This window comes from Amborella trichopoda, chromosome 12 (genome assembly GCF_054954075.1).
Source record: "Amborella trichopoda isolate Santa Cruz 75 chromosome 12, AtrichopodaSantaCruz75HAP2 v2.0, whole genome shotgun sequence".
NCBI classification, from domain to species: Eukaryota; Viridiplantae; Streptophyta; class Magnoliopsida; order Amborellales; family Amborellaceae; genus Amborella; species Amborella trichopoda.
In genome coordinates this window covers 17,398,508-17,470,596 of record NC_142347.1, presented here as the reverse complement: position 1 = coordinate 17,470,596, position 72,089 = coordinate 17,398,508, and the positions used below count along the sequence as shown (strand labels likewise).

At 37.7% G+C, this 72,089-nt stretch overlaps 1 protein-coding gene and 1 long non-coding RNA gene across 4 annotated transcripts; one reads left to right on the top strand and one right to left on the bottom strand.

The window, feature by feature from the left end:
- Positions 1-5,674: 5,674 nt before the first annotated feature.
- On the top strand, positions 5,675-7,570 carry LOC148779477 (uncharacterized). Its single transcript, XR_016045170.1, has 2 exons — positions 5,675-5,760; positions 6,376-7,570. It is a non-coding gene; the product is annotated as an uncharacterized LOC148779477 (long non-coding RNA).
- A 17,126-nt stretch (positions 7,571-24,696) lies between these two features.
- Positions 24,697-71,694, bottom strand: LOC18437010 (methylthioribose kinase). 3 transcript variants are annotated; one of them, XM_011626136.3, is made up of 6 exons: positions 71,477-71,694; positions 65,014-65,323; positions 61,926-62,100; positions 61,611-61,812; positions 28,182-28,396; positions 24,697-25,091 (listed from the first exon to the last, which is right to left on the bottom strand). In XM_011626136.3, exons 1-6 carry the CDS (start codon positions 71,657-71,659, stop codon positions 24,905-24,907), a joined length of 1,272 nt encoding a protein of 423 aa, XP_011624438.1. In that variant the 5' UTR covers positions 71,660-71,694; the 3' UTR covers positions 24,697-24,904. The 3 variants fall into 3 exon arrangements, with proteins under 3 accessions (XP_011624438.1, XP_088710405.1, XP_088710404.1); XM_088854279.1 differs by lacking the exon at positions 28,182-28,396; XM_088854278.1 differs by lacking the exons at positions 24,697-25,091; positions 28,182-28,396 and adding an exon at positions 58,257-58,478.
- Positions 71,695-72,089: the final 395 nt, after the last annotated feature.

Here is a 72,089-nt window from a genome sequence, read left to right as displayed (position 1 = left end):
ACCTCTGGTCGTAGTCTCGCATTTTGTTGCCCTCTAGCGAGTATGGTAGGGGTCAGGGAGTGGGGTCCTGACACCTTACTCCTTAGTTTATGGCAGCATGGCAGCGAAGAAGTCTTGCCACTTGAAGTCCAGCTTCCTTCAGTCCGGATAGCCGTTCACCATGGCATGATTGAGGAGCAGCAACAACCCTTCACTACCAAGAGCTAGATGTCCTTGACAAGAAGAGATTCAAAGCCTAGCAAAGCCTTGAGGTTTATCGAGGCTGAATGCAACGAGCCTTCGATAAAGTAGTCAAGGTCCATTCATTTACATTTGGCGAGCTCATTTTGGCAGTAAGACGGCCTATTATAACCCACGGTCAGACTAAGGGAAGTTCGAGCCAACATGGGAAGGGTCATTTATGGTCAAGAGGGTTTTCCCCAATGGAGCCTACATACTGGCTAATCCCAATGGAGACGAAGCTATGCTCCTGTTCAATGGGAGAAATTTGAAGAAGTACTACCCGTGATCATCAATCCATATCGCAAGACCCTAAAACTACATGACTATGGTCTAAGCTATATGACCCTAAAATATAGCACATGTCCCCACAACACGACATTAAACTACACGGCACTTAGTCTTGGTGTAGGACCTTAAAACACACTAACACCACGATCCTAGTGGCATGACCTTAAAAGCACCTCCACTACGGTCTTGGTAGCATGACCTTAAACACGCCTCCACTATGGTCTTGGCAGCATGACCCTAAAGATGCCTCCAAAAAAAAATGACGGGCATGGTAGTATCATCCACTATTCTGAGTAAAAGTGTCAAAAAAAAAAAAAAGAATAACGAGCATGGTGAAAACCCGCAAGGGCGTCATGAGCAAGATTGTCAAAGAAATAAAGAAAATAAAAGAAAACATACATGGTAAAAACTCGCAAGGGTGTCATGGGTAAAAATGTCAAAATAACGGTACGATGAAAACCCAAAAGGGCATCATCAGTAAAAATGTGAAAAAGAAAAGAAAAGGCAAGAAAAGAAAAGGCAGATGTACATACATCAAATGTATGTATGTTCTTGTTTCTCTTAGTATAAGAATATGTTTTTTTCTATTTTCCTGTAATTATAATCAATGATCCATTTCTATGTCATGAATGTATAATTATCATGCAAAATAACGAGTATTTTTTAATTTTATTGTCAATTTTTAATGGCAATAAAATATACGTTCATGATGCATTATTAAATTATTCTTGACGGGGATATTTGTAAGAATGTGATGTTCCATGCTTACTTCATAGCAGTGCTCACTTCACTGCATAAATAAATTTTTATAACAAATAACTTGAAATGGAAAATTGGAAAAAAATTGACGTATGAAAACTCAACTTAAAGAATACATGATCTCTCCTATTGGTGCTGAAAGAGTCATCTAGAACTTGAAATGGGACTCAACATAGAACAATTATTATATGACAACATAACTTTTAAATGAAAAAATTATTCTGGATTTGATGCCCAAAACACGGATGTCATTTGACTCAAGGGACATTAGTGGGTCATAGAAATACCATGATATTTTCACAAGAATTTAAAAAATATAGTAAAATAGTTTTCACATTCTAGTCCAAAAATAGTAAAGATATATGCTGCTAAAATTTTCTGCAATTTGGGCATTTTTTGTAAACTTGTTTCTAAGGTTTCTTCTCATATGGGCATCCCCATGATGAGTGCCACCCGTCAAAACGTATATCTTGGTGAGATGAACAACATACTCAAATTTGTGGGTAATGCACTTGAAGATGAAGGAGAACCATGCTTCACAAGTTTTCCCACTTTTGCAAAACTTAGTTACTATAAATAGTAACAGGTTCAAATGGGTTCAAGTGAATAGTAAAAACTTACCATTTATGGAAATTATGATCTAGGAAGGTTGGATTGACCTAAAATCTGGCATGGTGATTGTTTTTGGAATTCTAAATCCACTGGTGGTGGTACCATAGTCACTAGAGGCCTCTAGAGTAGAGTTCTAGCTATGGTGCATCGTAGTTATGCTAGGAGACTGATCAGAAAATTGATTTTATAAATGATTCTCCCATTCACACCCGAATTGAACAAAACTTGGAGGGCATCCTTAGATAATCATAAGAGACTCATATGCTTGATTTGGGGTTGATTTGACATCATTATCAAGGCTCTAAAAAATAAGGCTTATTTGGTTAGGGTTTCTGTACTCCATTGGTATTTTTGGCACCTGCGGGTCTAGTTACTATTGGCTCCGCTTTTATTTGCATCGGAGAAACAAGTGCATCAAAAATACCATATAACAGCTTGCCCTAACAAATGGTTCTCTTCAAGAGAAGCGATAAGTGTAACATTTGGAACTAAATTGGTCTCTCAATTATCGTTGTCTTCTTGATCAATAGCACCGACATCACCTTTAAGAAGAAATCATGCCAAGCTTCTTCCTTGGGGGATGACTGAGGTGGCTTTTAGTTCTAATGACTTGGGACCTTGTTTAAGGGCTTGAAGACCCAGTGCATTGGAGCTTTTGAGGGAACCTGATGACTAGGGGCCTTTCTTAAGGGCTTCCTTTCCACTTCAACAAATATTTTTTGTTCCAACAATTGGGGGCCTTGCTTAAGGGCTTCAAAACCTAGTCTTAGCATAATCAAGATTTGTCTAGTAATCAGAGGCCTTGCTTAAGGGCTTCTTTTCCATTCTGTCAGGATTTCAAGAAAGTCTACTGGCTGGGGCCAATGGGAGCTTCCTCCTGAAGCCATTAGAACTTTCAATTTGGAGGAAGTCTGGTGATTGGGGGCCTTGCTTAAGGGCTTGAAGACCCATCCCACTGTGCTTCATTTTTTATCTTCTAGTGGGGGCCTTGCTAAAGGGCTTCAAAACCCACTTCAGGAGACATGTTTGCTTTGAATAGATAGTTGAGGGCCCTTTGTGGGTGTATGAACTGCTACACCACAGTTCAGAACTTTTGATGGTTAGAAGATTCTTTGAGGCATGTGCCCTATCTGCTAGGGCCTAGTGGGGGCAAATAGAAACTTCCTCCCTGAATGTCGAGGCATTTATAACAGCGGGGAGCCTTATTAAGGCGGTTACCCAAGCTATCGAGGTGCTGACCTGGCTTGACAGTCAATAGGAATTTTGAGGGCATGTGACCTGTTGTGTTAGCGTGATTCCTATTTTTGTTGACTTCATGGTTGGAAAATCCTTTTGGTACGTGGTTGTCCTGGTTTGCCATCTTGATGGTTTTTTTTATCTTCAAGGGCCCTTTGGGGGCTGGCCAAAGTTGTTTGAGTTTTCTTAAGTTCTTTTTTGTTTTTGTAGTAGGTTACCCTTTCAGGGCTATTGACTCCCAAACTACTTTTTCAAGGAGGGGCTGGTTGAAGCCGCCTATGAGGGTAAGCACTGCATCAACTTGTTTATTGGTTCAAGTGCTCTTTCAATTTTCACCTGAACTGGATGGAAGTAGTGGCGCAAAACGGTTTTCACCAACTCCTTTTTTATTAGGCTATTTACCTGTGACTTTGTGCCCATATCCACTTAAAACTTATTCTTACTCATGATAATCTTCATGGCATTTTCATCATGTCCGGTTTTTGTTTTTGGACTCTTTTACCCACAGCTTCATGGCTGCATCCGTCTTTGTATTTTTCACTTTTACTCGTGGTTCCCTTTCAGGTTTTCACCACGCCTTTTTTTCTTTTCGACACTTTTACTTTTGGCTTCATGGCCATGTCTGCCTATATGTTCCTTTTCACTTTTTTGTTGTATGTGGTGATGAAGTGCATGATGGCTGATGGGAAAGTTCCCTTATAGATGGTAGGGGTGGAAGAATGAGTTGAAGTGGCATTTTTTAAGCTCATTTGGTGTTATAAGTGTCCTAGGTGAGACTTATTGCTAATGAAAATGGCAGCTAGGGTGAGAGCGCTCATTCATGGCCTTAAATGATGCTCAGTGATAGGTGAAGGTATCAACTCAATCTGCTCTATCTGGATAACCATTCAAGGCCTTGGATGGTGAATGTAATGAGGACTCACTGAGGATTGAGTTGGTTTGGGAGGGAGCACCCATTCATGGTCTTGAATGGGGCTTAGAAGTGACAAAAATGCGTTGAGTCCTTTGTGGTGGAAACGGGGGTGAACATTTAGGGGTTTTTGGATGGTGCCATAAGTTTGTTGAAGATGTGACTCGATTTGGGAATGAAGGTTTGTTTGATGATGGGTGAGATATAGCCTCACTAGGGATCGTGAGGGGTGTAACTTGGATGGGGATGGTGGACTTACGAGAGTCATGGATGATAGAGCTCAACTGGGGAGTGAGAGCAAGATGGTGTGATGGCTCAAAATGGGTGGTGAGAATGCAAGATATGAGAGTGTGAGAGCTAAAAAATGTTCTAGATGAGAGTTTGAGGGTCTAGGTGTTTTGGGGTTAAAACAAAGGTCGTGAGGGTGTGAGAGCTCTAAAAGTACGAGGGTTTTAAAGGGTTTGGTATTTCTGAGAGTTTTGATGGCTTTGAAACTAGAGAAGTATGACGGTTTGAAAGGCTTAAGGGGTTTAACGGTTTGAAGGTTTAAGGGGTTTGAGGGTTTGAGAGTTTGTGGGATTTGGAGGTTAGAAGACATGAGGGGTTTGAGGGTTTAGTAGTTGGAATAGTTTAGAGGCTTGATGATTTTGAGGGCATAAGGGGGTTTTGAAGGTTTAGAGGGGAGAAGAATTTATGGGTTTAGGCTACATGTGGATTTAGGGGATTAGGGTGTGTGTGTTAGAAAGATGGAGGGATGAAGAAGTTAGAGGTGGGGGTAAGAGAGATGTGGGGGTAAGAAAGAGATGGGGGAATGAGTGTGGTAATAACAGAGAGATGAAAAGAGACACGAGAGAGAAAGAGAGAGAGAAACAAAAATGGGAGAGGGAGGTAAGAGAGTAGAGATGAAAGTGGTAGAGAGAGACAAAAATGGGAGAGAGAGACAAGAGTGAGGAAGAGAGAGACTGAAAGAGAGGGAAAGTGGGAGATTCGGGTCTTGGTTGGTGGCCTGGACCCACTCGTTAGGGGGCGAGGTAGAATAAAAGCAAGGTGAGAGAGAGGTTCGGGGTTCTGGTTCGGGTTCGGGTTAGTGGCTTGTACCCTTTGTGTGTATGTGTGTGCGTGAGAGAGAGAGAGAGAGAGATTAAACGAGAGGGTAGAAAGAGGGGCTTGGGTCCTGATCGGTGGCCTAGACCCACCCATGAGAGGGAGAGAGAAAGAGAAAAGAGAAGGAGGGCAGGGTCTATTGGACACTTTATGGGCCTGACGGCCCGGCCCGAGGGCTCACTTTGGGTGCCTAGTTGGCCCCTCTTCACTAGACCAGACCCAAGTTTCGCGTGGCCACCGGTTTCACGCCGATCCAACGTCTTTTGCCCTTACTTGATGATTTTGTCCCTGAGGGTATTTAATGCTTAAGGGCCTGTTGGAAGGGAAATAGGGTCTTTCTGGCTTATCCCTTTCACTTGAAAGCCTTTGTTTCTTTTGTAAAATGACCTGTTTTTTCTTGTGGACTTTGTTGAGATTTTTTTCATTTGTGTGGATGTGGGGAAAAGAACTATTTTTACCCCTCCCACAAGTATAAAAAGGGGGGAGGGGCTTCATTTCTTACCATTCACTTCATTTTTTTTACTGTCTGGATAGAGAGTGAAATGGAGCCTTTTAGAGGGAGAAAGTGGAGGTTGAGGGCTTAGAGAGAGTTTTAAGGCTCCCGAGCTTAAATGGAGGGACTGAGCGTGGTAAGCCTAGCCACTTAGCTCTTTTTTTTTTCAGGTAGCAATTTAATTTATTTTTGCATGATTTTTCATATTTTTAGGCATTTTGCATGTTTTTTTTCATATTTTTTAGGACTTTTGCATGTGTTTTCATATTTTTAGGCATTTTGCATGCTTTTTCATATTTTTAAGAACTTTTGCATGCTTTTTATATTTTTTAGGCCTTTTTTTGCATGCTTTGTCATACTTTTTAGGCCTTTTACATGTCTTTTCATATTTTTTTAAGCATTTTGCATGTTTCTTCATATTGTTTTAGACATTTTGCATGCTTTTTCATGTATGTTTTTAGGCCTTTTGCATGCTACTTTGATAACAAAAAAAGGGGGATCTTTTAGGTTGCATCTTTTGGGCTCGACCGCTGTTATAGTGGCCAATGAATCCCTTGGGGTAATTTGGGCTAGCTAATCACCTTTTTGTACATCTCCATTTTTAAGGGAGATGCTGGCGAATTTTTGTTTGGCTCCGACACCATGTTCTTTCTCTTCAAGGCCCAGAATAAGACATAGACTCGTTTTTACCTCTTTTCTTGCAATTTTGAATATTATACTTATGAACTTCCTTTCGTTTGCACTTTTGTAGGCGGAGCGCCCCGTAGGATGGTTACTCGCCACGCGGCTAGGGCTATGTGCCGTTTGCGAATGGGAAATCGTGAGGGTAACCCCATCCCAGAGGATTCCATTGTCATTTTCGATAACCTCGAGGAGCCACCTGTAGTGGCAGTTGAGGAGGAAGTAGGGGGTAGTGTCAGCACTAATCCAAAGGAACCACAACCAGTTTCACCAAAGGAGCTAGAGAAGAGGGTTACTACCGCCTCTAACTCGGGTCGTGTGATCTTCATACCCCCTTGGTTTACTTGTGGGGGTCTCGATCCCAAACAGCTGAAGATCTCCTTCCCAACTAAAATCGACGGGCTTAACCATCTTAGCTCCGACATTCGAGTTGTGGATACCGAGCAGGAAATGCTTAAGGCCATCTTCCATCTTTTGGGCCATGCATCCCTTGATGAGCTAGTGGTGCTTCTGGGCTACTTGGAAGAAGAAAAGAAGAATTTGGCGACCTTTGGTGTTCCTGACGCCAAATCGTTCGAGGCAAAAGAGGGGAAATTGGCCCCGTTAAGCAATGGAGATTTTAGAGTTAGAGGGTCTGGTCTCACTAGAAACTAATCCCTCTATTGAGAATTTGCTCGACTTTTGCTCAGAGCAACCGTCCATTTTTTTTCTATGTTGAAGGCTTGTTGGGAATGCTCAAGGGTGACCTAGAGCATCAAAAGGACCTTCACCCGGTTCTGCAAGCACCTTCATCTGAGGATGGAAATGACACTTCGTAGGATTTCATTCCTTGAGAACGAGAGTAACATGATCATTCTCGAACGCCACATAGACTAAACCAAAACCTTGTTAACCCTGGTTCGTAAGGAGATGGGGGATCTTCCATCAGCAAATCTGTAGTTCGGGGCATTCCCCTCTTTAATCAAGCATGCAGGTCTTTTCAACGTTTTAGCAGCATGTTTACACTAAGTTTGGTGCTGAGATTGGCAGCAAGAAGAAGTAATTCATCGATTGTCTTTTTCGTTCATGGTTTTAGGGCTTTGAGCCAAATGATGTAGTTTCTCCTCTTGCTCAAAATGACCTTTCTTCTTTTATCACGTAATGCTTTGAGCTCTAGTTATGTGATTATGTCTTTTGTGGAGGGTTTCTTCCTTTGGAGTTTGAAGTCGCAAGCCTGCAACTTGAAACCTCTATTTTGTCATGGAATGAACAGTCTCCTTTTTGTCTCTTTCTCTTGCATGAAATTACGACCCGTAGAACTTGTAAACCCCAACTTTGCTAGTGGAAAGAAATGTGCCTTCTCTTTGGCTTCTTGCTTTGCTTCTCTCTTTTGCTTGTGACCCTGCATGCTTCGCCCTTACTCCCTCAAGAGGGATAGGGGTTTCTAGAGTCGCCTCACATGAAAGTGTCTTCGACCTCCACTCTTCTTGACTTGAACGCCTTTTTAGGTTTTCATCCAAGTTCCTAGAGTATGTTCCATTTTTTGTTTTCAAAAAACCCTGTCAGACCCATGGTTGTTACCCCATGTTTGCTTTCTTCTTCTTCTTCTTTTTTCCTTTACTTTTTTACTCACGATGCCCTTGCGACTTTCACCGTGCCTAGTTTTTTTGACATTTTTTCCCATGATGCCTTTGTAGTTTTTGTCATGTCCTTTTCTTTTCTTTCTTTTATTTCTTTAACACTTTTACTCATGACTTCTTCTCGGGTTTTCGCCATGTCCTTCACTTTTTTTCTTTTGACATTTTTACTTATGACTTCCTTGTTGGTTTTCATCATGCCCGTTATTTTAAGGAGGCAAATTTAAGGTTATGTCAATGGGACCATACTGGAGATATGTTTAAGGTCATACCACCGGGACCATAGTAGAGGCATGTTTAAGGTCATTCCACTAGGACCATAGTGCTAGTATGTTTTAAGGTCCTACACTAAGACCAAATACCATGTAGTTTCACGTCATACTGCAGGGACATGTGCTATAGTTTAAGGTCATGTAGCTTGGACCAATGAACATGGGTAGTACTTCTTCAGGTGTCTCCCATTTATCGGGGGCATGGCTTTGTTTCCATTGGGATGAGCCAGTATATAAGCCCCATTAGGGAAGGCCTTCTTGACTACAAATGGCCCTTCCCATTTTGGCTCGAATTTCAATTTGGGCTGACCATGGGTTATGGTGGGTTGTCTTACTACCAGGACTAACTCCTCATATGTAAATGAATGGACTTTGATTGCTTTATCAAGGGCTCATCACATTCGGCCTTGGTAAACTTCAAGGATTTGCTGGGCTTTGAATATCTTCTCGTCAAGGGCATCTAGCTCATGGTAACAAAGGGTTGCTTGTTGCTTTTCAGTCACGTCATGATGGACAACTATTTGGAGTGAAGGAAGCAAGACCTCAAGTGGTAGGATTGCTTCACTGCCATAAATCAAGGAGTAAGGAGTTGCCTCAGTCGGCCATATATAGTGGTCTGGTAATTCCATAGGACTTCTGGAAGCTTCTCATGCCAATTCCTCTTTGTCTTGTAGACCAATTTTCGCAGGTCATCACAGAGGGGCCTATTGAAAGCTTCAGCTGGGCCATTGGCTCGAGCATGAGACATAGTTGAGTGCTTCCACTCAAATTGGTTGGCCAATCATTCTATGTGATGACTTCGGAATTGGGGACCATTGTTCGAAATGGTCTAGTTTGGAACACCAAATCAATAGATAATGTGGTGGCTAACAAAGTTAGCCACTGTAACTCCTAGTACTTGTTTGAGCGGGATTGCTTCGGCCCATTTTGAGAAGTGATCGGTAGTAGAAAGAATAAAGATGTGCCCTAGGCGGAAGGCGGGTCGATGGGCCCTACAATGTCCATGCTCCAATGTGAGAAGGTTCATGATGCCACTGTGGGGTGAAGGGGTTCTAGTGCCTGATGGATGAAACTTGCATGTATTTGACAAATTTGATATTTCTTAGCATAGGCTTGTGAATCTACAATCATGGACAGCCAATGATAACCCAAACTTCGAATCCGATCATTCAGCTTAGGACCAGATTGATATAAACCATTGATTCCAGCATGAATTTCTCGAGTACCTGGCTTGCTTCTTTCAAGTCAACACCCCTGAGAAGGGTGTCATCGAAGGAGCGCCTGAATAAGACATCATCTTCGAGCAACACATACTTGATGGATATCCTTCATAAATTGTTGTGTTATACTCGATCTTCAGGAAGAAGAATGAGCTTGAGGAAGTCGAATATGGATTCTCGCCGATCCCCCCACTTGCGCTATTTCTTGGAACTTAGGCATTTTTTCTAAAACGTTTTAAAATATCATCTAATTTTAAAAAATCTTATTTACAACTATAAGAAAAAACATTAAATTACATAATTTACAATATAAATAAATTAATAAATAAAATAATAAATAAAATACAAGATTTGATTATCAATGTATAACTATTAATTATAATATCATAATCAACATGATTGAAAAAATGTTAGAAAATGCGTCCATATCATTGATTAAAATAAAATAAAAATCCTCTATAAATTTTAATGTGATCATATTCATATGAATATACTGACATAAATTTAGCAAGTTATTAAGATAAATAAACAATAATAATTTTATTGTAATTATACTAATTTTTGTAAATTAATTAAATAGAATTCCTTTATGTAATTATATGTAATTAAAACTTAACTACATATACTTTTATTTTTTTTATATTATAAAAGAAAAGAAATATTATTAATCTAAAAAAATTTATTTCGTAGATCATGAAAATGTAGATGAATATGAGTAAGAGAGACAAAAGCAATCTATAGACAAGCTTTTTAATAAAAAGTAGGGCTTTTGTGTTTACGCTTTCCCACCTCAAAATGGCTTATTCACTAAAAAATCAAAATATCAAAATGGCTTTAAAAAAAACCAAAAATCAAAATGGCTTATTAAAAGCCCCAATGGAGCAAATATTTAAAAAAAAAAAAAAAAGGCCCTCCTTGGTTTTTACCCATTTATACCTTTATAACACTTCGATTCGATGAAGCGATGAAGAACAGGCGCTTCGAAACTTAGACAGCTTAAATTAATCCCACATCCACGGATTTGGGGAGTGCAGGGCACTCTAGAGTTCAACGGCACAAACAAAGAGTGCATGTTTATGAGGATTACATGTTAAGTGGAGTCTGTTCTTGGATGACTTGAGCTGAGCTTGTGTGAGGTAAATGCACAGTTGGTGGGGCCCATAATTTCTGATTATGTTAGAGATTTGCCTTTTCATGACGTCACAAGAGTAAATCTACTCCATGACGTCACATGAGTAAATTAAATCGACGTTATTAATCCAATTTTCTTTAATAAATTCTCTGGATCCTATTTTATGACCAGATTCAGAACGGTCAAGCCGATACTCAATCTGGATCTACCCAATTTTGAATCCACCAGATTTCGGATTAATCCAATTTTCTCTAATAAATTTTTCAGATCCTATTTTATGACTAGATTCAGAACGGTCAAGCCGATACTCGATCTGGATCTACCCAATTTTGAATCCACCTGATTTCAGATTGGGTCACCGATTTTTCAAACATTGGTTCATACCTTGCATATGCAAATGGACCATCGGAACCTTTTGAGTCCCGAGACCATCCTCCACCATACCTAATGCCCAAAGGAGAAAGAGTAATACTAGGAGTGTAAACCTTTTGAGTCCCGAGACCATCCTCTAATGTGCCTTATGTCCAAAGGACAAAAAGTAATACTATGAGTGTAAAGAAGAACTAGTGCACTGAGGAAATCCTTCAGTCATCCCACCAGAACTACAACGTATCCAAATCACAGTCGACAGCAAGACTGTTATACTAGGATACTATTAAACCTCTTGAGTCCCAAGACCATCCTCCAATGTGCCTTATGTCCAAAGGAGAAAAAGTAATAGTAGGAATATAAAAAGAGCTAGTGCATAGTGAGGAAATCCTTCAGTCATCCCACCAGAATTGCAACATATCCAAATCACAGTCAACAGCAAGACTCTTATAGCTAACCTGATCCATTTATGACAAAGAAGGAGACAATGGGACCGGACCCAAATGCCTAATTCTTATTTAGAAATATTGCCATCTCTCTCCACCTCACTCTCATTATTACAAAGTGAAACAATTTCTTGCTCCAAGAGCAAATTGTCCATTTGCTCTCATGAATAAAACCTAGGCTGAGTAATTTTAGGACCCCGAAATTTGAGGATATAATCTCTTGTTACTAACTTCAATCATAAATAAATAAATAAAAGGCTCAAACCATGTGTGTCTAAAAAAATGTCCCAAAATCGAACAAGGAGCATCTAAAGTGTCGATAAACCCAAAATCTAATTTTTTTTTTTTTTTGTTTAATTATCATTTAGTGATTCATGAGAGGATGCTAAAATTTCATCCCAGGTAATCCTCCCAAGCGCATAGGATACCCCCTTGAGAATATGCTAAATAGGCCATATTTAAAATTGAAAAGTTTGTTTATGCTATTATGTTGGAATAGCTTACCATAACATCGAGCAAGGTGTTTCATGGAAAAGAGAAAGAGGTTTGTGGGGTTAGCGAGAGAATAGGTTGAAGGAACTTACTCCTCCATCTTTAGCCATGGCCAGATCCACTACACCAGATCTCAAAGGGTAAATCGCGGTTTTCCTCAGAAGAAGATGAACTACCTTTTAGAGATAATACATTTTCTAAGCGACATAGTAAAGGCTTGATTTTTTGTAGTGTCAGAAGCTTGCTTTCACCCTTCCTCTCATTTACTCTTGTATCATCAGGTATGACAAAGATTAACTCGGTGTTTTTACCCATTTACTACATTTCGTGTAGATGGAATAAAACCAATCTCAGTGTTAGGGTTTCGATGTTGTTGATGATGTTTTTGGGGGTTTTCTTTGAATGGAATGGGTGAGTAAAAATTGATTTTGGAGTCAGGCCCTACTTGAGAGATTTTGGAAATGGTAATGATGACATAGATAACGTACCTTGATTGAGCGAGAGGGGGCCTTATCTAAGATCAATTGAGAGAGAGGGCCTGGTCTGAGTTCTTCTTAGCATAGGACATAGAGCGCGAGAGAGGTCTTGGGTATAATATCCCCTTCTTTTTTCATGCTAGTTTCACTTTCTGTAGAGAGAGAGAGAACCAGAGTTTAAAGTGAGGGCGAAATTTAGAAGATTTGATGGATTTCCAGTAGAGTAAGGATTTGTTAGCTTTCCAATGGAGTAAGGGATGAAGACCAAGATCTTATTTTGGGCCAAAAGCCAGATCTAGTATCAATGGGTGTAGAGAGAGAAAGTGAGAGGAGTGATGCTCAAAGGAAGTTGGCTATCTATGGATGATCCGTAAAGCTCCTGGACTCTAGATGGATCTTCATCCCCCAAGCCTTTCTATTGCTCCCTCCTTTCTTTCTGAATTTCTTAAAGCCACTACTCTTCTTGTTATTGGTTCTTTTTACCCGGGCTAAGAGAGCTTGAAATCTACCTTACTCGCCTGCGGTCCGTTCTTTCAACAATAACATGATCATTTTCTCTCTTTCCTCTGATGATGGTGCTCGTTAAGTCCTCCTTAGTCGCAACACATGGTGTGTCCGGAATATACTCTTATCGGCAGATTCTTGGAAACCGTGAGATCACACTAATCTCACTTCATGCTCTCCTTGCTGGGTTTGCTCCAGAGGTATCCCTCTCCATGCTTGAACTATGGGAGTCTTTCAATGTCTAGCCAATTTGATAGGGGTTTTTGTTGATGTTGACAAGGAATGTATGGTGGGTCCTGATCTCTCTTTTATTGGAGTCAATATTTTTAGTTGTACCAAGGCCCTAACTCCGTCAACGATCAACCTTTTTATTGGTTTAGACCTTTTTATCATTGATGTCACCATTGAAGGTTTGAAGAATGCCAACCCTCTGGCTCTGGCCCTACTTGAAGTTTCTACTGATAAAGAAGACCATTCCTAAGTTGAGGTTCGTAGAAAGCCTAAAGTTAAACCCCATGTTCAACCTCCTGGAGCCATTCTTGGACATGCTAGGGCCCGACCTCCTTTGGCGAAACAAGGTCCTCCTCGATTAAACCCTAGATTGGCAAGGCCACGTGACAATATATTTGAGGTTGAATTTCTTGGATCTTCTTCCACCTCCTCCAAAAAAGTTAAATTTGGAAGCTTACTGACCGTTATTTTGTGGAGGATTTTTTGGGCTTTCATTCCTTGAAACCGTTAGCTAATTTGAAAAATAAAGGAAAGAAGCCTTTCTTCTGACCCCTCTTTACCTGCTTTTTTGGGTGCCGCACTTAAACCTCCTTGTTATGGGCCTGCTTCTTCGTCCAAAGCCCATCTTTCGGACTCTTATCCCCTGTATTCAACTTAGCTTCCTCTCTTTGTTCTGTCACCGCTTCTCCCTACCCATCCCACACCTCTCCTCAATTCTGCCTCCACCGCCCATCTTGCCCCTCCTCTCTCTCCACTCCCTACCCATCTTGCATCTTTTCCCAATACTGCCTCCACCGTTCATCTTGCCCTTTCTTTCACGTATGTTTCCACCACATCTGTCTCCTCATCCTCTTCTCACCCTTTTTCTCTCCTAGTGACGTCAGCCTCTCCCACTAGACTCCTTACCCCTTTCAAGCCCTTTCAATCTTGGGACTTGCTTCTCTTCATTTGCTCCATTTTCTCTCTTGGTTATCATCTTTCTTCTCTTCACCATGTTCAATCAGAGGAATCTTCCTTTTAGTTTGTTCGTGACGTGTTCTAGGGTCCTGATTTTGACACCGTCGCCTGCTGCCAATTGGCTGGTTGTGGTTGTTGATATCATTGATTTTGATGAAGATGAGGTTATATACGCCAATCCTATTTATGATGTCGCTTCTAAAGCCATAATTGTGGCGGATAACACTGAGTTTGTTGCGGTCCCTCTAGTTATGGTTGAACCGAATGTACCACCACTTTCGGTAGAAACTATTGGTGAGCCTTTCGCTGATGAAGGTATCCCCGAGGAGATGGTTGCGGAACACTTTGTAGAAGCTTCAAATTCATCGTCCTATATCTCTTCAGGCTCAGCCCCTGAAATTCAGCTAGATGCTAAGACTGATTCCAAGCCTATTCACGTGACTGAGCATCATTCTAAGACTCTACTAAGCAATCACAGCCATGTAATTTTCAATCGTATGTTCAAAGACATGGGCGCTACTTTCGTTGCTCTTCCAGAGGAGATACTTGCAACCATGGATGCAGCGGTCAAGATGGTCCAAGAAATGTCCAAAAAATTGAAGGATGAGACTCGGACAGACCTAGCCAAGCTCCCTGTTCACCATTATTCTGGTCTGACAGATGTCCTGGAGGTCTCCTCACCTGCCTCTAAGGTGATACTAAAACCCAATTTAAAGGCAGACTCTAAACTTGTGTGCTCTTTGGCTAGACTGACTGCTCGTGGCTCTCGAGGCTCTTCAGCTCCTCCTTCAGATGGAGTGATTTTCAGGATAGGCCATGCGACTTCGAAGAATTAGTCCTCTTCTTATTGCAGCAGCAACACTTGCTCATCTAGCTCTTTTCGTCCCTATAAAGATGGTAGCTTCGAGGGACCCGGTGAACCTTCATCTCGCCCATGAAGATTATCAATTGGAACGTACTTGGTCTCTGTGCTGATCGATACAAGAAGGAGGTCAATTTTTTGACTTCTAAATTTAAACTTTTTGCTTTTATTATGCAAGAAACTAAGTGTGTTTTGCCCTCTCTTTTGGATGTCAAGACTCTGTGGGGTAATGATTCTATGTGCTTTGAGGGTTTAGATGCCAATGGATTTTCTGGGGGTCTATGGATTCTTTGGGACCCAACAGCTTTACTTTGCTTGGATGTTTTTAAATTCGATAGGTTCTTGGCAATTACTTTTGAATGTCTTGTCAGGGGTTTCCATTGGGTGCTTATTAATGTGTATGGACCTAATATTACTACCCTTAAATGTGTCTTTTTGGATGATTTGAAATCTTTTATGTCCTCTTCAGGACTTCATGTTTGCATCGGAGAGGATTTTAACCTTAATCGTCACCCAAATGAAATTTCTACTTTTCCCCGTTAATTCTCATATACATCTATTTAATGACTTCATCATGGAAAATGATTTCTTAGATCTTCCTACTACTGGAGCTCAATTTACTTGGTCCAATAATTGTTCCTTCAATTTGACTATGTCTAAGATTGATCGCTTTCTTATCTCAAAGGCTTGTGAAAGATTATTCCCTTTGGTCAAGGTAAATACACTTACGAAACTTTCCTCTGATCACATCCCCATCTGTCTTCATATTGAGGAGGTCTTATCTGGGCCTAGACCTCTTCGTTTTGATGTTCACTGGCTAGATGAACCTGAGGTTATAGATATTATCAATCATACTTGGGGTAGTTGTTATGTTTTGGGTAGTTTTGGCTTCTGTCTTCATAAGAAGCTAATCTGCTTGAAGCACAAACTCATCTCTTGGAAAAAAAAAGCCAACCAATATCAACTTAAAGGCAAAATTGATACCGCTTTGATGGACTTATAGATGATTGAAATATTTAGGAAAACTAAGTTTTATCTGATGAGATGATTGTTAATAAAAATTATATGCTTAATAAGCTACATGATCTCTTTAGGATGGAAGAGATTTATTGAAAATAGAGATAAAGCGTTAAATGGCTTAAGGATGGTGATAGAAATACCAAATTTTTTCATACTATCGCGAATGTGCATAGAAGGCAAAATTATATTTCCTTTATTTCTCTACCTGGTGTATCGGAATGCGACGTTTCAACTCGTGATGAGGCGATTGTTCAACATCTTAGATGCTGATCCTTTTAAATATCTGCCACCTTTCTTGGTTTATGATCTGGAAAGGGATGTTACAATGGAAGAAGTTAGACTTACAATTTTTTCTCTTCTTGGGGATAAAGCCCCTGGCCCTGATGGTTTTCCTCTTATCTTCTTTAAGCTTTTTTTGGATTTGCTACACGATGATGTTTATTTAATGGTTAAGGAATTTATATCCATTCGGAGTGTTCTCAAGAGCATTAATTCTACTTATATTTCATTAATTTCAAAAAAAAAACATAGCATTGCTGATATTGGAGATATTAGGTGGATTAGTCTCTTATCTAGTCTTTACAAAATTATTGTAAAAGTTTTAACGAAGAGACTTAAGTTGGTTCTCTCTTTTGTGATCTCTGATGAACAATCGGCCTTCATTAGAGAACACGTGATCACGGATTGCATTCTTATTGCTCAGGAATGCATTCATTATAGAAATCTTTCTGAACAGTTGGGATTGGTTATTAAATTGGATATGGAGAAGGCTTTTGACAGAGTTGAATGGTAAGTGCTTAATGAGATTATCAGAAGAATGGGTTTTGGTGTCGTATGGATTTCTTGGATTATGGGGTACATTTCTTCGGCTCATTTCTCGATTCTTATTAACGGATCTCTTAAGGGGTTCTTCTTGCTTCGAAGGGCATTAGACAAGGAGACCCTCTATCTCCTTTTCTTTTTACCTTAGTAGCAAAAGGTTTTATCCTAATGGTTAAGAATGTTATAAATGCAGGTCTTCTTACAGGTTTTCAAGTTTCCTCATTTAGGCTAACTATTTTACATTTGTTTGTAATGCCAGTGAAGAGCAAATGCAGAATCTGAGAACATTCCTTCTATGTTGCCAGCTAACTTTGGGCATCAACGTAAATTACCATAAGACTTCGTTTGTAGGCATCTCTTGTTCTAACAGCCGTTTGGATTCTCTTGGTTCAATTTTGGATTGCAGAGTTGAGAAGTTTCCCCTTAAATATTTAAGGGTTCTATCTCTGATCGTAAGCTCACTCGTGTAGCTTGGGACACTCTTATTCACAGGTATCAAGTTGAATTAGACCGATGGAAGACCAAGACTTTATCCTTTGGTGGGCATATCACTTTGGTTAAATCCACCTATGCACATCTTCCTATTTTTTTGATGTCAGTCCAACAAATACCTAGTAAAGTTATCAAGCTTATTAAAAAATATATGCGAAACTTCATTTGGGGTAATATGGAGGATAAGTACATAATGTTTCATTTGGTGAATTGGGACCAGATTTGTATGCCTTCAAAGCAAGGGAGTTTGGGTATCATAAAGATTAAACCTGTACACTTAGCACTTATATCCAAATGGTGGTGGAGAATCTTTCAAGGATCTTCTCATCTCTAGAAGGATGTGTTAATTACTAAATATGGTTTTGATCATCTCACCTACTTGATTAAAAAGGGTAGAGGAGGCGAATTCACCTCACATATTCTAAAGGATATTTAGAGCTACAGAAATATTGTTTTCAACAACATCATATAGTTTATTGGCAACAGAGATAATACTCTCTTTTGGTTAAACAAATGGCTTCGTGATGCACATCTCTCTCTCTTCTACTTATGCTGACCTCTTTGTTACAGTTGCTCAACTTGATGCAAAACTTTCAGAGTTGTTTTCTCTCTCCCCCGCTAATTGTATGGTCTGGAACATTGGATGTCGCTATAATAGGCTACCAGACATGGTTATTTTACAGTTTCATAATCTCCTCCAACAACTTGAACAAGTTTACATCTCTTCTAATGCCGAAGACTTGGTCATATGGGAATCAGAAACTGACAGACTTTTTCTATCAAATCAATATATAGGCTCCTTTTTATAGATCGACTCCGTATTGATGACACCTCTTTGGGTTCTATTTGAAAATGGTCAGTTCCAATTAAAATCCAAGTCTTCCTATGGATCGCTTGTCAAAGGAAATGTTTAACAATAGACAATCTGTAAAATGGGTAAAATTCGTCCAAACATTTGCTTAATGTGCGAAATTGATGAAGAATCTTGCTGTCATCTTTTCCTTCACTGTCCTTTTGCCTCTAGCTTATGGCTCTGGGTCTTCTCTTTATTGGGTTTTTTTCTTATGATACCTTTGAATCTCATCATTGTTATTAACCATCTTTTTTCCATTGGATTACCTAAAAAAGTACTTGTGATTTGGAAAATTTTTAGAAGTACAATCTTATGGTAGATTTGGTTCGAACGTAATAGGACAGCCTTTGAAGAGGTGTCTCAGAGTATTGAAAGGGTAAAAGATATCATTTTACAATCCCTTTAAAATTGGTTTTCCTCCACGCCTGAAGGACTGATGTTTATATCGATTTGAAATTTTTTACTCATTCATCTTCTCACTCTAGCGCTTAGAACTTGGAAGGCACCTCTAGAAGCTTGCCTCAAACTTAATTTTGATGGCAGCTCATTTGGAAATCTAGGGCCTGCAGGTGTTGGTGGGCTTCTTCGCAACAATTTTGGATCGGTTTTTTTTTCTTATTCAGGTCCTTGTGGGTCTACAGCAGCCAATCATGCTGAATTGATCGCTGTCCTTCAAGGCTTTCATCGGTGATATTGTAATTGAAAGAGATTATCTGAATGTTATCAAGTGGTGTAGAAAAGAGCAAAGGATCTCCTAGTTGCTATTTACTCTTTGGTTAAAAATTCAAGACCTATGTGCCTAGCCTAATTCGAGGATAAGTTTCGGCTACACCATGCTCGAAGCCAATTATGTTGTTGATGGACGAGCTAAACATGGTGTTTCTCTTCCCTTTTTGTAAGTTTCTAACGATTTGATCCAATCTTTGTAATCTCATGCTTTTGAAGCATTGTTTTAATAAAAGCTCGTAACATTTGTCAAGAAAAAAAAAAATTTGAAAAGTTTGTATGAGGTTGCAATCTTACAATATTGAAGTAAGGTGCATATAAAAAAAATCTAGTAGAACAAAGTTGGAAAACCTTCCAATTGATCATCTCGATCTCGAGATGCATGGATATAAAAGACAAATGAATTTCAAGTCCTAGAAATATTGCATCTTCTAGTAAGTTATATAGACCGTCTATTTTGAATTTCAAGTCCAAGAAATAATGCATCTTCTAGTAAGTTATATGAACCATCTATTTTCAATATTTTCAAACGCTTATATATCTGCTCAATCTACACTGTTTTCAAAATTTTAAATTTTACAATTAGGGTTGAACATGAATGTTCAAGCCAACATAAGACTTCTGATACCTGAACTACATCTTCCGATAAAATTTACATCTTCCGATAAAATTTAGATTTACGCCCCACTTGTATAGTGTAAGGTAGGCACCTTATACAAACCCCACTCATTTAAAACTAAATAAGAATGCTTCAGTCAAATGAGTTAGTGCACGTTTGCTTACCCTACTTTCTTGAAAGGCATCATACCAGGCCCTCAAAAAAAATGGAACTCTTTTCCCCAAATCTATTTAGTACACAGGAGAGTCCTAACTATTGGTGCAATGTGGTACGTGTGTTGACATTGTTGTTATATGCACAACTAGGCCATTCAAGATTAGAACCAGAGACCTTGCTTGTGAAGTAAATCATCGCACCTACTATCCAACCAATTGGGAGAGAATCAATAGATTATTTTTCGAGAGCGATTCATCCTTCCCGAACACAACATACAACTCTATGTTGAACTGCGCTCTCCAAGTGTGACTTGTTCCCCCCTTCTTCCTTACCAATGAAAGGCAAGTCTTGGTGAAATAATAGAAGAAGAAAGAAGGCAGATTCACCAAAGTCCTACAAAACCAAAAGGTTCTCTGAGGAGGAGCTGTTTGATAATCATTTATTCAAAGATATAATGCCTAAAACTCCTAAGAAATATTTGTCCCTTTGTTGATATAAGCATGATGCTAAACAAAAACAGAAAAATAATAGTTCCATAGATCTTTGAGAATTTGTTTTGAGCCCAGGCACGAGGTCTAAATAAAAAGTATGAATCCAATTGCCTAGGAACAAATAAGCACAACACTTCATTTTTCTGACCAGGTTGAAGCCAAGTAAGGAGTAGAACCCCTTAAATGTCCAGTTTATGCCCTACTACCACGTCGTTTCAAGTTATCTAGGGGCATTTTCAGGACTCAAAATTTTGGGAATGTGAAACAAAAATATTATCTCATTTATTTGTTTCTTAAAATGTGGCATCTTAAGATTGAACAACGAACGTATAATTTTTGAACTATAAAATCTAAGAAACTCAAAAATCTAAGTTTTTTCATTTTTTTCTTTTTAGTTTTGAAAATACTCGAATAATAATTTTAAAGTGGATCCCAAAATTTTAAACCAAAGATATCCCTAAATATATGTTCTAACCAAGGGATTACAGACTCATCCCTAGGCGGCAGCTTTAGTGCCACATAAAATGGAGAAATTACAAACCCCCCCCCCCCGCCCCCCCTAAAATCAGACTTTCTAAACAACTTACCCCCAACTAAGTTTATTTTAGCAAATTTTGCCTCGAATTTAATTTTCCTAGCAAATACTCCCAAGTCGAAAAGTCATATTTTTTTGACGAAAATGTACATTCCCGTAAAACCTGACATTAACGTAGAAAGCATGTGGTCCAATACAAAATAAGAGCAGTCTGACACTTTGCGATGTTAGAAAGTGTGGATCTGACACAAATAGGGGCGGTCCGACACTTTGGTCTTTTGAAAAGCGTGAGTCTGGCGGTCCGGCACTTGTGGCTTCCGGAAAGCCTGTGCTCCGACACAAAATAGGGGTGCTCTCGCACTTCGGGCTTTTGGAAAGCATGGGTCCGATACAAAATAGGGACGGTCCGACACTTTGGGCTTCTAAAAAGCATGCGGTCCGAAACAACATAGGGGCGGTCCAACACTTTGGGCATTTGGAAAGCATGCAGTCCGACACAAAATAGGGGTGTCCAGCACTTTGACTCTGGATTGATAGGGGGTCCGGCAGTTGTTGCATAAGTCCTCTGGCACTTTGGAAGTGAGCGAGTCCACGTCAATGTCTGGCTGTAAGGGTATGAACATTTTTGTAAAAAAAAATAATGTTTTTTACTAGGGGGTTCTTCACTAAGAAAGTTAAATTTAGGGCAAAAGTTGCTTCAAAAAAATTTTGATTGGGAGGAAGTTTTTCTAGAAGATATGATTTGAGGGGGTTTTGTAATTTTCCTTATATTATATTCGCAAAAAGAAAACTCAACTGCATTTTTTTTTTTTTTTTTCGAATGTTCAAACTCGCCCTCATTATTAATATATTTTATCTCAATGTTTTAAAGCCTTTACATATTGAAATACCTTTAACATCAATATAGCATTTAAACGTTATATTCTTGACATACTAAATAGGGAAAATTATAAAAAAACACCCCCTAAAATGAACTATCTATGTAACTTACCCCCACATCAATCTTTTCTCTCACGTTTTTCCCCCAAACAACATTTCCTCGCAAATAACCCCCCAACCCAAAAGTACCGTGAAATAAGACTAAACTACCCTTGTTTATTTTCAGACGGCCTTCTCTCTCCTGTTTTCACACGTGCTCCCGCAGTACAAACACACGCTCTGGCATTCTGAATGTGCGCTCCGGCAACGCAGGTCTGATCCGCAGCACTCCGACATTATCAGAACTCGCTCCGGTAGTGCAAAGATGCGCTCCGGCATTTCGCTCCGGCAATGAAGTTTCTGGAGCCACTACGCTCCGGAAATGGAGGACCGTGCTCCAGCAGTATAAACAAACGCTCCGGCATTTTGAATGTGCGCTTCGGCAATGCAGGTTTGAGCCACAGTGCTCCAGCATTATGAGAATGCACGCCGACAGTGCAAAGACGCACTCCTGCAATACGCTACTTGGGACCCACGAATTGATTTGGTTTGTACGGGAAGGGCATTTTCCTCTAAAAAATAACGACTTTTTATCTTGGGGAGGTTTTTATGAGGAAAGGTTGTTTTGGGGAAAAAAGTGAGAGAAAAGATTAGGGTGGCGATAAGTTACATAAATAGTCCATTTGAGGGTGTTTTCTGTAATTTTCCCTAGTAAATATTTATAAGTGACATTTGGAGGGGGTTGAATTTTGGCCTGTAGCCCTCAAGTTTAATCATCCCTAGACAATTTTCTCATTTTTGGAATATAACTTTAATTATATTTAATAAACAAATTAAAGTGCCTTCCTCTCGTGTTAACTAGAAATAAACTCTTAACGTATGGGAAAAAATAACTCCTTAATATTACTCATGTATCAAATTTCCCAAATTTGTCAAAACTCATACACTATTTCTTATGTTAATTATTTATTTTTTAATACATATTTATAGAATTAGACCATCTGAAGTCTTCTCCGAGTTGGCCTTTCAGGCCAAGCTGAAGACTAATTATTTATTTTTTAATACTTATTTATAGAATTACACCCTCTGAAATCTTGGCCTTTCGGGACAAGCTGAAGATGACACCATAAACTGATGATCCAAAAGTCGGCGAGTCCTCGACTCGATGCCAGTTCCAGTGAAATATCGGAAATCGCCGAAAACGACACCATAAACTGATGATTCAAAAGTCCGCGAAGTCGGCAAGTTGAATCGGACTCACCGGTTCCAGTGAAATACCAGAAATCGCTCAGTTTTAGAGAAGAACCAGCGATTTCATGCCGTAAAATCGCCATGTGACATCATGAATCTCTCGATTCTTCGATTCATAACGTCATGACCCGCACCATGTGTCGCTCCTCACTGCACATGCGTTATACTCATTGGCTACAAAGGTATTTATTCACTGCAACTTCCTTCTACCTCTTCGATATGGGATAATATGAAGATATTAGCTTAAAACATTAATATATTATATATTTTGTTTGCGCTTTTAATACGATTAAATAGCATGTGGCTTATTGGTTATCAAGAGCTTTTTGCATGTGGAGGATGTTGGCATCATTTCGAATCCCTTTGGGAAGAAAGGTTCTCTTGCCTTTGGAAACGTTCTTTTATCAATTATTTTTCTTGTCAAATTTATTTTTTTGATGTCAAATTTTGTTCTTATAAAAAAAATGAAAGGTTTTTTTATCAATTTCGCTTTTTATAAAAATTTTTAACGAAAGGTTTTTTTATCAATTTCGCTTTTATCAAATTTTTTTCTTATCAATAAAATAAAAAGTTCCTTATAAAAAAAAATGAAAGGTTCTTATCAATTATTTTTCTTGCCAAATTTCTTTTGTTTGTCAAAAAAAATAAAAAGTAATAAAAGTTATTGTCAAAAAAAAAAAATTCTTATAAAAAAATAATAATACAACTATTTTTTGTCATAAGAAAAAATGAAAGGTTTTTTTATCAATTTCATTTTCTGTCAAATTTTTTTCTTATCAAAAAAATAAAAGGTTTTTTTTTATCAATTTTGCTTTTTGTCAAAGTTTTTTCTTATAAATAAAATAAAAAGTTCCTTATAAAAAAAAATGAAAGGTTCTTATCAATTATTTTTCTTGTCAACTTTCTTTCTTTAGTCAAAAAAATAAAAGGTTTTTGTTAAAAAAATAAAAAGTAATCAAAAGTCATTGTCAAAAAAAAAAAGTTCTTATAACAAAAAAATAATACAAGAAGTATTTTTTGTCAAAAAAAAAAGTTCTTGCTAAAAACAAAAAAAATGCAATACGACAAACATTTTTTGTAAAAAAATAAAAAGTTTTTGTCAAAAAAACTAAAATGTTCTTATAAAAAAACCATTCCTTATTGTAAACATGTATGATTATATACTTCATCTATGATAGTTCCATGATTTTTATTTTGTGTGATGTAATTTAATGATTAAAATAAGTTCATACAGAGAAAAAATATCTCAATATTCACATATTAGTGAAAAAAATGAAAATTAATGATGTAGTACTTCGATTTCTTATTGGATTCCTAAAAAAGTACATTTATAATGAATTTTAATAATTTTTTAAAATTTGTTTTTACAGCTTTATCTAACCGATTCGGCCAATTCCCGATCCAAATTGCCGATCCACCGATCCGGATGGATTTTTGGGATGCCCGATCCGGACCACTGATCCGTTTTTTAAAACACTAGTTGAAACAAATAATTTCTGCCCAAGCAATACATGAAGGGTGAGATTTGTTTAAGATGTCAACCTTAACAATCACAGTAATGAACACCTCAAAATCTAAACAATCACGGTAATGAACACCTCAAAATCACATTAGAATATGTATTTTCGATGCCAAAACTCTCATCATGGCCTCAAAAGTCTATTTTTCACCCCTTCAATAAAATTAAAAGCTTTAAAAATGGAATGAACATTCGAAAATCTTGAAAATAGACTGTCTAGATAATTTATTACAAGATACGCCATTTTTAGGACTTAAAATTCTTTTTTTTTTCATATCCATATATATAGAGGTCGGGACGATCGATTGGAGAATTTTCTAGTGATGAAATAACCTTTTTCGATGGGGTTTTTTGGGTGCACCTTACTTTTATTTTTGGGTATGTGTACCTTACTTCTACGGTATAAGGCACCTTACATAAATTTCACCTTTTCCATATATGAAAGGTCCTTTTATTGTACTATCAAGTCAATCTCACTGAACGATTTTAAGATCAAAGCTGAGTCATGGATACATGCTTGGAAAGCACAAAGAGTTAGCCACACATAATAAAGGGAAAGGAAACTCCCAACAGGCTCGTCTGCAACTCTGCAAGTCATCAGAGCTAGGAGCAGCAACTACTCACTCCAAAGATGTTGGAACATTCTTTTCGATGATGACTGCCAGAAGCTCATCAATGGTTTGGAAGTTACGTCTCTCCTTAACAATCATCTTCGCCAACTCCAGAGCTTGGTGCTCACAATCCGCACGTTTTGCTGCATCTTGAATCGATTCCAAATCCTCAACATGAGCTACACCCACTATCCTCCTAGAGCATGCACATAAACAGCAGTAAACAACAACCCATAAAGGACACATTAAAGAGAAGTATGCAACAAATTACTGCATGAATATTATAAATGTTGGGACAATGATACAAAATCACCTCCCATTGGCATTCTGTTATATGTGAGGGTGCTTTGTTCAATGCAAAATGACAATTATGTAGGGGAATAGTGAGAAGTTTTGGGGGAAGAGAGATTGGGGATTTTGCTTATCTAATGCCAAACCCTAGCAATTTTTGCACCCTCATACTGGGGCAGATTTATTGGTGTTTCTTTCAGTTACAGTGTCGATCAACAGCATTAAAGGAACCAACTGATGGTGTTATGGCCAAAAATTACCAATTGATGGTGTTATGGCCAAAAATTACCAATTGATGGTGCTATGGCCAAAAATTAATTACAGGTTTATTCACCACTATAAGCTCTATAAAACTCATAAAACTTGTAATTTCTTCCTTGAATAGTGAATTCATCCCAAAGGCTTTATTGAGAACCACTAAGAACACTCCCTTGAGATGAAGTGTATATATTACATGCGGAAGGCATTATTGAGAAAGGAAAAGAAGAATTTGTGTGCAAATAAAAAATACTAGTATGGATTTAAGCAAGCATTGAGGCAATAGTCAAATATATTTGATATGTTATCAGGAGTATTGGTTAACACTAGGAGAATAACAATTATAATTACTTAAGGTTCTTTGATGATAGTGGATACTTGACTATAGTCTTACATGTATGACATGCCATCTGTGCGCTAGGATAATGCTAGGAATAATGAACTCAAAACAGCCTCAAGCCAACGATTTGAGAAGGATTTTGGACTGGTAAACAACAAAATGGGTGCTTTGGTATTTACGAGACTATTAATGATGCAATCAAATTTATCAAGGGCTCATGTAACCAAAAATGAGAGAGAAGAAGTGTAGGGATCTAGGCCATATTAAATGCATCAAGGATGAGGGTCAAAGTCTTGGTGAAGGATGACGAAGTCAACAAAAGGTGGAAAGTTTATTTCAAAAAATTGTTATATGGTGAACACAATGAGAATAAAGAGCTAAGAGGAACTTTTGTCATTAATGAGGGCAGAGGTAATCGATATATACGCAAGATTTAGATATCAGAAGTGAAAGAAACTCTGAGGAGGATGACGAAAGGAAAGATTATAAGACCAGATGGTATCCCGATAGAAATTTGAAAGTGCATGGAGAAGATTGGCATATGCTGGCTGACAAGATGTTCAACAAGGTGGTGAGAATAAAGAAAATAGTGGAAAAATATTGTGGTACCTATATACAAGAACAAAGGAGACCTATAGAATTGTACAAACTATCGCAAGATCAAACTTATGAGCCATACTATAAAGTTGTGGGAGCGATTGATTGAGCAACGACGTATAAAATGAATCTCAAAAAATAAATTCGAATTTATGCCAAGGAGGATGATAATTGAGGCCATTTACTACTTAAGCAACTGACTAAAAAATTCACGAAGAAGGGAAAAGACCTTCACATGATCTTTATTAATTCAAAGAAAGCCCATGATAGGGTACCTACAGAATTTAACTTGGTGAATGTTGGGCAAGAACGGAGTCGATAAATGCTATATTGACAAAATGAAAGGTACGTATGAGGGAGCGCTAACTAGTGTGCGAACAACTAGAGGAGAGACAAGTGAGTTTTCAATGATAAAAGGCCTACATCAGAAGTCAGCAAGTCCTCAATGATCATGATAGAAGCAGGACAACTACCGTATTTGTTTTTCAGTTTCTCAATGGACTACTAAGTTGGATGTCGAGGCTCCTAGACATAGGAGCACTATCAAGCAAAGGCATCAAAAGAAGTAGTGTGGCACAGAGAGTCAATGGGTGAGAAGGGTATTATGTGCAAGCCCACAGAACTTTGTGACAATTGTGTGTAAAAAATGAATATTGAGGCATTTTAATGTATTTTTTATGTTCAATCAATCCAAACTCCAAAGACAAACCAAAGTATTTCAGATTTGGACAATTTGTTAGAACACATTAAGAAAAGTAGAAAAATATCATTCAACATTCAAATTTAGTATTAGAATTACTAGTAGACTACTAGTACTAAGTAATAACACAATGATGTAGTCACAAACTCACAAGTCACAATTCACAAATCATAAATTATAATTCAATTAATCCATACTCCATAGTCCAAAGCCCAACCCAAACACCATAGAAGATACTTCTTATTAACTAATCTCTAAAATCAAATTCAAACTAAAAGGATGATGCTTGGATCAATTTTTTAAAACTTTGAATTAACTGAGAAATCTAATAAAATAGTAAAGATATATATATATATATATATATATATATATATATATATATATATTGTAAAAGAAAAAAAGGTTTAGAACGCATAAAAATCCAACCCTCATCACCCCCCGCTTTCCCCCGTATTTAGGGGGGAAAGTACAAAAAAGCCACTCCATGAGGGGTGTTTTGTCCCCTAAGAAGGCAGAGTTCTTGGGCACCTGCCCAGGGCTAGGCATTAGTCCTTGGGCAGGCGCTTAGGGACCCAGTTCCCAAGAGGGCCGTAGCCCAGGCCCCCTTGGCCGCTAGGCGAGCCATTTTAACATTGGAGTCCATTGATGGTGGTGTTGTGGTAGGAAAAATTAATATGAGGTTTCTTTACCATATTTATGTGACCTGTATAAAACCTACAAAACTTGTAATTTCTCCCTTGATAGTAAATTCGTCCTTGCCCATTTTGGGTGAACCACGTAAATTAGGTGTGCGCCTTTCCTTTATGCTTGTGGTTATAGGATTTCTATTCCATTTCCTTTTGGTTCTTTTATTTTTCTCAATTTATTGCACATATCATTGTTCTTGGGCTTCTAGTTTCCATGAAATCGGACTACTGGTGATTGATAAGTCGCTTTTTGAAGTGTTAGGTTTGTTGCTGTGGGGTGCTCACCACATCAAGTAGGAATCAGAGTTGTCCAGGTTTGCTAACACTAACGAGGCCATGTTGCCATAGCATCTATACCTCAAATTTGAAGAAATGGTACCAAAATTGACCATCAATATGATGACTTCCATTTACCTTATCATCTTGGCCCCCCCGAATCCAAGGGTATCGTGAAACAAATCTTGCATATACTTTTGTTGCACTTGCTGCCGAAGCTCGGGTTTGCTATATATTTCAGCTGGATACACGTCACCACAACGATCCCAGTTTTCTTTCCAAAGGTCTATAAACTTGTCTTGAAAAAGGTTCCAAGTTTCTTTGATTGTTTTCAGAATCCACTTCTTGAATTCCTGCATCATCGCAATTATTTAAATGAAATGAGAATTCCAAGAAATTTTACTTGTGTACATAAAGCACAAAACACAAATGAGCACCACTCCTAAACTAAGAAAGCATTGAAATCTTCCGATAACCAAACGAAGATATGGCAGTGCTTGTGGTGGTACCGTTGTGGTGCTCTCTCTCTCTCTCTCTCACACACACACACACACACACATATACACACACTGTGTTGATGCTGGATAGGGGTGTACATTCATATGTTTTTGGTGGTCATACAGGACTACTGCAAACTTATCCACCCGCGATTACCCACATACAATAGAAAAGCAGCCACAATAGAAGTGCTCAAAGGTTTTTTTTTTCTTTTCAATGTTAAGTACACAATGGTTATTTTCAAGAAAAACAGCTACAATGGATAATCTAGGTAGAGATGATAAAAGTATATGGAAGGGTCTATGGGCACTTGACATCACATCAAAATCAAGCCACCATATGCCGCATAGATTTAAGTTCATTGAAGACCTGACAGAGGTGATGAGTGCAGACCTGGATCTGTTGGAGGATGTTAAATGGATCTCACTGAATCCAAACCCCAAAACAGGCTGTCAACAAATGGCATGAACTCCTGTCCAATCTGGATCAGGCTGCCAAAGATTCCCCACAATCTATGGAAACCAGAGCTATTGGACTACATTGTGGGATCTATCATTGTGATGTCTATCGGAAAGCTTATTTTCAGTGGACAGAGCCAGAAAAAAAGAGCAAACAACTAGACTGCACAAGCTATGAGAGGAAGTTGCACCAGATTTAAAACTACCCAAAGATGTGTGGGTTATACAAGATGACTGGCAAGCCCTTTCTTCAACAAAAACAGTATGAATATATATCTAAACCTTGCACACATTGTTAATTACTGGACCTCAACTCACTAAAATGCCCTCAGCTGAACTATTTGGATGTGGGTGAAGCCAAACTAAAGAAACCACGATGCAAACTAGCCATCAAGAATGGCTAGTAGTGGAAAAAAAGGGGAAAACATGCAAGTCAAGGAAAGGTGCAGAGTTTGCAGCCCTAACGGCTCATCTACTTCAACCTATCAAGAGCAGATACATAATCCTCAATGAAGAGAACTTGATGCAAGTTGGTGGAATGATGGAGGAAACCAGGACAACAAAGAAAAACACAACCAAAAGCTTTCCGCCAGTAGGACATTGAAGTCAAGGATGGAAGTTTGCCAGATTACAATAAGGTATTAGAGGATTTCTTGAAGCTGGAAGAACAGGAATATTTGGGGAAAATATTTTTTTTGATGAAAACATTTGGGACAATAAGGTATTAGAGAATTTCTTGAAGCTAGAAAAGCGGGAATATTTGGGGAAAATATTTTATTTGATGAAAACATTTGAGCAAAATATTGCCAAGCAATAACAAAACAGTCTCACAGAAAATAATTGCTGGAAAGTCAAACCTCTTCATTAGGTAAGCATAGATATAAATGTGATCTAAACATTCCATTGGGGGGAAAAAAGTCGATTCAAGGCTTCTAATCCTGATGGATAATGGCTCAAAAAGGTCATTCTCCCCTTTAAATTTGGAACATGGTGCCCAACACTCCCAAAATTTAAATTCTCAAGGGCTCTATCCACAGAAAATGTGAAAGAGATCCTAACTTGGAGAGGGAAAATAGAATCCAAACCTGGAATGAAGGAGCTCCACAACGAAATAGCATTCAGAATATGCGGTACTACATGTAGCATCACATAACATGCTACATGCAGCAACACAAATGTGCTACCAATTAACAAATTTATAAGATACTACCACATAACAACCACAAATTCCCCTGGGCAGTATCTTAAAGAAACTGAATGTGAGGAGTATGAGATATGGGAAATTCTCAATAACAAGATCAAAGAAAAGGGAATAAGCACAAAAACTTCACTCAAGAATAAAAATTTCATTAGAAATCAAGAGCTAAAACAGAGGGAACAAAATTCATACTTGAAACCATGAGGATTCTCTTTCCTAATAAAATAATGCATCGCATGCAACATTCGTTTCTGAGGGCTACGAGGATGGTCATAACTTTCCATCCTAATACATTAACATAACTACTTCTAGATAACTGTTACGCATGCATTTCACCATATCTATCTTTTTCATATTTATACAAGGTGGTAACTCAGTAAAAACCCCTCTAAGGTAAAAATAAAAAACGGATATAAAAATCATGGAACATATAGTATGAGCACTAGTGTTCTAAAATGCAGCCGCATCGCCGCATCAGGCGTTATGCACTGGCAATGCATCGCAAATGCCTGCATATGCGCTCTAGGGAGATGCACCCGCATATGCGCCGCATCTCTCCGCATATGCGGCTGCATCCCTTATTGGGTGCATAATCCCGCATATGAGGCCAATTTTACAAAAATGAACCCCTCGGACAGGGGTATTTAGGAATTTTTGACCCCCAAAAAAGGAGGGAAGGGGTTTGGGAGGTTATTATACTCCAAACATCAACTTTCAGCCACATCCGTGGCTTTTTTTTGGATTGCATTAATAAAAAAGGTTTTGGCGGAAATTTTATTTTGTGAAGGTCTTCGATTTGTATATTGGTTGATTCATATTTGTTGATTTGTATCTTTTGGGTGTTAATTTGAGGAAGTTTAGGCCAACATGTGACAACAAATTGAGGGTGTTGTATTGACTCTTCTTGAGCTTGACTTTTGAACTCTTTAATCTTCATAGACTTTTAGTTTGTAGTATTTTGTAATTTTAAAGTTTGTGGTTGCAAATTTGTGCTTATGGTTGTTGATTGTTGAATGTTTTCTGAAGCTAGTTTCAAGTTTATAGTTTCTATCAAGGGATAGTAGATACAGAATCTCCGACAACTAATACTTTTAGAGTTAATAAATAAACTAAATATCTACTATCACATATATCACCTCCATATTTTTTCTATGCATTAACTTATTTTTTTGGATTTTTTAGACTTTTTTATATTTATTGATTGCATCGCAGCTATGCACCTGCATCAGCCCCCCCAACACATACAGCTGCATCCCACATTTTAAAACACTGATGAGCACTACTTCATGTTAATTGTCCTTGATTTTAAATGAAGAAAACATACACACTATTTGGCAAACTAGGAGTTTGACGGCGAGCATGATTGACTTGAATTAAGATATGTTTGGTTTGACTCATTAGAGAGATGAATAAAACTAAGTTCCTCCTATAAATTAAATCTTCCAAAAAGTATAAAAATTTGGAACAACTAAGAATGTACAAAGATTTGATAACTTCCAAGAGATAAGAGGGAAAGAAAAGCAAATTGACCAATTCAAAAGAACACAAAACATTCAATGGATAATGCATATTACACTATATAATGCAAAATCAATAAATTATATGGATTATGCAACTCAATTATTATTATTTTATTTTTTGAAAGTGTTAACTTGCAACCCAATTATTTTAAAGCATTGAGATATGCCAATCTAAATTTCTAGTTCAACAAGTAAGATATCTATAGTAAGGCCTTGAACATGAATTTTTTTTCAAATGCGGATCCAAATAATAGTCATGTTGACCTATCAATATCAAAAAGGCACCTGTCTTGGATGCCTAGGGAGGCAACCCTCGGTACGGCCCCTCTAGGCTATTGAGGCAGGAATCTAGTGCATAGGCCAAGGAGCCCACTTGGATGCTTTGGATGCATATGAGTGTGTGCATCTCGTATTGTGTGGTAGAGAGAGAGGGAGCGGGAGATTATGTAACATAAATGTGTTGTGTGATCAAGATTCCAAAACTTAAAAATAGAGATCCTTCAAAGATCCCCATTCCCTAAATGCTGGAGCACGATTTTGAAGCAGGATAGCCACCAAGGTTGGGAGATTCCAACCGGTTCAAAGATTCTAAGTCTAGCACATCCAATTAAATCTTGTAATGTGCAGAATTCAAGTTTCTAGAATTCTGAACTTTCTCAAACCATCCCCTTCATGTACACATGAGAATGTGAAATGACTCATTTCGGCAACCTAACCATTGAAGCGAACATTGAAATTGAGAACTTGTGAAAATCTCATAAGAACAAGTATTGTTGAAAGTGCACAGGATAGTAGGCGGCAATGAAAATACCCTTGAGGTCTACAACATGCATGTATACATTTCAATGTGTAGAGTTTTCTACATATTTCCTAGTCCTTTATTTTATATTGTCAATACTGCACATGCAGATTTTTTGTTTCTTACCATAGCAAGAAGCATGACATTTGCCAAATCCAATCCAAGGTTGATCCTAAGTACTGAGCCATATCTTCCAATTTTGATAGAATTCTTTAGCATTGGGTGTCAATATTTGATGATTTTGATCTGGGGAACCCTAGTTTGTCCCTTACTCCCCTGTATGGGGATAATATCGGTGTTATAAGGATTGCCACAAATCATGATTCATGATCTGATCAAGCACATTGAAGTGGACTACGAAACCATTTGGGAGATATTTGCTGATAGCATACTCTCTTGTATTCCCTCTGAAGATCAGGTCGTCAGTCTATTGAAAAGTTGTTACCAAGCCACCGTTGTTGCCATGTTCATACACCTATCTGAGGGAGGGTTTTGATATGTATGTTATACTTGCAAGTCTATCTATATGTTGTCCATTGCCCAAGGTGCACTTATTCTTTACGAAGTTGTGCAATTTTCTTCCTTTGTATACAATTGTACCCCCATCAGTTGTATCTTGGGATTTTTTCCACAATCTAGTAAACAATGTTCAGGAACTGAGCTTGGGCATAGGACTCAATTTTGACCGAACATAGTAACTCGCGAGAGTCTGGGTGGACTTATTTGAGTAGTGTACATAAAGGGAAAAACAACCTAATAAATAAATTTATTAAAAATGAAATAAAATAGTAAAATAAACTAAAAACAACATTAGAAGTCTAAATAAGGTAGTAAAAATATATAAAACATTGATTTAAAAAAATTGACCTATAGCTGGAAGCATTTTAGATTAACCCAGAAAATAAATATGAAAATAGGACATATGACAAGAATCAGTTCTTTATTCCTATTTGGACATACATTCCCGTAACTAAAGGCACTTAGCATTTTCTCAAGAGCTTGGTTGCCAATTTATTTTAGTTGTACATGAAAGTATATGATATAATCGTACTTAGATGCTTCCTTATTTAAAGAGAGAAACAATTCTAAAACATCTTCACATAAATACTTTTTTTTGAGAATTTCATCTTTACATAAATATTCCAAATTTGTAAATGAAAATTTAAAAGAGCTCCTTCCATCGTTCTAATTAGGAGTGCAAATGGTCCGGGCTAGGCATCGGGCTTGTGGGCCGGGCACGTTATCGGTCGTTCGGGCTATACTCGGGGCCTTCGAGCAGTGTCTTGGGCGACCCGCTAAGGCCTATTTTTATTTCAGGTTGAGTAGGGATTGGCAAAATAGGCCAGTGGCTAGCCCAAACCCTAGCCTCTTTAACCTCCTCTTTTCTTTCAGCCTAAAATCAAATCCCTCTCTAGCCCTCTTAAACCGCCTCTTTTATGTTCATCTAGAAACCTACTCTCTCTGCAAAACCCATTCTCCCTGCAAAACCTAATCACTCTCTCTATGGGTGTGCTCAAAACCCCATCTCTCTCTTTGTGAAACCAATCTCTCTCTCTCTCTCTCTCCCCTTTCGTTTTCATGTAGGGGAAAGAAGTTCACATTGTTCTCTTCAATCTTCAAGCCATTGGAGCCTGCACTAGCCAATCTCTGGGACTTTCTCCTTTCCCCCATTACAAGAGAGCGAAGTCAAGCCCTCTCACTGTTGACAGGGAGGGTAGGACTGAGGGCTCATGAAGTGATCTTTGTGGGCTTTATTTGTGCTTCTTGTAGGTCAAGCATGGCTAAGTTAGGCATGTAGCTTTTCAAAAGCATGACAGAGAAACACTCTAATCTCCAAACCTATAGACACTACACTTGTATTGTTAACTTTTTAAGGAAAGCCACATCCAGTAAGTGAAGAAGCCACGTTGAAATTCTTTAAAATGATGATGGGTGCTATTTTCTCTTTTCAGATGTATGCTAGAGCAGAGAGGTGAACAAGCTTCGGCATCAGAAAGTTAATGTGCACAATAGGCTTAACTATTGATCCATGGAGGTAGGGCTCAGAGAAATGGTTAGCTTTCTCTGCAAGTGTGTAGAGAAGAAAACTAGTGAGAGAAAAAGGGGACCTTTAGAGAAAATTCAAGAAAATTGGTTTTTAAAGAGAGAGAACGGGTTTTTACAAAGAAAGGTGGGCTGGGGGAATGCGTATGGGTTTTAGGGAGAGAGGTGGACACGGGGGTGCATTAATGGGCTTGCATTCACTCATACTAAACTTCTTGAGGATTTCCTTACAATGAGTAGCTTGAGACAATTGAAGAATACGAGTTCTATCTCTTATTATCTTGATTCCCATCACAAAAGATGCTTCTGCCAAGTCTTTCATACCAAAACTCTCTGATAACAAGGACTTTATTTCCCTTATAAGTTTAAGGAACTACTAGCGAAAAGAATATCATCCACATACAAGGTTATGAAAATGATGTCACTCGTACTAACGTTAGAATATATTCAATTATCCTCCTCATTGGATTTGAAACCATTTTTAACTAAGGTTTGATGAAACTTTATGAACCACCTCCTTGAACTCTGTTTCAAGCCATACAAAGACTTGACAAGCCTATACACATGTTATTCTTTCCCTTTTATTATGTAACCATCGGTTGCAACATATAAATATCTTTTTTCTAACTCTCCATTAAGGAAGGTGGTTTTGACATCCATTTTGTGAACCTCAAGGTCTAAATGGACAGTTATGGCAAGTAGGATTCTAATGGACGGCATTTTAGCAATGGGTGAGAAAGTATCTTGATAATCAACCACTTCTTTTTGAGTGAAGCCTTTAGCTACTAATCTAGCCTTATACTTCTCTAATTGCCCCTCCGAGTTTAGTTTCTTCTTGAAAACCCACTTACATCCTATAGGTCTCCAATTAGGTGGTAATGGAACAAGCTCCCATACTTGGTGTTTTCTCAATAAATTTCATTTCATCATCCATGTCTTCATTCCATTGTTTTCTTTTGAGACAATTAATGGCTTCTAGGTATGAAACGGGTTCATGATCGGGTTCATCATAAACCTCTGCAAGGTAAGTGAAAAACTCGGGTGCTATTCCCATTCTTTGACTTCTTCTAGGTAAGTTTATGGGTGTTATGGTTCTCTCAACTTGTTTGTCCCTTCTAATTTCATAAAGATTTACTCGTTTATGAGTCACCCTTTAAGAAATTCATCCTCAAGGAAATGTGCACCACAACTTTTAATCACATTGTCATTGGACAAATCATAAAACTAGTAATCTTTACCATGTGAGGGATAACCAATGAAACATATTTGATGGTTTTGAGTTCAAGTTTGGTTCTACATAGAGAGGGTATTAAAACACTGGCTGATCCCCAAACTTTGAGGTGCTTAATAGAAGGTAGACACACCATGTACATTTGGTAAGGAGTTGATGCAACTGCCCTTGGTGGGAGTCCGGTTAAGGACATAAGTTGTGGTTAGAACCGCTTCACCCCAAACTTAAAAATTCAAGCTTCGCAGTTCCCATCATACTCCGAACCATTTCAATTTTTTTTTTTTTTTTTTAAATGTTAACTTTTGTATTGCTGTATGAGAGAATGTACAAGTTTAGGTTAGTCCAAGAGTACCTTACTAGATGGGACTCTCGGCAAAAAGAATAGGTCAACAGACCCTATACAAAATGGGGTTATAAGTAAGTCCCCTTACAGAGTATACAATTAGTTTACAAAGAAGCTCAAAAAATACAGACAAGTGTTCTCCCAGCAAGATTCTTTGTGACCGGCCCAATGTAAAAAAGTTAAGGGCTAGTCACCTTCATGAGCCTTGGCTCCGTCGTTAGCCAGCAGATCCGCAAGCTCGTTTGACCTTCTCGATGTATGCATCCATGAGACGGGCATATATCTGCAAAAGTGTACAATCTCGTCATAAAGAGGTGCAAGATACCAATAAGGAGTAGCATTCCTGGAGGACAAGTAATGATATTTCGAGCATCACCCTCCACTAATAGGTTTTGTCCCCAAGATTGATCGAAGCTTCGCACCTTTAAGGAGGGCCAATGATTCAACATACTGTGAATCTTGGACGCCAAGGTATTCTGAGTAGGTGAAAAGGATGTTGTGTTGGTGGTCTCTAAAGACACCACCTGCACCTGCATAGCCAGGGTTTCCCAAGGAGCACCCATCAAAGTTGATTGCTCCTTGAGGGGGAGGTTTCCAGACGCTTGATATTTCTCTTTCTTTGGTCTATGTAAAAGAATATTCTCCCAATGAATTAGGAAAGAATTCGTTGGAATACACTTGAAGAGGGGGTGGTTTGACACCCAAAAGGTTACTAAGGATGTAACCTTTTGAAAGAGAGCTGGGGCCAAGCTGACCTTTCCTTGACATATTATGGTGTTTCTTTCTTTCCAAAGCATCCAAATGGTTGCTGCCACTGTTGCCTTCCATAGAATTCTTCCCGCTTTCAGGCAGTGTGAGGCGTAATTTGAAGACAGTAGATCTTTGACCGTTGGTGGTTTGGGGTATGATACCATTTACAGAAATCATGGAAGGAATGGAATGTATACTTGCCGACCCGGTCCAACCTAAGGTTCTTAATTTTGGTTCCGGCTAGGTTTTCTACTTTGGCTATATTTTCCATAAACGTGCTTAGAGCTTCACTTTTGAATTGAATGAGGTAGGTATTGTTGGAATTATATCCTTTCAAGGCCTTAAATTCTTTCATTTTCAATGATTCTTTACTTTAGTGAGAGTATGAGAGTGATAGGACTTTAGGATTTTGGCGCACTGGGACAAAGAGTCATGAACCCAGATTTAGTCATGAGGAGGATTTATATATGGGAGGTACCAAGAGGGTTAAGAGTTACCTCTAAGTCAGGGTCGATTGTTATGTTTGTGCCTAATGACTGTATGATGGGCCAGGGCAATACGATTTATATATGAGCTTGATGACTAAAAGTCTTGTACAAGAAGATTAGGGCTACTAGAGGGCATTGGCTTAAATCCCTGACAACTACAAACCTTCTCGTAACATGTGTATATATGGTCGCAATGCAAGGGAAACCGCCCTCCCAGGGATCCACTGATAGAGCTACCTATGTGCCAAGAGTGGAGCCCCTACATATGTGCCAAGACAGAAACCCTCGCATCTTGTGTGCATGTCCTCTAGGGGGTACACCTGAAATCCGCTTAAACTTAGGAACGAAGAGTTACACCGGCTTGACTTTGATAGGCTAATACCATGAGCCCTGATGCTACATTGTGGGCCATGAGTCTGTTGAGTCATTCCAAGAAGGTGGCTTTGGATTCCGAGGGTAGACGAGTGGAGTGCTCTGTTTTGTAATTCAAGTCCAAAGAGCCTAATTTTCCTTGTAAATGTTTTTAATCAATATCAAAATGTTTTGTTTAATTAAAAATTATTAAAATGAGTTTTGTGTAATTAAGGGAATTTTTCTGGATTTTTCTGAACAAGAAAATCGTTTTTCAGAATTGTTTCAAAGTAATGACAATTAAGGACAGTCCCGAGACCCACATGGGCAATCTAAATGGCCAATGGCTGTCCACGTGCCAACCCCATGGGGACCCACATCCCCCCATGTGGAGATGACTTGTGGGAGACGTCAACCCCATGTGGGGACCCCCTTGTCATTTCATTTATTAATATAAAGTGTTGTGTTGTGTTGAATTTTGATTTTTCATAAATATTGGATTTTTGGGAAACTTATTTGAGCACATATTAAATTCCTAAAGCAAGCGGTTTATGCACATGTGTAGAGAGTTCTAGAAGGGATATAAGGTTTGTAATTATAAAGCTAACCGTAAGTGCATGTGGTAATTGTGCAAATAATCACTTAGCTTATGTAGCATGTTTCATTAGACCCACATGCTCTCACAAAAGGAAGGAATTTTCAAAGATTTATTTTTGCTGAAAAGTTTGTTAAATGACCATAAGGGCCCTCTATCTTGGTTTTAAGGTTTATTAAATGTGAAGAGATAGGCTTTTTGATAACAAGAGAAATTTGAGTGAATTAAAGGAGAATAAAGGTGTTTAAATCCATACCACACATCTTGATGGCATGATAGTGGATGGTGGGTAGGATCATATCTTTCTTTGTAGCCTTTGGTAGATGACATGAAGGGCCATGATTCATCATCTAGAAGCATCTCCACACTTGATACTTGAACAGCTATAAATACCCCATTTAATCAATTTTTCCCACATATGAATTCACATCACAAATTTTCAATCCAAAGTTGCATACACCTCTCTCTTCATTCCCTCCTTGGTTCGCACACCCAAACCCATCTTTTCTTCCTTTCTCTCTAAAAGGTTTCTTCGCGTTGTGAGAGAGCAGAACTCCTTCAAGGTCTCATACTACTCCATTAATGGTTATCCAAAGCGGAAAACTCAAGCCACAGAAGATCTATTCTTCAAGCCTTCAACAATTGAGTAAGGTGTTTCAATTTCCATTGATTTGATTACTTTTACTTTGATGTAAATTCTCAATTACAGCAACCTTCCTTTCTCTTTTAATTATTAGATCTTTGCCTTTTTGAATCATTATAGATCTCTCTTAATCCATGTAGTTTAGGGCTTCATCCATGCACAATTTGATATTGTTTTCCATGAGCTTTCCCCTTTGATTTTTTGTGTATTTTTGCTTGATATTTCTCTGAGTTTTTTATGTTCATATTAGTCACTTAGATCACCTCCTAATCTTCTAAAATTTTTTCTTTTACAAAGAGACAATGGCAAATTTTCATGAACCACTTTGTGAAGAAATTTGAGCCAGTTTTGTCTTTTAAAGTGCCAGATATCTCCCATGAATTTCCACGTATTTAGATATTTGAATCTCTGCAAATCCTTTTATACTGGAGGTGTGTATTAGTAGACGCTTGGCTTCCCATTTTATTTAATGATGAAGTGGCCCGGATTTATCATATGCCACATGTCACCCATTGGCACATAACTAAGACCCAAGGCCATAAATGTCATAATAGAAAATTATTCACATGATCCAACACATAAGCAAACTTATTCTTTATTTCCAATTGAGAAAGCCCATTGTGATATTTGGCTATAAAAACGAGTTCACCATTCACACTTACCTCATAGACTAACAGCTTGTTCTCCTTGAAAACAAGCATATAATCGGCACTACTCATTTGAAAACCGAGATCAAATTCTTTCTCATGCCCAGAGCATAGGAGTGTCTTTAAGACCACAACCTCTCCATTTACAAGATCAAGGACATTGTCTCCACAACCTAATACTTGCTCCTTTTGGTTTCTACACATGTAGATGTATTGAGTGCTCAGTTTCACTTCTTTAAAAGACCAGAATCCATACATGGTGTTTGCCACATGAATCGTGGCTCCAGAATCAAGACACCATGTGTGGATCCCATCACCGCCTACCATGACCTCAAACACCACAAAAACCCTCTCTTGTCTCTTATTTATGGGACCAGTGTTAGACCTTGCCCTACCGGTTTCATTATGCAGTAGCGGAAGCGCTAAGTGACAGAGGGGAGGTGCACGACAATACCTAGCAATGTGCCCGAATCTCTTACATTTATGGCATTGCACATTAGAGAAATCCTTAGGTGCATATGGTTGTTCTCTCATTCCTTGGATTATAAGGTGGTGGTGGCATGAAATAACTACCCACTTTGGCATTGCCTTTCCCCTTTGACCTATTCCATTTACCCTTTCCTTTTTTCTTTTTTCTTTTTATTATTGTTACCATCTTTATTTTGATGATTAGGAGCATTCCCACATACATTCACATACAAACCATGAAAAAGGAAAGAAGAAGAGGAAGGGTTTGTGTTTACCATATAGACCATTGTCTTAGGTCGATGCATGTTCACGGTCCAGCACTCCTCCTAGGCTTCAAGGAAGAATGTGAGACTGTCAAGAGTCAAGGGGGTGTCCCGAACCACTAGGTTGGCTGTAAAATTCTCCCATGAAGGGGAGAAAGGGTCACTTGAGTTGGCATATCAAATGTCATGCTGGCCAACTCAATGTCATTCACCATATGGCAGAAATTTCTCACATGATCACAAATTTTCAAGGGATCCGGCAGCCAGCAATCGATGAGCTTCTTCATGCTCATCACCTTGTGAGAATAAAATGGAGTATCAAAGGCTTTCTACATCCTTTTTAATGATTTCTTTGGCTGTCCTACACTCTTCATACTCTCTTGCACAAGTGTAGGACATTGTGGTTAGGAGCACATTTGGAGCACTTTGAGTTTTCGTGCTCCATGTCTCATAGGCATCATGTGTGGCATGGGCAGCATAGATCTAGGCACACTTGCAGGGTCTTGAGTGATCATGGGGATGAGACCCTCCTCATGGAGTACATTGTCCACTTTCCTCATCCATTCAAGGAAGTTTGACCCACTGAACTTCTCTTCTTTGATCAATTCGGTGACTATCAATTTGGTGGCCATGTGCACACATTTGAGCAATGTCCGAATACAATCTAGGACTCACAAAAATACTCAAAGGACCTCTCTTAGAGTTTTGTGGCTCTGATGCCACTAGGGAGTGTATAAGAAACCAAGTCTCTTGCAATGGGCTAGAATGTAGAAAGGAACTAGCAAATATAACTTTAAAATTTCTTCAATACACTTGAATTACAACTTCCAAAATGAAATTACAGCAAGGCCATTGTAACTATAGTGATTTAATGACTTCAAAATACACTAAAAAATAGAGGTTACAACTCTACTGAGGTCCCTTATACACATAAAGAGATATATCATCAAACTACATATAAATAGTATATTCTTGAAAATTCAGCACCACTTAAACTTACAAAGCAAAATTATACGTCAAGGGACACTTGAAAACATATCGCAACATGATCTCCATTACATTAACATACAATTGCTCAAGTAAAAAGTGCATCATGACCATGTGAAGCCAATTGGAGTTCTCGGATGCCCGGTTTATGTCATTGGGTCCTAGCAAATGTGCAAATGGGTGACATGTGATGGCATATCACAAATCCAAACTAGTTCATCATCTGATAAAATGGGAAGCCCAGCCTCTATTGATACACACTTCAAATATGGAAGGATTTGCAAAGATTTAAAGATCGAAAACAAGTGGGAAATACGTGGAGAAATCCAGCTCTTTAAAAGCAAAACCGGTTCGTTTGTTCACAAAGTGGTTCACAAAATATCGGTACAGTCTCTCTTTGTAAAATCAACAATTTAAGAAAACTAGAAGGTGATCTAAGTGACCGATATGAACATGAAAATTTAGAGAAATATCAGCCAAAAATACTCTAAAAACCAAAGGAAAGAGCTCATGGAAAACTATCTCAAATTGTGCATGGATGAAGCCTTAAACCACATGGATCAAGTGAGATCAATGAAGATTCAAGGAAGCAAAGATCTAAACATCAAAGGGGGAAGAAAAGTTGTTGTAATTGAGAATTCACAACAAAGGGAAAGTAAGAAAATCAATGAAAATTAAAAGACCTTACTCAATTAAAGAAGACTTGAAGACTAAATCATCTATAGTTTGAATTTTGAGATTTGGATCGCCATTAATTGAGTAATATGAGACCTTAAAATGAGCTCTTCTCTGTCATAATATGCAAAAACTTTTTAGAGAGAGAATGGAAGAAGATGAAGGCTTTGGGCGTACCAACCAAAAAAAGAGTGAAGAGAGAGGGGCATGCCACTTTTGGAAGAAAAACTTGTGATATGAACTCATATGAGAGAAAAAATGACTCAAGGGGAGTATTTATAGCTTTTCAAACCTCAAATGTGGAGATGTTTCTAAATGATGAATCTCGACCATTCATGTCATCTATCAAAATCTATAGAGAGGCATGATCCTAGCCCAACATCCACCATCATGTCATCAAGATGCATGGTATGAATTTAAACACATTTATCCTCCTTTAATTCACTTCAATTTCTCTTGTTATCAAAAAGCCCATTGCTCTTCACATTTAATAAACCTTAAAACCAAGATGAAGGGTATGCCCCTATGGTCATTTAACAAAATTTCCAGCGAAAGCAAATCTTTGAAAATTCCCTCCTTTTACAGAAGCATGTAGGGCTAATGAAAACATATCACATAAGCTAAATGGTTATATGCAACGTATTACTATATACGCTTAGTATTAGGTTTACAATTATAAACCATATGCCCCTTCTAGAACTCTCCACATAAGTGAAAAATCAAAATTTAACACTATACAACACTTAATATTAATAAATAAAATGACAAGGGGATCCCCTCATAGAGTTGACGTCACCCCCACAACATCTCCACATGGGGGAACGTGGGACTCCATGGGGAGACATCCAATGGCTATTTGGGTGTCCCATGTGGGTCCCAGGGGGACTGTCCTTGATTGTAATTTCTTTGAAACAACTTCAGAAAATGGATTTTATTCCTCAGAAAAATCCAAATTTTTTTTTATAAATCCATAAAATCATTTTAATGAGTTTCCATCAAAACAAATCATTTTGGCATTGATTAAAAATATTTACAAAGGAAATTAGGATCCTAGGAGTCGAATTACAAAACAGAACACTCCACTCAGCTAGACCCAGAATCCAAAGCCACCTTCTCGGAATGACTCAACAGACTCATGACCCGCAATGCATAATCAAGGGCTCATGATCTTAGTTTATCAAAGCCAAACCGATGTGTGACTGCGAATGCCTTAGTTAGAGCAGATTTTAAGTGCACCCCTTAGAGGGCATACATACGTTAGGTGCGGGGGTTCCTCTCTTGGGACATGTGTATAGCTCTAATATGTGGATCCTTGGAAGAGCGACTTCCCATGTATTGCGATTGTAAATGCACAAGCTACAAGAAGGTTTATAGTAGTTACCCTAACCTTATTAAGTCATCAAACTCATACCGAAATCGTCATTGCCCTAGCCCATCACTTAGTCATGAGGCACAAACATAACAATTCGACCTTGACTTAGAGGTAACCCTCAACCCACACAGTACCTCCCATATACAAATCCTCCTCATGACATAATCGGGGTTTTACGAGTCTTGGTCCCAATGCATCAAGATCCTAGAATCATGTCACTCTCATACTCCCACTGAAGACGAGCCATTTGAAAATGTCGGAATTTAAGGCCTTGAAAGGACATAAATCCAACATTAAATTCCTACCAACAATAAGTAGGATCAGTTCACAAACAAGTACTTGAGTACCATCCCCTTTTGGTCCTCAAAAGAACTCTAACAAAGTCAGCATGAAAAGGAAACATGGTTTACAGATTTCTAGATCTAGAGACTAACAGACAGAATATTAGCCAAGATGCTCACTTCCTTGAGGACAAATTTTGGTCCCGCCAAAAGGCCAAACATTATTATGGTAATAAATATATAACAATGTGCTGCTCATTTCTCATTACTAGTAACGTTGGCCCATAGTTGATGGCAGTGAGAGAAATTCGTAAAATCATTTAGGAATCAGAATCATGGAATAACAAGCAACTAGTAGAATCCTATGGTAGGAAATCCCCCCCATACAAAGCATATCGCAGAAATCTAGATTCATATATTTTGGGGACAGCGCTCTAACCCACATGGAATAGAGATTCCTACTTTCAGGAATCACACCGCCAATTAATTGGAACAGCATCAAGAAATGAGTTTCATAGGGTAAACGGTTTGAGGTTCTAGATTACCCTCAACCAAAAACCCCCTAGTATTGGAATTAATATATTGAGTACACTTCGCCAAGGTTCCCTCGTGTTGGAATCAAGGTCCTCAACAGTCCTAAAGACCTGAACAAAGGTTCTTTGGGCACTCAAAGATGTATGACGTACGGTAGAGTGCCCTTAGAACTAGAATTGAGGTTTACTGACGTTCCAAATTGCATAAGGAAAGTAAAAATACTTGATATATTGCCAATAAAATATAAATTTATTCTGGCTGATCGGAATATAGGAATGATGTTAGTTTGTAAACACCAAATGAGTTTTTAAGCACTGATCATATATCAATTAATAAATTTTAGATAACATAATGTTTCACTAGTCCACTAGGAAATTCATAAAAAGTTTATATGTCGCAAACATATACTATTGAAGTAGATCCATAATAAAGGTGGATAACAGTTTTCTTACTAAGCCAGATGAAATCGAAACTGCCATCCTAAATTACTTCAAGTCCCTCTATACTGCCCCTGTGGGACTCAGGCCAAGGATGACCACTTTGGATTTCCTTACTGTTCCTGATCATTGGTCCAGCGAGTTGGAAAGACCTTTTACAGTTGATGACATCTCAATCGCCATTGACCAATTAGCTAAAGACAAAGCTCCGGGGCCGGATGGTTCTCCCTTGGCCCCCTTTACATCATTCTTGGGTACTTTCCTACCTGATATTAAGAGCTTCTTTGAGGAATTCTATCATAGGGGGATCCTCAACAAAGCTATCAATGCCACCTTCATAGCCTTGATCCCCAAGAAAGAAGGTGCAGAAGAGCTCAAGGACTTCCGTCCAATTAGCTTACTCAACTCTACATATAAAAATCTGGCCAAGGTATTGGCTTCAAGACTTAAGTAGGTCCTCCCTTTCATCACCTTGCAGTCCCAATCAGCCTTCATCCAAGAAAGGCTGATCCTAGATGGTGCGTTGGTTGCTCATGAGTGTATCCACTCTAGGCACCTATCCAAGAAACCAGGCTTGATTTTCAAAATCGATTGGGAGAAAGCATATGACCACGTGGACTGGTCATTACTGGATGAGACGATGGCTAAAATAAAGTTTGGTCCTCGATGGAGAAAATGGATAAAAGACTATATTTCTCCCCCCCATTTTTGCGGTCCTTATAAATGGAAGTCCTAAAGGGTTCTTTGCTGCTTCGAGGGGCTCCGTCAAGGGGACCCTCTATCTCCCAGTCTTTTTACAATAGTTGCCGAGGTTTTCAGCAGGTCTATCTCTCATCTCTACCAAGAAGGACTACTTTCAGCTTGCCTCTGTAACTCACAAGGTCCTTCGGTATCACACTTGCAATACGCAGATGCTACCCTAGTCTTTCTAGATGTGGTCCCTCAGCAAATCGAGAACCTCATAATCTTTCTCAAATGCTTTGAGAATGCCACTGGCTTCAAAGTAAATATGGAAAAATCAAAGACGATGGGAGTGGGCCTCTCACTTCAAGAAATCAGATCCTTGATTCCTTCTTGGGATTGTAAAGTAGAGGACCTCCCTACCACTTATTTCGGGATCCCTTTAGGCTTAGGGAAACCTAAAAAGAGACATTGGGCCCAAGTGATTGATAGAGTTGATAGGCGTCTAGCTGGATGGAAGGAAGATTTCTTTCCCTGGCCGGTCGTTCTACTTTGGTTACGGCTACACTGGCAAACTCCCCTATTTACTTAATGTCCATTTTTCCATATGTCAGCATCAGTGGCTAATAGATTGGATCCACTGATGAGGAACTTTCTGTGGTCCGGACAAGCTAGACATCACTCTTGGGATAGAGTCCAACTGCCCAAAGCCCAAGTTGGTTTAAGCATCAGAGATCTAAGAAAACATAATCTGGCTCTGTTGGGGAAGTGGTGGTGGAGATTGACCACCCAACCAAACTCTTTCTGGGCACAGGTTATTCGGAATAAATATAACATTCCGGATCACAATTGGGTACTTGAAGGCCCCCACGTAGTAAGGCTTCAGGAGTTTGAAAATCTCTCGCCTCTTCTCTTGCTCAGTTCAAGAAAGCGCTTTGTTTCCATCCAAAACAAAGAAACAGAGTTCGCTTTTGGTATGATTTGTGGTTTGGACATGCTCCCCTTAGGCACCTGATTCCTAAACTGTTTCACCTTGCTTCCAACAAAGAATCCAGTATTGCAAATGAAATGGTCTTGGCAGGGGTGCGTAGAACTTCGAACCCTTATTTTCGAAGGAATCTTACTGAAGAGGAAACATTAGCTTTCACCACTCTATCGGCTGCTCTTCACCCGGTGTTCTTACCAGAGCAATTCTTTGGTTTGGACACTATCTCCATCTAGTAAGTTTTCAGTAGCATCTTTCTATAAGAAACTTATCCAACCTCCTACTTTCCCTTTAAATCCCATCTCTCCTCTCTCCAAAGTGTGGAACACAATATCTCCTCCAAAAGTTCAGTCTTTCAATTGGATTGTCGGCTGTCAACTAGCCCTCACACTTGATCAGCTCCAAAAAAGGCATGCCACTCCCCAGCAGATGTGTAATGTGCCTGAAAGAGGAGAAGTCCAACCCCCACCTCTTTCTACATTGCAATGTGGCTTTTGAGCTTTGGACACTGATTCTACACTTATTTAGTCTCAAATGGGTCCTCCCTTATTCGGCAAAAGATTTATTTCTTCATTATTCAGGTGGTCTTTGGCCCAAAGCAGGTAGAACCTTGTGGAGGGCAGCAATCCCTACTACCATATGGGTTTTATGGCTAGAAAGAAATGAGAGGGTCTTTCAAGGACACAGAAATAAAGTTTCCGGGCTGTTTCATAAGGTTACATCACTCGTAACTTTTTGGGCTTCCACCCACAGTATCTTTGGTGGGATTCCTATGAGTTCTTGCCTCAGACAATGGGACAATATTATCCGACTCCAGCCTTTCAAGCTACAGCGACCTCACAACTGGTTACCTCCTCCAGAAAATCGCATAAAGCTTAACTTCAATGGCTATTCCCTGGGAAACCTAGGCCCTTCAGGAGTAGCGAGAGTTTTCCGCAACCACAATGGAAATGTTCTCATGACATACTCAGAAGATGTCAAACATGGAGATTCACAATTTGCCGAAGCATTGGCACTCCTAACGGGTCTAAAATTTTTTAATCCATCTTGGGGCCAATCCTTAGTGGTGGAAGGAGACGCAAAAAACATTCTATCATTGGCAGCAGGCACCACTACCCCTCCTTGGTATCTTTCTAGAATTTTTGATGAAATCTACCACTTATACAGGATACCAACATCTGTTGGAGGCATACATGGCGGACGTCGAACGAGACCGCCGACCTTCTCACTAAAGATGGTGTGCAACGACGACCACACATGGAAGACAATGAATGGTCCACCTCCTTTTTGCACTGGACCATCGAAGTCTTCTAGGACACTAGATTTTTGGGTTGTTGCTTTTTGTAACAGGGCATGCTTATAAGCCCAATTTTTTGAGACCTCAATCTTTTGGTTACAGCCACTTCAAAAGGATATGGGTTGTATAGGGTTAATGGCTTAATTTTTTGACTGAGACACCTGTCTCGTGGGTATTCTCGGTCCTCTCCTCTCTCAATCTGCTATATTCCTTCTCTTTATATAGTAATACAATGTTAACATTATAAAAAAAAACACATATACTAATGAAGTAAGGTGCACGTTAAACATCCTACAGACGCGAATGTCCAACATTGGAGAACCATCCAATTGATCATCTCGACCACGAGATGTATGGACATGAAGAAAAATAACAATTTCAAGCCCAAAACATAGTGCATCTAGTAACAAGTTATATGGACTGTCCGTTTTCCAGATTTGCTAAATGTTAGTTGTTCTGCTCGATTTGTATTTTAAAGAAAAACATTTATATACGATTGCAATCTTAAAATATAGAATTAAAAAAGCACCTCAAAAATCCATGTTGATCGATTCACAGTATTGTCCACCTATGAACTGTATATTTGATGCTATGGAACCTGGAATCCAAAAAATCGGAAGCGAGATTCCTAGCATTAAAGAATTGGGTTCCACCAAGATTCAGTGACCAGATCACCGAATCGAGACTTCGAAGTGGAATCCCCACCCAAGGTGTTGGTCGTTGCCTCTCACTACCTCCGTCCCTCTCTCTTGACAATTGTGATGCCCCTCTGCTCTCTCATCCTCTTCAAGCATATAAGACTGTTTTTCCTCTTCCTAAGACCTGACCACTTCCCAAAACCAGTGAGTTCCTCATGCCCGCAACCTCCCTAAAGCTTCTAGAAAGCCAGTTGTTTTCAAAAAGCAATCCTATAGGCCTAAGATGAAAAGGGTACCTTCCTTTTCTGCTTATAAAGGAATAATTTCCTCCATAAATAGCCTATGTAAGAGAACTATAAAAGTTGAGGAAAGCATATAAGCCCCTGAAGAAGAGAGTATCAAACAATTCGAAAGATATAGGAGGCCGGCATCCAATCACGCACCTCATCCTAAGGACTGAAAAGGTTCAACAGGCTATTGGGTTAATGGTTTTCATAATGGGTCCCTTTCTATGAAAGTGAAGAAAGAACATACCCCTCTGTAACCCCATATGTCGCCTAACTTGTCACTATGAAACAAAAACACAAAATCAAAGCAACCCTTGCAAGATGAACAATTGCAAGTATGCCAGCAGCTATACGTGGCATTTCTTCCACAGACATAGGGTGGTTCACTAGCCAAAGGGAAGAAGAAGAGGTAGGAAAGAAAGAAGAGTAGGAGGACCATGTGGAAAGGTTTTTTGGGCTGAAAGTTATTCTTCTCACACTTCTGATCTAGAGTTGAAGGGTAGGATGCAAAGGAGGCGGCAAGAGAGAAAGCCAAGACTGGGGCGAATATCTCAATGAGTGGTGCTTTGCGGGTTGCATTCACTAAACGCTATGGTTAGTGAGGAGGTAAGGGTTGAGAACCCTTGGGAAGAGGGCGTAGCAATGGTAAAGGGGTTGAAGGACCAACTCTGCTATTGTCCAAGTTTTTGGTGCTGAATATCTAATGCACCTATTGAGCTACTTTTGCTATCTAAACTCCTTTTAACAACATTATGCTATTGTCCGAGTATTTGGAGAGGTTTGCCAAGCTCTAATCCTTTAAAATTCTCTTTGCAAACCATGTCAAGGAAGAAGTCACCAAAATATGAACGATTGACCCCAACCAATGTTTGCAAAATCGAACCGGAATGGTTAACCGAAGATGGGCATGGAAGCGGTTTAACCAGCCTAACCGGTAAGCCGGCCGATTCAACTGCTCTAACCCGGAAAGTCTTGGGTGGACAAAAAAGTCGTGAAAAAAAAAAAAAAAAAGTACAAAAAAAAATCTACTAAAATATGAAAAGCATATAAAGAGTGATTAAAATAAAACACATTCAAATGAAGTTGAAAAATAATGAAAAAAATGGATTTTAACCCATTTTATATTTCCCAAGGGCTATTTTTTAAATTTTCTAAAAAAATGGAAAAATATAAAAGTGAGTATTAATGACCAAAACAATTTCTAATCTTCACCATACTGAAAAGAATATTTAAAAATGCATTACAAATCAAATTTTTTCGAATTTTTGAAAAATATAATAATTATAAATAAATAAATAATAATAGTTATAATCGTAATATAAGAAATATATATAATAATAATAATAATAATAATAATAATAATAAAAGTAATAATAAATTTTAAGTGAAGGACCATTATGTTGAGAGTTCACCTTGAGACGACCCTTTCTCAATACCTTCCTTTCCCACCGAATTGTTTAAGGAAACATTTAATTAAGATTATGTGGCATCATGACCTAATAATAAGAAGCAAGGTGGCAAAACAAGACAAAGTCATGTGGCATTAGGAAAACAATTAACAAAAAAAAAGAAATTACTAAGGGAGGACACATGACTTGACAAGTGTCAAGTTGAGGAATGTCCTCCCTCACCTTAAAAACATTCCTTCCCCTCCTCATGGGCTAATGATAGGGCTCATTAAGGGTTTCACCTCTGCTCTCTCCACATAAGTTTCCTCTCTCTCTCCATCATTGTATCTTATTTAAGGAAAAGGATTATATAAGGATGCTACCTTATAATGTAGAACTACGGATGCTCCTCAAAACTCCATCGAAAAAAGTAGTTTTAATGTTGAAAAACCCTTTGATTGATCATCTCGACATCGAGATATATGACTATGAAAAATAAAAAGATTTAAGTCTCAAAAATAGTGCATTTTACAACATATTATCTACACCATCCATTTTCAAGATTTTCATATGTTTATAGATCTACTTGATTTTAACCATTGTTTAAATTTAAAATTTTATAATTAGATATAAAAATAGATTTTGAGATAATCCTAATAACATTTTACAACAAAATTATATACCATGATAAATTTGAAGGGCACCGTACCTCTACACCGACAGAGTCGTCCGTATGCCAACTGCACCCCTTATTTAATTTGTCTTTTTTTCCTTCTCTTATTTTCATTACTCCATGTCTCTCTTAATAATATTCTTGCAATCATATACTCATAATATTCTCTTTGTTCCTTTATAAGGATGCTATTATTGTTCTCACAATAACAAGTAATAAATTATGCCATCATTACAACATTATGTTATGTAAATTCCAATCTATGTTCATAATATTTTGTGTGCATATTACATGCACTGCTTAAAAATTTTATCACTGTAACTTTTAAAACTGCTCTTAATATGCTAATCGTATTTGCTCCAAACATCACTGTAAATTTTAAAATCGCTCCAAATATCACTGTAACTTTTAAAACTGCTCCAAATATACTACTCGCAGTGTTGCAAAAGGCGCTAGGCGGCACCTATGTGGTCGGGGGGTCCAGGCCTCTCAACGCCTAGAAGGGCACCCTGAACCTGGGCGGCCCAGTAGAAAATTAATTTTTTTTGGGTTTTCTCTCCCTAGAATAGCTTCTAATGGGTTTTAGGTTTCAAATGGACCTAAAACCCACAATTTTGCTCATTTAATATTAAAAAAAGACCCAAAAATACCCTTAAGGAGCTGCATTTCTACCCCTGGGTGGGATGCAAGCCCTGGTCGGCCACCTAGGCAGGTTCAGTCGGGCGCCCAGAGATATCCGCCCAGGCGCTAGGCGGTTCGCTTTTTGAAACAGTGACTACTTGTATTTGCACTACTTGAAACTTCTAAAACTGTAACTGGTTCAATTATACTATTCGTAATATTAAAATTTTGCTATTGTAACTGCTTATATATACTATAACTGCTTAAAAATATTGAAGGTTATGCATTGTTCAAAATAATAATATTTGCACTAATTAAAATATTGAAAAATAATTAAAAGTGACATATAGTTGAGTGACCTCATTCTCCGGAGAAAAAATCCTTTTATAGTAAAATTGTGATATTTTTATCGATTGCTAGAAATTTTAGGCACTGGAAATTATCATAAATAAATTTATTGTCCTTGTCTATTGTTCAGAATTTTAGACACCGAAAAATATTAGAAATAAAATTATTATCTTTGTTTATTGTTAGGAATTTTAAATACCGTACATTATTAGAAATAAATTTATTACTCATGTCCATGGTTGAGAATTTGAGATACTGTAAATTATTAGAAATAAACTTGATATTTCTGCATATAATTGTAAGATTTCCGAACAATAAGTTTTACACCTAAATGTTGAGTATTGTAAGTGGCTTCATTTTCTTTATATTTCTAGAATATTCTAAAAAATAATTCTGCATTTAATGGTAGCAGTTTTGGTACTGTAAGTTTTACGTATTTCTGTATTTATTTTCGAAATACGGTAAGTGTTATGTGTGAGTGTTATGCGCCAGTGTTAAGCGCAATTGTGATGGGCAGTAGTTATGCATAATTGTTAGCTGCAAATGTGATGCACAATTATTATGTGCAAGTGTTATGTGCAAGTGTCACGCCCCAAGAATTTACAATACTGATATTCCTGAGATGTGACAGTCAAAATATATATACATCTCTTGATAGGACAAATTTACAATCGCGAATTCTTACAAAATAACAAAACAAAGTTTAAGCACAACTACAATATCTTCCAGAGTTGATCCTGACGAGTACTCAAAATGAAACCGCAATTATCCTGAATAAAATGTTTACCATAATTTGATGAGTTAGGCTACTCAGTAAGTGATCATCATAATCCTAAAAATAATCATGGTTGAAAGATATCAATATTTTCAAAAAGGAAATCTATTAACAGAAATGCATTAACAATTTCACTTTCAAAAATGCATAACTAAGTATAATCCGAATAATTGAAAAGCAAATAACATTTTAACGGCAGTGCATAATTCAAAGGATTTCACAAATTACCCTACCGTCGTCCAAAGTAGGTCACCTAAATACCCCATTAGCGTCCTGATGGGTCCACTTAATCCCTATCGGCATCCCTGATAGGTCCACTTAATCCATGCAGGTCCACTTATACCTCACCGGCGTACCGGATGAATCCAGTTAATCCCTACTGACATACCGGATAGGTCCACTTGTACCTCACCGGCGAACCGGATGAGTCCACTTGCATACTTAAAGTATTTCTAAATCTCTTTAAACAATCGAAAGCAGCAATATCATGTACTCAACATATCACTGAAATTATTAATATGAATTTCACTGAAATAACAGTCACTTTCAATAACATTTCAAAAATAACCAGTCAAATATTTTGGGCTCAAATTTAGAAAGGTAGCAGTTTGTAAAGACATTCTAGCATAATTGCCAATCTAATATGTATAGAAAAACTCTTATAAGAGTTCAAGAATACGGAATCATCACAATTTATGGGATGTCAATTTACAAATAAACATTTCACAGACAATGCTATAATCAAATGAAAAAATATCAGTTTTCAGATAATAAGGCAGTCATTTACACATGAATTTTACAATGTCTAAATATTCAAAAACATTAGAAAAAAATCCCACAATTTTAGTAAAAGTAGAACTATCAAATTTATTTCTAATAATTTTATTTCTAAAATTTTCTATCAATAGACAAAAAAAAAAAATACACAAATTTATTTCTAAGAATTTACAGCATTTAAAATTTCTAATACAGATAAAATATCACAATTTTATTAAAAATATTATTTTTCAAAATAATGAGATCACTTGTGCATAAAATTTATCGCGCCTAAAATTCATGATAATAAGCAGAAGTAATTATTTCATTTCATTTTTAAAAAGAACAGATTATTTTTCAAGATAATGGAGTCACTTACCTAAAATATTTGAGAGGGAGCTTCCGATAAAAATTCGGCTAAAGAGAAAGAGAGCTCACAGCATTAGCGAGAGAAAGATCTCAAAAATTTTCTAGCGTCGCAGTCCTCGCCTCTTCTATTTAAATTCTTAAGATACCTTATTATATTATCTTATTAAGTTACACCTCATACATGAGGTGTAACAATTATATTACACTTGAACGTTTAAAGCCCACGTCCACTAAAGAACGTGGAAAGGCAGCAAAAACTTAAACCAAAAGCTTTTAAAAGTAGTGATGGTCCTTAAGGACCATCATGCTCATATGGACCATCACTTATTAAAAGTTTCTTTCTTTTTTTTTCTTTTTTGTTTTTCCTTGAAGAAATTTAGTCCTCTAAATTTGTGTACCTGATTATTGAAAAAGATAGAGATATTTTTCTCTGATATCGTCTTCTCGTTCCCAAGTCGACTCCTCTCTTGAATGGTACTGCCATAATATACGGACCAAAGGAATCTCCTTGTTGCGCAACACTTGTACCCTTCTATCCAGTATCAAAATTGGCTGCTCAATGAAGGATAGGTCCTTCCTGATCAGTAAAAGTTCATATTTCAAGATATGGGATGGGTCGGGCTGATATTTTCATAATGATGATATATGGAAGACATTATGGATGTTTGCCTATTCGGGTGGTAAGGCAAGTCTATAAGCGACACTTCCGATTCTTTTCAGGATTTCAAATGGTTCGATGTAACGTGGGCTCAGCTTTCCTTTCTTGCCGAATCTCATAATGCCTTTTATTGGTGAGATTTTTAGGAAAACTCGATCACCTTCTTCAAATTCAAGATCTCTCCTTCGGTTAGCGGCATAACTCTTTTGCCGACTCTGAGCTGTCTTGAGCCTTTCTCGAATTAATGCTATCTTATCTGTGGTTACCTGAACAATTTATGGCTCCAAAAGCTTTTTTTCACCAACTTCGTCCCAACAGATGGGTAACCTGTATTTCCTTCCATACAAGGCTTCATATGGTGCCATCTGAATACTGGCTTGGAAGCTATTATTATAAGCAAACTCAATCAGGGGTAAATGGTCATCCCAGCTTCTTGTAAAGTCAATAATACACGCCCTTAGCATATCTTCCAAGATTTGGATGGTCCACTCCGATTGTCCATCAGTTTGGGGGTGAAAGGCAGTGCTAAAGGTGAGTCTCGTCCCTGTGGCTGACTGTAGCCTAGTCCAAAATTTACAGGTAAACTGAGTATCCCTATCCGATACAATACTGACCGGAACTCCATACAACCGCACTATTTCCTTAATGTACAACTGGGCAGTTGATCCAAAGTGTACGCCGTGCGAATCGACAGAAAGTGGGCAGCTTTGGTCAGCCAGTCCACAATGACCCAAATGTTATCATGTCCTGAATTTGTTCTAGGCAAGCCAGAGACAATCCATAGAGATGTGCTCCCACTTCCACTCTGGCACGGGTAAAGGTTGCAACAACCCAGCGGGCCTTTGATGCTCAGCTTTTACTTGTTGGCATGTTAAGCACATAGACACAAATAGTGCTACCTTTTTTTTATATTATTCCACCAAAAGGTTTTCTTCAAGTCCTGATACATATTAATACTTCCGGGATGTATCGTATTACGAGAGTGATGTGTTTCTTCCAAGATCGCTTTCTTCACACTCTAATCATTCGGGACACAAATCCGACCTTTGAATCTTAGCAAATCCTCACTACATATAGAGAATTCGTCTCTCTTTCCCAGCTTCACCTCTACTACAATTGTTATAAGCTGAGGGTCTTTCTTTTGTGCCGATCGAATTTGTTGGATTAATTGGGATTCTACCTTAATGTTGGCAATCATACTTACCACACCATTAATGAACGGAGCTGGATGCTAATCCACTATTTCCTCTAACAATCTCATTTCTTGGATCATTAGATGAGCTAAGACTCCCGTAGATTTTCTACTTAGAGCGTCGGCCACAACGTTAGCTTTTCCTGAATGATAATGGATTGTACAATCATAATCTTTTAAGAAATCCATCCATCTTATCTGCCGCATAATTAAATCCTTCTGAGAGAAGAGGTATTTCAAGCTCTTATGATCCGTGTATATTTCGAATTGCTCACCATATAGATAATGCCCCACATTTTCAAAGCGAATACTATTGCAACCAATTTCAAGTCATGAATTAGATATTTTTTCTCATATTCTTTCAACTATCTGGATGCATATGCCACTACTTTCCCATATTGCATTAATACACAGCCCAAGCCTTTATGTGAAGCGTCACTATAAATCACAAATCTCCCACTCCCCTCAGGAATAGTTAAAATAGGTACTGAAGTTAATCGAACTTTTAGTTCTTGAAAACTCTCCTTACATTCACTTGTCCACTCAAATTTGACATTTTTCTGTGTCAATGGGGTTGCGATTCGAGAAAATCGTTCTATAAATTTTCTATAATATCCTACCAATCCTAAAAAGCTTCGAACTTCAGTCACATTACTTGGTTGTTTCCAATTAACAACGGCTTCAACCTTTGAAGGATCAACTGATAAACCTTCTTTTGATATGATATGTCCCAAAAATGTCACTTGTTCAAGCCAAAATTCACATTTACTAAGTTTGGCATACAATTTCTTTTCTCTTAAAATTTGCAATACCATTCTTACATGTTGCTCATGTTCCTTCTGATTCTTGAAATAAATTAAAATATTATCGATGAATACCACAATAAATTTATCCAAAAATGGCTTAAAGATCTGATTCATCAAATCCATAAATGCAGCCGGTGCATTGGTTAATCCAAAAGGCATGACTAAAAATTCATAATGGCCATACCTTGTTCTGAAAGCTGTCTTGGAAACATCTTCACTTTTAATCTTAAGCTGATGGTATCCAAATTTAAGATCAATTTTTTAAAACACTTGTGATCCTGGTAATTGATCAAATAAATCATCAATTCTAGGTAATGGATACTTATTTTTCACTGTCACTTGGTTCAATTGTCTATAATCGATACACAATCTCATGGTCCCATCTTTCTTTTTAACACACAATACCGGAGTGCCCCAAGGTGACACACTAGGCCTGATAAAACCTTTATCTAATAATTCTTCTAATTGTTGTTTAAGTTCCTTAAGTTCTGCAGGTGCCATTCTGTAAGGTGCCTTAGAAATTGGGGCTACCCCTGACAATAATTCAATAGAGAATTCAATTTTCCTGTTAGGCGGTAAGCCTGGCAATTCTTCAGGGAAAACGTCGAGAAATTCTCGGACAACCGGAGTGGTATCCAAATTTATCTCTTCCTTCCTATCTTCTTTGATATAGGCAAGAAAGCCTTGATACCCTTTTCGAAGAAGGCGATTAGCTCGAATACAGGAGATTAAATATGATGGGGAGTCTTCTTTGATACCATTGAAGTAAAATACTGGTTGATTCGGAATACTAAAGGTAACCATTTTCTTGTAACAATCAATACTTGCATGGTATACAGAAAGTCAATCCATGCCTAAGATTACATCAAAATCTTGAATTTCTAGAAGTATTAAATCAACCAACAGTTCCTTTTCTTCTATCTTTATTACACAGGATTTGTACACTATATTGGTGTCACTTGAATTTCCCATCGGTGTGGCTAGCTCTAAAATGTATTCTAATTGTTCTGATTCTACCTTTAAGTGGCATGCAAAGTGTGGTGACACAAATGAATGAGTAGATCCAAGATCAATCAAAACATGAGCTACTTTTTGAAAGATAATAAGAGTACCTTGGATCACTGATTTTGAGGTCTGAGCGTCTTGTTGGGTGATCACAAATACTCTTCCCTTCATCTGAGGCTTTTAAGTTATCTTTCCCTGCTTTGGAAGCTGTTGCATCTGTAAGCTAGCACATTCTCTAATCTGGTGCCCCAATTTTCCACATTTAAAACAGGCTCCAGTATTCCAATAACAAGGGCTTGATCCCTGTTTTTTCCTACATTTTTTACATGGTTCTATTGGGCTTTGAAGTGGCAAGGGCCTTAGCTTCTTGTTTGCCCTTTCAAACTGTTGTCGATTAAATGGTGTGGGTCTAACCTGACTTTTCTGATTTTTCATATTTTGGTAATCCTCAAAATCTTTTCGACAATTTGAGCTCGATTCACTATTTCAACATAAGTTCTCAGTTTTAAGACTGATATTTTGCTTCTAATAGCTGGTCTGAGACCCCTTTCAAAGTTTTCACCTTTTTTGCATCATTGTTAATCATATGTGGTGCAAACCTGGCCAATTCAATAAACATGGCCTCGTACTGTGCTACTGTCCGGTTTCCTTGGATTACTTCCAGAAATTCCATTTCCTTTTGGTCTCGAATAAATTCTGGGAAATACTTTTCATTAAATGCCTCTAGAAATACCTCCCAAATCAAGGGTTTATTTACTTTGACCAACACTCCTTTTGCCATTCGCCACCAATGTTGTGCTTCTCCTTCTAACATAAAAACTGCCAAGGCCCCCTTCCTATCATCAGGACATTCCATTACCTAGAATATTTTCTCCAATTGCATAATCCATCCCTCGGCTTCCAGTGCGTTTACAGTACCCTTAAAAGAAGGTGGGTTCAATTTATTAAATTGTTCGATATTACTCCCACCATTTCCCATAACTGACTGCCCAGGTGAATTGTTGTTTTCCATCTGATGTTGCATTAGAGCAACCATATTTTCCAAGGCTTTGTAAATTCCTTCTATATTAGCTTCAGCTATTTTGGATCTTGACTTCGTCCTGGTCTGTACGCGCAATAAATATGATTTTAAGTACATTCTTTGTAAATTTCCTAAGAATCTTAAACCTATTGCTCTGATACCATAATTGTCACGCCCTAAGAATTTACAATACTGATATTCTTGAGACGTGACAGTCAAAACATATGTACATCTCTTTTTAGGACAAATTTACAATGGCGAATTCTTACAAAGTAACAAAACAAAGTTTAAGCACAACTACAATATCTTCCAGAGTTGATCCTGACGAGCACTCAAAATGAAACCGCAGTTATCCTGAAAAAAATGTTTACCATAATTTGATGAGTTGGGCTACTCAGTAAGTGATCATCATAATTCTAAAAGTAATCATGGTTGAAAGATATCAATATTTTCAAAACGGAGATCTATTAACAGAAATGCATTAACAGTTTCACTTTCAAAAATGCATAATTAAGTATAATCCGAATATATGAAATGCACATAACATTTTAACGGCAGTGCATAATTCAAGGATTTCACAAATTACCCTACTGGCGTCCCAAGTAGATCACCTATATACCCCATCAGTGTCCTGATGGGTCCACTTAATCCCTATCGACGTCTCAGATAGGTCCACTAAATCCCTGTAGGTCCACTTATACCTCACCGACATACCGGATGAGTCCACTTAGTCCCTACTGACGTACCGGATAGGTCTACTTATACCTTACCGGCAAACCGGATGAGTCCACTTGCATACTTAAAGTATTTCTAAATGTCTTTAAACATTAGAAAGCAGCAATATCATGTACTTAACATATCACTGAAATTATTAATATGAATTTCACTGAAACCATTAATAACAGTCACTTTCAATAACATTTCAAAAATAACCAGTCAAATATTTTGGGCTCAAATTTAGAAAGGTAGCAGTTCGTAAAGACATTCTAGCATAATTGCCAATCTAATATGTATAGAAAAACTCTTATAAAAATTCAAGAATACAAAATTATCATAATTTATGGGATGTCAATTCGCAAATAAACATTTCACAGATAATGCTATAATCAAATGCAAAAATATCAGTTTTCCGATAATAAGGCAGTCATTTGCACATGAGTTTTACAATGTCTAAATATTCAAAAACAGTAGAAAGAAATCTCACAATTTTAGTAAAAGCAGAACTATCACATTTATTTCTAATAATTTTATTTCTAAAATTTTCTAACAATAGACAAGAAAAATAAATAAATAAATTTATTTCTAAGAATTTACAGCATTTGAAATTTCTTATAGAAATAAAATATCACAATTTTATTAAAAATATTATTTTTCAAAATAATGAGATTGCTTGCACATAAAATTTATCGCGCCTAAAATTCATGATAATAAGCAGAAATAATTATTTCATTTCATTTTTAAAAAGAACGGATTATTTTTCAAGATAATGAAGTCACTTACCTAAAATATTTGAGAGGGAGTTTTCGATAAAAATTCGGCCAAAAAAAGAGAAAGCTCACTGCGTTTCAACTAGAGAGAGAACGATCTCAAAAATTTTCTAAGGTGGGAGTCCTCGCCTCTCCTATTTAAATTCTTAAGATACCTTATTATATTATCTTATTAAGTTACACCTCCTACATGAGGTGTAACAATTATATTACACCTGAACGTTTAAAGCCCACGTCCACTAAAGGACGTGGCAAGGCAGCAAAAACTTAAACCAAAAGCTTTTGAAAATAGTGATGGTCCCTAAGGACCATCATGCTCATATGGACCATTGCTTATTAAAAGTTTCTCTTTTTTTCTTTTTTTTTTTTCTTTTTTTTTTTTTTTCTTCTTTTTTTTCTTCGTTTTCCTGAAATTTTAGGATTATTAAAGCAAGTGATTTAAAGGATATTTTGAAAAAATAATATTAATGTTTCCTGACATCTACTAATTGATATATAGCCTGCAATTGACATAATGATGTCTTTGATTTATATGCATAATAATACAATATAGTGATGTCACTCGTGACTATATGTGTAACATAGACGTGGTTATGTTTCTTGTGATTACATATGAGACATGCTATATATGTGCATGGAAACATGCTTTTGATGAGATATATGTGCATAACAACATGCTTCTTATGAGATATGTGTGTATGGTAACATACTTTTGATAAGATATGAATGCACGGAAACATGCCCCTGTTATGATATGATGCGATATTGTGCCGATAACTGTGATTTTCCCTAACTCTCTATGATAGGAGGAGAGTTAGGAGTATGTGTGTTTGGACGGTCGGCCCCCAAACTTTACGTGATGGCACTACTCATTGGGACCCCTTTGGTAGTATAACGCTCTCTCGCCAGAAGGGCACATGAGAGGGTCGTGTCTTGCAAGGTCCCTACCTATCAAAGCCCCAAAACGCGTTGGGGACTGTGTGCGTGTGTGAGGCACTACGCAACGGATTTTCCCGTTGGTGGTGCTTCTTCCTGTGGGATAGTAGAAGTTCTAACCTTGGACCCAAGGCCTGAGACCTGAGGTTAATGCTTTTATTACAGGATTTTTATTGTCGTGAATGCACGTTGATTTGATTTTTGTTGTTGTGAATGCATGTTGATCATGCCTGATGCTCAATACAGTAATATTTTAAAACTACTCCAATTAGATTATAATGGATCCTAATATGAATTACGTGCATTTAGTTATGTATCATACCTATTTTATTTGTCCAATAAGGAATACATGATATGTGTGAGATTAGAAATGAGTTTATTAATGGCATGCATTAGAATAAAATCGATACTCTGAAATTCTACTTCATGTGTATTGTTTAAGGAAATATTTGCAGGTCTAGCCATAATTTGTAAGGATAATGCTGGTCACTGACTGAGTAGCCATACTCATCAAGCTATTATGAAATTTTTCAGAGTAGTCGCAGCAGTATTGTTCATTGTACAGCAGGAGTGGCTTGGAAGGAGTTTATAGTCATGAATAAATTCGTTTTTCTTTTTATTTTGCAACTTTTGTACAACCAAGGTTGTATACATATGTTACGTATTTTGTACACAAAAAGCTTTTGAATGGAACCATTTGTTTTGAGGCCATATATAGAAACAAAATTTTGAATTTGTTTTAATTTATTTTATTTTTTTAGGATAGACTGTCACATTCAGGAATTTTGGCAGTATAACTTGGGATGTGAAATTAAGATACTACCAGATTTCATCTGATTCTTCCGTTGATTAAGCATCTAAAAATGTGGAGATGAAACCGTAGACTTCATCACGTCAAAAGTCCCTACATTATGCTGTTGGACCAGAAAATTTATCTTCACAAACTCATGCAATGGGAAGGAGAAGAAGGAGAAAAAGGGGAGAAAAACAAAGAGAGCACAGGGATAGAACTATAAAGTCAAAAACACCACCAAGAGAGGAGCAAAAACAATCAGATACTTACATGGCGTTCAATCCTTGTATTGGCATGTCCATCTTGAGCATAGAAAGCCAAAATCAAGTTCCCCAGAAATGCTCCTACATCAAATCCCATGGGTCCATAAAATGCAAATTCTGGATCGATAACTTGAGTAGAATTAGCAGTCGCCATCACAGAACCAGTGTGAAGATCACCATGTATTAACGCCTGAGCTCTCGCACAAAACCTGTTGAAAAATGTGAAACTATAGGAACAGAATACCCAAGGAACAAGGGGAAACAGGGAGTATATTACTCATTCATAATTTATGCAATAAGATACAGTAGTTAGTAACAGTACATCGATTTTAATTCTGCAATTTCCTGTTTCAATTGATAGTCCTCTCGAATAGCTTCAGCATCCCAGTCCAAGTAGGGAGAGGTCCAATGATTATATTTGGCTATCTTATATGGGTCAGAAAAAACAACTTGCTCAGTGTGTCTGCACATCTCTACATTTCCGCAAAAATCAGCAACTGCAGTTTTGCGGACAGTACTACATCAGAACAAATGTAAAAGAAAACAAGACAAAAGAACTTGGAGAGCATATAAAAGAATACCGAGAATGGGTAGACAATGGGCAAGAGAAAGCATGAATAACTAAGTAACATTTAAAAGCAGCAATAAGTTACATAAGCCAAATATGAGGAACTCACTTTACAGCACAGAAACTAAAGAGAGGGATGAACATCTAAAAGAACATTTCTATAACATTAATTATTACATATCAGTTCTTGGAAATCTCCTCATTCAAGTTCTTGAATTGCTCATTCTCTATTGAAATAACAACAATTTGAATAGCTGAAAATAACAATACCCATAAAGAAACAGTGGGGACACAGATTATGTAATATGTTGCCCCTGAGGAAACCCCAGTTTCTACCCATGCTGACTTAGGATTCTTTTTTTTTTTTTTTTGAGGAGGGTTTTCTTCATATGCTGACTTAGGATTCTCAAACATCTCTTTGCCATTGAACATTGGACTATGAATCATGGACAAGAAGCAATTCCAACAGAATATATTTATTAAAAAAAAAAGCAACAGAAAGTGAGCTCAGCCAAGACTAGCTACAAAAATTTCCAAAAAAAACTCTATAAACTGATGCCCGGGTTTTCATCAAATTAGTTTGAATGGGCAAATCAACCATTTGTCCTTGGGGATCTGACATTGGGATCAATAGATGCTTGAAGATCTGTGGGATAGGGATCATGACCCACACACCATGAGTTAAAGGGATCGTAATCCCAATATAAAGGGAGCATGATCCAAATTTGTTTAATATCGAACAATAAAGTATATGGATCAAAGTCCATTGAATGATATGATTACCAATTTTTCTAAATTCAAAAACCAAAGTATCATTAATTACAAACAATTATCTTTTTGATATATTTTGAATTTTTTATTATCATTGGAGTGCATATCAGAAGTGAGTAGTACAATTAAATGTTGGGTTTGAAAACTTTAAAGCCCATGAGAACATGTAAATGTAAAATTATAGTGGATTATACACTTCAAGTGGGAGTACGTTAGTTGACTGACCTAAGGTTCGGCGATTTATGGCCCTAGGGTCATATGTCCAAAACCCTTTCTCTTGGGCATAGGCACTAAAGTTAAAGGTTTCACGAAGGACAACCCAGGTTTAGGTTGAAGAGATGCCAAGGGATGGTTTGTAGGCCAAGAGAGCTTCATGGGCTCCAATGTACGGTTGTAGGCTTGTGAGAGGGAGGGCTATCTTGAAACTAAAGAAATTGATCCAAACATTGACCGATTGATTATCACTTCGTGTTGGAGAGGATTGAAACCGAAAAAAGCAATGATGAAAGGCACAAAAGATCAAATAGCAGAAATACCAACAACAGGTTATCAAAGGAATGACATCAATATTTGAAGGACAAGGTGTACATGTTAAAATTTCATGTAAAACTTGAGGGGAAGTACTCATTATAATTGGTCAAGGGTATGTTGATAATTTTGTGTATTGATGCAACTCATTCTTGTATTTGCAGTTCATGCTCATTATAAAGGACAAATATATAATTTTTGGATTTATTTGTACCCTAATCTAACCCTCAATTAATACTTTGAGTGCAGCCCCTCAATCAAGAGTGCATTGGGGGTCAAGACACTCTACTTTGGCTTCCTCTCTATCCATGTCTACCTACACCACAACTTGTTCTTCCTGCTCAAATATTCAAGGTGATATTTTAACATCCTTCTCTCTAATTCCTTAGGAAGTAGTAAAGTGTAAACTCGTAAATAAAGCAGCTTTATATACATTTGGAGGCCGAAAAGTGAGAAATTGTAAATAAAGCATATTAATGGAAATCAGCTCCCGTGTATCACTATCATTTATCCCCATGTGCCTCATCATAATATTTTTTTGATGTATTTCGGGAGATGATTGTTACATAAACAAACCTTGAAAGGACCCTAAAAATATTACTTATGAATTACAAATATATTTAATTAATAAATAGCTATTTCTTTATAACCCATTTTTTGTGCTCACAGTTTACTATATTTTGTGCGATGATTGGACAACTTTTTAATATAATTTTCGTTTTTGATTTTTATGCATTGATTAAATAATTGTGGAGCCGCTAGATTGTGACAATCCCTCACTCCCGCTTCCACACCCCAATTCCAAAACCTATGACTTGTAGTTTCTTAAGATGTGTTTGAGATCCTAGATCTATGGAAAACCAACACAATAAAATTTTCCTTATGTATTAGAGGTCAGAAGGGATAAAATATATTGTATCATAGTAGAAAGATAAAATATACTGTAAATCATATTAGAAGGGATAAAATGTCCTATACTGATGATATTTCTATGGTTCCAATCTATAAAAAGTTAAAAAAATTACAAGATTTTAAGATATCTAAGAGAAGTAGCTTGTAATGCTCTATGGATTAAATTAAAATAAGAAAATTAAATTTATTATACGCTTGACAAAAATATGGGTCAATACTGTGGACATTTTAATATTTTGATACAACTCCATTTGAGTATTAAATATTAGGAGATTGACGTCGTTACAACCTATAATAATTTATTTAAATAATGTCCCCCGAAAAATATAAATGACTGGAGAGTCTAGAACAGATTATGCAATCTTGTATCTTCTGCCAGAGTGAAATGATGTCTAGAAGAGTAGGACCAAACTATCCTAAAGTTGAATACATGGGAAACCACGGTTCAACATATTTAATTTGAAACCTTTGATCAACAGCAACTCAATACATTTGCAGTAATCCATACGAGATTGATGGAATATAAGAAATTGCCATAACCCATTACTAAAAGAAGCTAATGTAAAAATAACGTAATTCCCAAACATCAAAAGAGAACGTAAGCAAAAAACAAAAGATAAGCAATTCCAACCTGCAGATTTGTGATCAGTTGTAGACAGATACAAAAGGGATGTGTAGAATAGAGTTTTTGCCATATAAGTAGACATGTGCTCAGCAAGCAATGGATATTCAACTCCAGCTACTAATCCTTTTCGTAGAATAATATGTGGAGGTTTGAGATAACGCATGGCAATCAAAGCCATGGGCCTATCAAAATGATATACTTCTGGAACATGCTCAGGACATAATTGACCATGTTTCATTAAGGTCATTGCCTCAAAATATGCCCGTTCCTTTGTCATTGGCCATGACTCCCCTATGCAACGAATGTATGGAAGAGCCTGTTTGGTCAATGCACTTTGAAGTTGAGAATAATCATAATGGCTTACTATCAAAAATAGAAAAATGCAAATAGGACAATAACTCCAGTAATAACAAGGGGAAAAGGTTGAACATATGTAGCATGATTTTTTATAGAACCTGTCATGAAGATTTCAGAACAGGCAACATAAGCGTTACCAAAAGATTATCCAAAAGAATTAGGTAATTCCGTTACAATTAACAAAGAAATATGTCCAATCCATAACTTCCTGCATCCATTTCACAAGACATTCGCACTCTTTTTTATCTTTCTTTTTTGATAGATTCAAGATAAATATGCTAAAAGAGAAGAAACATACAAGTTAAGATACAAGTGATTGTGCATACAACATAGCAATATGCATATATGAGTGCCCATACATGAAGTATGCAATTTAGGTAATTCTAGCACAATTAATAAAGAATTACTTCCTATCCATAATTCTATCACAATTAACAAAGAATTACATCCATTTCAAGAGACAATTGCGCTCTTTTTTATCCCTTTTCTTTTTTGATAGATTCAACTATGTATTATTGTCTTGCAAGGATTCATATGGCTGGGATAAGCAACAGCTATCCAAACATGAGCAAAGCCTGCAACAAAATTTATACAATGAACTGCACAAACTGTCCAGTTCAGAACTAAGACCTGATTACATTGAAACCACTGCTGGCTGCACCATCATTTGTAAATACAGTGGCGACCATGTTTGCCTCATGCCACACATACTTAAGAAGATTTGTAGAATGCCACAAATCTCAAAAACTTGGTCAAACAGTTGTTCTATGTGATGAAGAGGGAATCTTTTGAGGTCTCCCTGATAACGCTCATAAAATAGCCTCCCACTTGCAGGGAGGAGTCCAAGATGATCTTACAATTTAAGGCCTTCTAAGAAAGTCGTAGCATCACCCTTTGGGGTGTTTGCCATGCCAATGGATCCCGACACAGATGGAAAATGCTTGGGTGCATAGAATCTAACCATCCAACTAATGCCCACTAGAATACGATTTCGAGGGAACAACCATCAAAATTAAGCTTGATTGGAGACAACAAACAATTGGATCTTGACATCTCCATAATTCAGGTATTTAGGACACGACCCAAGTTTAATGTAAAGCCTAATGCGAATCAGCCAAAGAACTATTTTCAGTTTCTTGCCCAAAACGTGACAGGGTGACAGTGACTTTAATCCTGTCACTTATAGAGCCCAAGGGTCTTAGCTTGCACTCAACGATATTGATGCCATTCTCATTCATATATCTAGGAAAACTATCAACAAAATGGTAAAACCATATCAAAAAATCAGTGTTAAATTAACTAATATATCAACAATGTGGTTACTTTTCAAAACTCATATCACTTGGGTACTTAATCAAGTATTTTATAACAAAATACCCAAACTGCCCTGATTCCAAGTTTGAAACCTTGACCAAACAATGTTTCAAAAAGCAATAGGCGGCACCTAGGCGGTCGGGGGGCTCCAGGCCGCCCAACGCCTAGGCGAGCACCCAGGCAGGTGCCTAGTAGAAATTTTTTCTTTTGGGTTTTCTCTCTATAAAATAGCCTCTAATGGGTTTTAGGTTTCAACTAAACCTAAAACCCATAATTTTTCCCCTTTAGTATTAAAAAAATGACCCAAAAATACCCTCAAAGAACCGTATTTCCAGCCCAACGTGGGATGCAGGCCCTGAGCAGCCACCTAGACGAGTTCAAGCGGGCGCCTAGGCGGGTTCCCGGGCGCCCAGGGATATCCGCCTAGTTTGGCCACCTAGGTCTGGGCAATGCACCCAAGCCTTCTAGACCGCCTAGGCGCTGGACGGTCCATTTTTTAAAACTATGTGACCAAATGAAGCCATTTTGGTAATTTGGACACTTAAGTTACTTGAGCAAAATGACCTAAATATCATGGCTTGTCCAAGCCAAACCCTAAACTTTTTGTTTAATTTCCAAAATTATGTTGCAGGTTTCAAACCCGGAACAAATATGGGGGTATAGCACGTTTAGTTCAAGTAACTTAAGTGGAGCCAAATTACTAAAAGGTCACAATTGTTCCAAGTTGCAAACCAAATTCAACATTTTTTAATGAAAATAATGAAAGTGGACGACGTGAACTAGCACAGTATATAAAGTTTAAAATTTTCTTTCGCGATATTGGCTTTACCACTTACATATGTCCAAGATTTACAATCAATAACTCAAATAAATAAGCAAAAATAAATTTGGATTCTCACTTCAAAACTTCTTCATTACATAAGCAAAATTACATTAAAGGAGATTAAAGGAGATTGGGAACAAGAAAGCATAAAACAAGCTATGTGCCAAAATATTACCTCTAATGGACTTTGTACAACCCCACACCAGGTCTCCTCCACCAGCCACCTAAGTCTACTTTCCCTCATCTTATGGCCTATCACCCGGCGCCTAGGCATTATTTAAAAAAAAACGCATGCTCATGAAAAGGCGCCCGAAACGGGCATTTTTACCTAGGCGGGCGCCCAGTGAAGTCAGGCGGAAATTGCTTTTTAAATTCACCCAAAAGGGCAGAATGGGTCCTTTTGACCCCCAAGTTTCAGTGTTTCAAAAAGCACTAGGCGAGTCCTAAGCGGCCTGGGGGGTCCAGGCCGCTCAGTGCCTAGGCGGCGCCCAGAACCTGGGCGGCCCAGTCAAATCCAAAAAGGATGCCCATTTGAATAAAAAAATGATATATAGTATTAAAAAATTAAAATTAGGTATTTAGGGCACTTACTTTGCGTTTGATTGCTCAATCTTAAAACTTCTACCACAAAGATGCTTCAAATGACTCAAAATCTTCTAAAAAACCCCCCAATAGATTTATAAAACATCAAAAATTAAATCTAATATCAATGGGTGTTGTTTTGATCAATTTTTGCCAACCTTCGATCCTAAAGAAAATCACCAAAAACTAGTTTTTTGGAGGCTCTCTCTCTAAAATGGGCTCCAATAAGTTTTAGGTTTCAAATGAACTTAAAACCATCATTCTAACCATTTATATTTTAAAAAAAAATCAATACAAAAAACAAAACATTTCCTCCTCTAGGGGGGGCGCAAGCCCTGGGCGCTAGGCGCCTGCCTAAGCGGGTCCCATACCGCCTAGGTGGCCGCCTAGGCCTGGGTGATGCGCCCAGGCTTTCTGAACAGCCTAGGTGGCGCTTAGGCACTGGACGGTCAGCTTTTTGAATCACTACCAAGTTTGTTTAAAAAAGTAATGGGGTTTATTTTTGAACCCCTAAAGTAAAACGCATGTTGCGAAATGGAATAAATTAAAAAAATTGACACAAATATATGCATATATGTACATTAGGATAGCAAATATTTTTAAAAATACTATGATTTTCCACTACAGGCCTAAAAATGGATGATTTTCCACTACAGGACGCACGAGGATCTAGGCACCCGCCTAGACGCTGGCCGCCTAGCGTTTTTTTATACCTTGTCGTCTATTGAAGCCACACCTAACTTTGCTTTCTTTTGTCAATCTGAGCCTATTATTTTATGGGTATTCAATCGTATTCCTGCAGCAAACCTTTAGAGTGACATTTTTCCAATCTGAGCAAAACTTTAGAGACTATTAATTTTACGAGTATTTAGTCTTGTACCTGCAGCAAAACTTGAGTGACATTTTTTCAGTCTACCTTCCCTCATTTTATCGCCTATTGAAGCCACACCAAACTTTGCTTTCAATTGCCAATCTAAGCCTATTGATTCCATGGGTGTTCATGTGCCTATGGCAAAACTTTAGAGTAACATTTTTCCAATCTGTGGGCTGCTTTTCAGGGCACAATAATTTGATAGCAAACATCTACTTTCAGAGATCCACTCATATTTATGCAAAAAAAAAAACTAGTTCAGAAGATTATTTATGTCCTGTTTGGAAGACTTTAGTTGTGTTTGATGTTTTTACATAGCATGATGAATGCCAAACTATATGAGGATACTAGTATAGTTATTTCCACCAACTTACACAAGAATATTACATCTAACCCTTTTGTCTTAAAATATGTCGACGGAGAAGAGACATGGGCCACACTAATAAGACTTCAATACTGAACCCTATTGATGATAAAATTTAGATGAACTGATGCAATTTTTCTTTTCTATGGAATAAGGAGTTATGTCAAGAAGGTTATCTAATAGTCCAATGTTGTTAAACCTCTTCGTCAACTAGAGCAAGGGGAAAGTAATATATCATAGAACAAACAGTGTGCAAGAGTGCTATAACACACTCCCCCTGATCTAGAATACGTGAGTGGCATACATGGCATTCATATTGCGCTATTGATAACCAAATCAAAGCAACCAAATTCTTACCATGTTCACGCTAAAATATAATTGGCAGCTATGAGTATTTTGGGAATTGAGTTCAAATCTTCTTCAAATGGAGGACACAAAAACAAGAAAATCATGTGCCTCAACCATGATTTGAAGATCATGGACTCTACATTTGAGTTAAACATGAAGCTCACTCATCAGGATGTGTTTGCCTAGGGCAACAATCTATGGTTAAAACGTGGACAGTCTATGTAATAGTATGCACAGTTTCTCCAGTTCACCAATCATTACATTTAGCAACCTAGTGACTCAAGGTCCCCTAAGTTGCCAGCTGCTTATCTAAAAGGTTCATGGACTCAGTCGAGTCAGTCAAATATTAGGATGAATCTATACAAAAAGATAATAAAATATTAAGAACAATCCAAACTCGGCCAGTTCAAATGTATTTGGTTCCAGGCTTAGCAGTGTGCCAAGCCTAAGTGATTTGGGTCAGCCCTGAGTGGGATTTGCCCGAGTTTCTACAAAGATCACATACAATCAACGCTGTTGATGAGCGGAGTAATTACCGAAGCACATTTCTCCATCATATGCAAATATTTTCTGGCCAGAACTGTCAACTAACTGTACATATCCTTAGTTTAGTGAAAACTTGTTCAATAAATATATGACGTTCAACCAGCACCAATTCTTAGTGAACAAATTACCATTTGTTGATATTAATGTTTTGGAAATCACCTCTCAACCATCTTGTGTACAACTCTAGAAAAGGAGGAAAAGTGAAAAAAGAAAATGAAAATAAAAAATCTTTAAAATAATAAAAAAATAAGAAAAAAAGACAATAGGTAATAAAAGTCATAGGAGACTAAAAAGATGAAATGCAAAATCTATAAAAGACGGTTATTGAAAAACTTGATCTAGAACTTGAATATTTTAGAAAAATTTGGGAAAGGCAAAAGATATGAAGCTCTCAAATCATCTTAAAGACTGTCAATATCATCTAAAAACTTGATTCTAACTAATAGAGTAGTGTTTTCCAATTTTTTTGCATTTTTCCTTTATTTATTGGGTGGGATACTTGCCGTGGCCTTCGCACCAACTCAGCCTTGACCAAGTTACTCGGCATAAGCCCATAACAATGGTTGATATCTAGGATTGAGTTCTTAGAGGAATAATCCAAATATTTGGGAATTGGCCATATGTGAAGAATTTTCGTTTTTTTTTTTTTTTTTTTTTTTTTTTGCATTAATTCCATATCTGTAAATGAGTCCCAAATTAAGAAGTATTATATATATCCCCAATTGGTTTCAGTGCTGAGAATTACTAAAGGACCTTAAATTTCGGATAAGGAACTTCGAACCTTGCATTTGTAATATACAAGAGGTTATTCCATTTCCATATTTTGAAATAAAAGCATCCATGACACCACGAACATTCACAACACTAATATTATATCCATTTGAGCCAACGAATAATTCATGACCAGTTGAAGAGAATTTCATAAACAATCCATGAACCATTAGCCGGTGTGTCGTGCATAAAACCACATTACAGCTTTAGTATTCTTTGCACATTAGATCAGGAAAAACCATTAATATCAGTTAAACTTAAATCATCGATTCATCATTAGTTCATTTACCGTACTTCTCTCCACCACAAGACTCAAAACTAATTTAAAAAGTGTATGCTTCTTGATTTCAAGCAGCTCCAAACTATTTAAAACAGGTTGAAACATCCAAACAATTCAAAACATGGCTAAAATCTACCATGTAACCTACTTCACAAACTCCGCAGAGCATAAATAAATGCTTATAAGAAAATAATGAATGAACAAAGAAAAAACCTGTTTGATGACAAAGGAACCCCCTTGATCCCCAACAACTATGTAGACGAAATTGAGGTTGCCATCGCCAACTTCCTTCACACTCAGCCCTTCATGGAGCCGGTGGCCAAGAAGAGAAGAGAGAGAAGGAGTCGACTCAATGTACCGAACAAGAGACTTCTCATCCAAAGCGTGAAACCCCATCGCTCTCTCTTTTCCATCTTCTTCACCAGTGATCTGATTTTTATTCGACAGGGAGAAAACATTTTCTTCCCGGTCGAGAGAGGGGAGTTCGAAAAAAAACAAGAAGCGCGTATCACGCCGCCGCTTTTGACGGTTGAGTAGAGAGAGACAGCGTGATCGGACAGGGCCCACCCCCCTCTTATACGAGGAAAAGAAAGGATGAACCTGGACACTCCTGTTCACTGTATTGGGATTCTTTGGTTGAATGATCAAATGAGTGGGCTAAATAATCAATTTGGATCAATGATAGCCTCCGCTCTAAACAATCAAATTAGAGGGCACCTCAAAAATTTTACTAGAAGAAATTATTTGTACATCCAAATATTTTCAAATTGATATTAATCATGTCGACATCAAGATGCATAGACATGAGAACAAAATAGATTTGAAG

Excerpts from the sequence above, each read along its gene's own strand:
- LOC18437010 (XM_011626136.3), bottom strand. The coding sequence starts at position 71,659 with ATGGGGTTTCACGCTTTGGATGAGAAGTCTCTTGTTCGGTACATTGAG. Across the intron at positions 62,101-65,013 it reads AACTGATCACAAATCTGCAG|TTGCTGATTTTTGCGGAAAT; the intron begins GTTGGAATTGCT and ends GCAAAACTGCAG. Across the intron at positions 25,092-28,181 it reads GGGGGGGCCAAGATGATAAG|GAGGATAGTGGGTGTAGCTC; the intron begins GTAAATGGAAGT and ends TGCATGCTCTAG.